Here is a 72,089-nt window from a genome sequence, read left to right on the forward strand (position 1 = left end):
TTCACAAGTGGTCAATACGTTTTGGCCTATCAGGTAAAGTAATCTATACCAACCACTAGGAACTTCAGCTGTCTTGCCACTGTCGAGAATGGGCTCATGATATCTAACCCCCATTGAGCAAAAGGACACGGAGCTATTATCGGAGTGAGCTCTTCTGTTGGCCGTCTGACGATGTTGTTGAATCTCTAGCATTTGTTGCAGGCTTTGACATAGGCTTGGGCATCCTTCTGCATGGTAAGCCAATAGTATCCTGCACGAATCAGCTTGTGTACTAGTGATCATGACCCTGAATGGTTCCCACAGATCCCTTCGTGAACTTTCCTCATGACATAATCTACTTCCTCGGGGCTTAGGCATCTTAGGTACAGTCGCGAGAAGCCTCTTTTGTACAAGAAATCCTTTATTAGGACGAATCGTGCCACCTGAATCTTTAGCTTCCTTGTGGCCTCCTTACCATCAGGTAGTGTGTTGTCTTTCAAGTATGAAACAATTGGTGTGGTCCAGTTGCTATTCAAGTCTATTTCCTACACATCGACGCTATCTATCAAAGGTGAAAGTTAAACAAAAGAAAGTACCTTACTAGGAATAAGCATGTGTTCTACTAATGTGGCCTTGGCAAGACGGTCGGCTTGCTCGTTCTCTTCCCTTGGGATTTGAACAAACTTGACTTGCAGGTCAATCACTCGTCTCCTTACTTGCTCTAGGTATTTCTTCATCCATTCACTTTTGCATTCAAGTCACCGTTCACCTGATTGTGACCACCTAAGAATCACAATAAACAACCATACTTGTGGCCCTTGTTTCTTTGGCGAGATCCAGTCTTGCTACTAAAGCTTTATATTCCACCTCATTATTGATCGTGGGGAAGTTGAGTCGAACCATACATTCGATCTTGTCCCCTTCCGGGGAATGAAGCACTATACCTGCCCCGCCAGCCTGCCTGTTGGACGATCTGTTCATGTGAATACTCCATTGGAGATGTTCTTCTACCCCCTGGCCTTCCATATTGGTTAATTCCGCAATGAAGTTAGTGACCACTTTTCCCTTTATGTCAGTGCGCGAGCAGTATTACACATTGAATTCGCTCAACTTAATTGCCTATAGCACCATCCGTCCAGTGGCTTCAGGATTACTCATTACTCTCTATAGGAGCTTGTCCGTCAGAATGACCACAGTGTGGGCTTAAAAATATGGTTTGATCTTGCGAGCTGTGGTCACTAAGGCGAAGGCTAGCTTCTCCATTGGTGGGTACTTCTCTTCTGCACCTCGAAGTGCTCGACTCGTATAGTATATGGGCAAGTATACGGGCTTTTGCACCCTGTCTTCTTCTCTGACCAAGGCTACATTGACTGCAGCTGAGGAGACGGCCAAATAGAGAAATAACTCTTCCCCTATTTTGGAAGGACTTAGCAACGGTAGGAAAGAGAGGTATGCTTTTAGGTCGTCGAATGCTTGTTGACACTCAATCGTCCACTCGAAGGACTTCTTCAATGTACGAAAGAAAGGCAGGCATTTTTCTATTGCTCTTGACAAGAACCCATTCAGCGCCACTACCTTGCCATTAAGGCTCTACACTTATTTTATGTTCTTAGGTGGTGCCATCTCCATTATGGCCCGGATCTTGTTGGGGTTGACTTCGATGCCCCTTTGAGACACCATGAACCCCAAGAATTTTCTAGTTGTTACCCTAAATGCACATTTGCTTGAATTGAGCTTCATATTATAAGAGCAGAGGGTATCAAAGGTCTCCTTGAGGTCGTCCAAATGGTCTTCTTCTCGTCGACTTTTCACTAGCATGTCATCTACGTAGACTTGGACATTCCTCCCAATCTGATGTGCAAACATTTTGTTCATTAGCCTCTGATACGTTGCTCTCGCGTTCTTAAGACCGAACGGCATTACTTTGTAACAGAAAAGGCCTTGGCTGGTGACGAATGAAGTTTTCTCCTGATTAGCCTTGTCTAGCTTGATTTGGTTGTAACTAGAAAAAGCATCCATGAAGCTCGCAGTTGTTGTCTTCATGGCTCCTAGCAAAGGCATCTTAGTTCTCTATTAGGAATGTCGCAATTGCTTGGCAAACAGGACGACTGGAGAGGGTGCCGATCCTAGTCATTCACTCGAGTCTAGAGTTATCAAGAAGTATCTCTTCCAACCCCTCAATGGGCTCTGCAATCGTCTATTGCTCTTCTGTGCTCATAATCTGTAAGTGGTCATCCATCTCCAACATTGCTATGTAGCACTCACGTGTTGCCACCTGGTCTCCACGCACCTCTCCTACTCCATACTTGGTTGGGAATTTGATCATTAAGTGATAGGCTAAAGTTACGACCTTCCACTAATTGAAGGTAGGTCGACCCATTATGACATTGTAAGCAGATGAACAGTCTACGATAAGGAATGTGACATCCTTGGTAATCTGTTGAGGGTAATCACTGACCGTCACGGATAATGTAACTACACCAAGGGGGTATGCTTTCGTTCCTCCGAACCCGACGAGCAGTGCATTGGTTGGTATGAGCCATTCTCTCTTAATTCTCATCTTCTGGAATGCTGGGTAATAAAGGATATCGGCAGAGCTCCCATTGTCAACTAGGACCTGGTGAGTGTTGTAATCCCTAACTTGTATGCTGACAACAAGTGCATCGTCATGAGGGTGGTGGAGACGTCAAGCATCTTCCTCTAAGAATCCAACTATAGAGTTGTCGACCTGTGCCATCTTTGGGACGAAACTCGTCAGCTGGATGTTCTGAACCATTAGAAGGTAGTTTTGCAGGCTTTCCTAGATGAGCCAGATGTTGCGGTGCCCCCTACAATCATCCTTATGTCCCCTAAAGGTGGCCTGGGGCGCTCACCTTCCCTTCTACCAGCCTGTTCCTATAATGGGTTTGTACTTTCTTTGCTGACGAACTGCTATAGTTTCCCCTGTCTGAAGAGGGCCTCGATCTGTTGCTTCAAGTCATAGCATTCAGATGTGTCGTGACCGTGATCACGATGAAAACGGCAATACTTGTCTCTGGACTTCTTGCTTGGATCTCCCTTTAACTTGCTCGACCACGTCAAGGTTGTATCTATTAGGAACATAGAGGTTCCTAATGGGGATAGGTATGAATTATAGGGGGATTGATGGGAATTGTAAGGGAATTGACTTAATTTGAGGTAGTCACCCTCCATAGAGAAAGAGAGAGATTAAGAGAGAGAGATGCACTAATGCACTAAGAAGTTGGTTTATTCTTCAATTGATATCTCATATTGGATTACATTCATGTATTTATAGGAGACTAGCTCTAATCTTATTGGCTCACATGGCCTCATCCTATTGGTTCTACTATTCCCCATGTACATTAATAATTCTAACATGTGCCAAATGTGATTAACCCATGTGCATTAATAATTTCAACATGTGCTAAATATGATTAACATGCTTGGAATTGTAACTACCTAACTAACTAAATCTCAATACAACAATTATTATCCATATGCTTATAGCATTCTTAACATTTCCCTCCTTTTGAAAACACCTTGCCCACAAGGTGGTGTTGTGAAATAGCATCTTTATTAAAGGAGATCTTCCAATGGACCAATACTATAGTGACATTTTGATCATCATATTCATGCATTTCTCTTTGACAAGCGGTCTTGTGCACATGAAGGTTTCTTCTTCGTAGATCTTCAAACTTTGCTCAAATTCTTGAACCTTCAATGGTTCTCCAATCTTCAAAGTCGTTGAACCTTGAAATGTTCTTGTATCCTCAAGACCTCATTTGATTCTAGAACCATTAAAATTCTTGGCACTTGTATCTTAGATTCTTGGATCACCAACAATTGGATTGCCAATTCTTGAATCATTGACTCTTGAATGGAAGCCTCCATTGGTGCATCAAGAATTGGTTTTTGGAAGATCATCATCACCTTCTTTGTTCGTTCTTTCGACTGAAATTCAAGGGCAGCATGTACATGTATATCATCATCCACTTTGACACAAAAATCAATATCCTAACTTGCAACAATAATAGTAGATTCTTGGAACTTGATTTGTTCTTCGAATTTCATTGAATCAAGAAATTGTAACTCCTCTTTCAACATGTTCTCGAGACCCTCTTGCAATCTTGAGAGCTCTTCATTCATGACCTTGTTAGACTCAACCAAGGTCTTGACCTTTTCTAGAACGGCATTGTGAGATTCATACAAAGTCTTAACATCCTCTGAAACTTTGTTCACCATTTGCCGTAATTCTTTCCAATGTTCTCTTTGGTCACATTTATCCGTATCAAGATCGATAGCTCTGATACCAAATGTTAGGAACCTACAGGTTCCTAATGGGGATGGGTATGAATTATAGGGGGATTGATGGGAATTGTAGGGGAATTGTAGGGGAATTGACTTAATTTGAGGTAGTCACCCTCCATAGAGAAAGAGAGAGAGAGATGCACTAATGCACTAAGAAGTTGTTTTATTCTTCAATTGATATCCCATATTGGATTACATTCATGTATTTATAGGAGACTAGCTCTAATCTTATTGGCCCACATGGCCTCATCCTATTGGTTCTATTATTCCCCATGTACATTAATAATTCTAACATGTGCTAAATGTGATTAACCCATGTGCATTAATAATTCCAACATGTGCTAAATGTGATTTATATACTTGGAATTGTAACTAACTAACTAACTAAGCTTCAATACAACAATTATTATACATATGCTTATAGCATTCCTAACAGTATCATCCTTGATCTACATCAGAACCTGATTGATTGGGGTAGTCAGCGGGGTGAAATTTGAAAGCCTTCCAACGGGTGGCTTGGAGCGTCTATCCTTCCGCCGGTCTCCTGTTCTAGAGGTCTTCCATCCTCTCTCTTGCCATGCATCTTCCTACCTGTCCCTCTTCTTGGGCTTTTCCTCTCGAGCCAATAGTGCATCTTCTATGTTCATTTACTTGGTAGCCCGGTAAAGCACGTTTGACATGGTCTTTGGGTCGTTTTTGTATAAGGAGAACAAAAACTTCCCCTTCTGCAAGCCATTGGTGAATGCAGCATCTAGTATCTTATCATCCGCTTCATCTTTCGAAAAGGCCTCTTTGTTGAATTGCGTTATGTATGATCTTAGTGTCTCATCCTCGTGCTGCTTAATGTTCATCAGGCATGCAGTAGACCTTTTATACTTGTGCCCTCTAATGAAGTGCAAAGCAAACTATGCACTTAACTCCTTGAAGGTGCTAATGGAGTTAAGCATTAATCTGCTAAACTATACCCTTGCAGGTCCTTTTAGCGTAGTCAGGAATGCTCGGCATATGATCTTGTCCGAGAACCCTTGTAAGTGCATGAGGGTTTTGAATGATTCCAAGTGATCCAAAGGATCCTTAGACCCATCGTAGGGTTCTATCTGTGGCATCCGGAACTTCGCAGGGAGGTGGAAGGAAGTGACAAGTGCTGTGAAGGGTGAATCCATCCTGTGGACCAGTTCGTCGAGGTCATTTGACACCTGTCCCTTGAGAGCATTCATCATGAAGTCCATTCTCTCCTTCATCATTTGCATCTCCGCGACCATGTGTGGCGATGTGGTATCTGTGATAGATGGTCTGCTCAAAGCGTTGCTACTCTTGGCCCCTCTCTATTCTGCCTACCGTTGGTGTGCTGAAGACTTTCACCCTCCTGCACTTCTTCCTGATTTCAAGGCTTAGCATCCCTTTGGCGCAACTGTTCTTCTAGATCGTGGTTCTACTTAGTAAGGCGTCCACAGCCGCAGCCAAGATCTGCACCTGTCTCTCGTGGACAGCGACGCGTGGTTCACTCTCTTAATTGTTGGTTGTTGCCATCGAGCGTGTGAGTACCATACAGCTCTTTGTTTGAGAAGTGGCAATATGGCTATCACGTTCCCCACAGACAGCGCCAACTGATGATGCTGAAAATCATTAGTGAGCCAAATAGTCCTCACGTGCCCTTGGTAACCTGCGCAACACAAATAAAAAAGAAAACCTTGCAAAGAGTACCGGTATGGTACCGGCCAAAGACCCTTCGAAAGTTAAGTTAGAAAAGAGAATTTTATATCATGATAGAGTGCCAGAACTAGGGTATAATTATGCGTACCTCAATTTGTGAGGGTTTTAGGGTTTTTATAGTAACGTAGAGCTGACCTTTGTTTCTTAATGGAGAAGGTATTTCCTTATAGAGAAGATCATTTTCAAATGTTCACATATTGTGGGATTCTTTCCTTATAGGGATTCCTCTGATTATGGTTGAACGTAAAATGCAAGACATTTTCATATTAGGTTCCTTGCAGACTACTTAGGCCACGTGGATGCCACGTGGCTTTGCCACCCGTCTCCATCGAGTCTGTCCACCTTAGAGAATCCGTCCACTTTAAAGAGTCCGTCCGTTTCTCCGCCTTTCGTTCAATACATGATTCTATCTGCTGGTTCTTTGACTGTTAGGCTATCCAAACCGTCTCTCTCGGTGTCACCGTCGCTTATTATTAACTTTGCAAATTAAATCCGTCTGCTTTGGGATTTATCCCTATCATATATATATCACTCCACTGGGATTCGCTGAAGCTATATGCTCCTTGAGATTCTTGTTATGGGAGTAACAGGTTTTTGGTTAAATTCAAATTTACAAGTATGAAGTCGAATTCCCGAGTTATTTGTTTTCAGCGTGTTGTGCTATTCATAGTTCGGACACATACATATTACTAATATCTAGTAAATACATACGTTAATATGGACACAGTAACATGATAATTCTTGAAAAATCAGAACATGAATTTATGGTTACGGAAAGTTTTTTATATATTCATAATTTTGAGTTTTTAAAATAAAACAACCATCAAAATCTGGCCAAAATGGGCTTTTGCCCTTTTCGCGAAAAAAAATCAGCGTGTTGCCCCCTTTCCCAAACTAATTAGGGAAATACCTCTTTTTTGAAACTTGATTTTCTCAAAATCGAGTTAAGCCCCATAGCGACGTTTTAAGAAGCCTATAGTGACGTTTTAAGGACCTATAGCGGCGTTTTGTAACTCGAGCTCCATGAAGTCGAGTTATAGGTTAAAAAAAAAACTTACATGTAACTTGATTTCATGGAGGTCGAGTTACAAAATGCTGCTATAGGTCCTTAAAACGTCCCTATAAGCTCCTTAAAACGTCGCTATAAAACTCCAGGAATTTTTTTTTTTAAACTCAATTTTGAGAAAATCGAGTTTCAAAAGATAGACATTTCTCTAATTAGTTTGGAAAATGAGACATCTGCCCATTTTCGCCGTTTCTTGCAAAATATATAACTAAACAAATGATTTTGAAGAAAAAATTACAAAGGGTTTTTTTCCCGACGCACTTATTGTTATTTTCTTTTTTCCTAGTGCCAGTATCCAACTCTGCATGTCCTATACTAAATCTAGGTCTCTCTCAACCAGTCCTACATTCATGCACGTCTGCACAACTTTTGCATATTGACTGCTACATTGAACACTTTTTGCGAAACTACACCACATCTAGAAGAACACAAACATTCCCATTCCCAGATTGAAAGCAAAATAACACACACGTAGCACACAACATGATCAACACCAAAACAAATGAATAGTTTCCACAAAACTACGCGTTCAAAGGAGTACAAAGAACTTGCCAAGTAAAAACAAAAGAGTACAATAAGGACGGGTTAACTTAATTGAGATTCTTTGGAATAAGGTTGAAGTGGCGGTTAATTCTAGCCTGACCAAGACATCTTTGGCAGCTCTATCTCTTTGCCTTACACTGCTATTCTTTCATTTCGCAATACAAATGCAACTCTTTTGGTTGTATGTGAAACTTTTTATGAGTTCTCTGATATCTTGCGGACTAAAAGCATTTGGTTACATGTCAATCCTTTCGGTCATTTTCATGGCTGACCTGCTTCGAATGAGGACTAAGGCTCACCATATATGGCCTCGTTTAAAAGATAAGGTACTAAAATTCGTTTTCAACAAAAAGGGTGAGGACAAAATCGACTTGGGCATAAAACAAATGATTTAATTATAAGATATTAAGATTAGTTATCGTTTTAATTAGACGCAAACTCTTAATAAATAAAAAAATTCTTAAATTTACAAAGAAGATGGATTAAGATTCTATTGATAATAAATTTATTTTCCAAGAAAAAATCTAAATATATTCTAGTTCATACAATAACATTTAGAATTTCAATTTGCTTAGAAAGCTCTTAAAAAGGGGTAAAGTAAAGGTTTGATAGAAATAATATTTCTTGTGATGTTCTATATCTGTGGTTTGAATCTCAATTTCTCTTCATCATCGACATCTAAAAATATTCTTTAAAAAATTAAGGAAATAAAACCTTAAGTCCTAAAGTATGAAAATTTAAAAAACTATATAGAAATGAAAAAAGAATAAAATTACCCCTATATTAATTTAGCCCTACATCATATCCTTCAACTTGTTTGAAACTCGATATCACTTTTTTGTTTGGAAATTTAAATCTTTTATTTTATATGAAAAATTGTTTCTCTACTAAAAAAAAAATTCTATATAGTCAAATAACCCCTCTAGAATAAGAAACTAAGGGAATTTTCCTTTTAGATTAAAACAACAATACAAGTTTACAATTCTTTCTTAAGATTTATAATCTCCTTACTAATAGTATGAAAAAGGTGCTTATCAACAGGATACCTATGAGCACGAGGTAATTTTCAATTTTAGGGGATGATGAGTTACGGTATTGACATTATATATATATATATATATATATATATATATATATATATATATATATATATATATTATCTCTTGTGCTAATTATACTCGATAATGATATTCACTACAAAAAAAAGGTTCTATAGCCGCGTTTTTAAAACGTGGCTATAGGTCAGAAAAACGTGGCTATAGGACGATTTGGTCTATGACCGCGTTTTTTTAGGCCGCGTTTTTACCCATGGCCTAAAATGCATAACTATAGCCTAGAGGGGTCTATGGCCACGTTTTTTTAGCCGTGGCCTTAGGTCAAATATTGATTGCCTGGAAAAGAGATTAGCCGCGTTTTGAACGTGGCTTTATCCCACTACTGTGGCCACGTTTTAAAAACGCGGCTTCCGCCCATTACTATGGCCCCAATTCTTTACTGTAAAGACTCAAACTAAGATTGGAGGACTTGGAAATAATGTTTCTACAAGGAGTTATTCTACAAAAAACACATTCACTAACCAAAAAGCAGACTCCATTGGAACATTGACCCCAAAAAACTCCCATTTTCAACTAACAACATCCCAAAGATAACACATTTATAAACCACAACCCAAGTACACAATTAACAAAAACCAAACTTTAAATAACAAATGTGTTTTCTTATCAAAACTTTGAATAACCAAAAAAAAAAACTTATTGCTGAGTTACACAAACACCCAATGGGTTTTAAAATCCATGATCTCACCCTACAACTTGGGGGAAGGAAGTGCCATTTGTGCCAAAGCTCATTCCTACCAAAACTTCACAAAAATTGAGAATGACACACGCATTGTCAAATACACACAGAATTTGAACCAAGTATAACATCTATATATACCTGCTGAAGGTTAATACATTGGTAGAGTTCATAGAGTTAATACTGCTGAATAAACATTTTCTAGTGTCCTAAAAACAGCAGAATCCAATTTAGTATTATTAGGGCTAAAGCCTCTATTGGCCATGAGATATGACATCTAGAGATGGAAAGGAACCATTTAATGCAATGCATTAGCCAACTATAATTCTCCTTATCCTTAAAACTCTTGTTTGCAATTGTTTGAGAAAGAATTTAAATTGAGGATACTGTAACAGCTCTTAAAACAAGGTTTAGAAATAATAAGATACTCGAACTCTTCCCATCAGCCATCAATACATAAAATGAAAGTTAGTTCTGCATAGTCAATATTGCTTCCACCTGTACTAGAGGGAGGGTGGAGCAATGGAGAATAGAACATTTACAAAATCATTGATCCAACTGTTCTAAATATTATTCATTGTTAGGGGGGTAGATTTTTCTCAAATCTAAATTCTGAACAATGTAGGAGTGACATTCCAATGCATAGTAGCTAGCATCAAATTCAAGCATTGGGCACAATTACAATATCCCTCTCCTACTAGAAACTTAAGACAATCTCTAAGAACACATTGCTCAATGGGATATTTTCCTCCAATAAGATAGTACTGACTTCATTCACTATGTTTTTAATTTTTTGCACCAGAATACATAAACGTGCATGCACACTAAGAAGCTAGTCATATAAATGGGTATGTATACTCAAGTTCCTTTTACAATCCAAATAAACATGATTATCAAATAAATGAATTGTTCAAATACATGCTGATTAATGAAAATGTAAAAATATAGTGACACCCTGTTAAATGTTTCTTTTCTTCAACATATTCCAAAAACCAAAGACAAATCCCACATGAAAAGAAACACGTAATAGGGTATACCAACTCATAATTGCACAATTTCCTTAACATGTAAATTTTAATAAAACAATAAGTATACCAGCACAAAAAATTTCACCATTTTTATTTTACAATTGCTTAATGGCATGTTGTGATTAGTGCATGAAAAAGGTAAGAGTTTCACCAACTTTTTCACACACCATCCCTGTGTTTTTGTGTTGTGATGGGCCTAGTCAAGCACTATCTCAAATGTTCTGCGTTCTGTGTCAATGTTATGTGAGTAGGAAAATGTGAAGACAATCCCCATTTGTGTCATGAACTATGTACTATGAAGTGATTAGCAAAGGTGTGGACATCACCTTCTTTTTTTATTATTTATTTTATAATTCAATAGTGACATTGTGGAAGGGGAGATTCAAATTATTGAAGTCTCCATTGGAAACACTAGAAGATGTCAACCAATTGACACTCTATATATCACATATTTTATGTTAAACTAACACGCATCATCAAGAAAGTTTCAGTTAGCTCAATTAATAAAGTTTAATAAAGTCGAATAAGAAATAACAAATATGTTGGCAAAATTTGCCAGATAGCATTAGAAAAATTTTAGAAAACCAACACACCAATGAAACTATTTGTAAGTTAGACTGTTTTTGGAACTCGAGTTTAGGCTGAAACTCGAGTTTCCGCCCAAACTCAATTTTGCCAAACTCAAGTTCAAAAAACAATCCAACTTACAAAATAGTTTCAAACACATGCAATATACCAAATTTTTTTCTAAAAAACTACTATTCAACAAAGTGCACTTCTAATACTAACTGCCAGCTTTGCAGTAGCAGCAGCATTACATGATGTACTGAGTACTAAACCAACAGGATCTACAACTAGGAATTAACTTACTAAGTTCTAAGATATTAATAATCATAGTTTGGATAGTCCAACTAGCTTGAGCTCCATTTGAATCAAGACAATCAAAACAGGCTTTTGCACCACCTTCAATTCATTGCACTCATGCAATGGAATCCTATTGACTTTGATTTTGAAACCAAACACGCAAATGAAATTCTATCAACCCTCTTGCCATCCTTACAAAAACTTCAACAATAACAACAACAACAACAACGCATAGTAATCCAATCTCCCCCACCTCGTAATCAATATTTACACAATTCAATTCGATTCTTATTAACATCAAATTCGATGTGCTACTAAAATTCCAAACAGCATCCATTCCAAAAATAGCCCATATCCATTTAAAAATAAAAAATAAAAAACCCCAAGTGAGAAATTAAGATAAACAAAACATAAAAGGGCCAATGAACAATGGCAAAAATAAATCAGTTTTTTGCAGAAAAATCAGAACCCAAACAAATATCAATATTAAAAAGAAATCATATTTAAATCAATGCAAACACCACAAATCAAAATCAATCTAATAATCCACTTCACAGTGCATAAGAAACTGAACAATCAGTGACCAATCACCAAAATACAGAAGAAATTAAAAAAAAATGAAGCATACCCTCGTGGAGAAGAGGAAGCACCAGAAGCAATCTTCTCTGCGCCTTTAGTGGTGCAGGAACAGAATACCCTCGTGGAGAATCCCTCAGGGGAGCGAGACCCAGATTGGAAAAAAATTACTGTTAGTCGAATAGGAGTATATAACAAGACTAGTTAGCTTTCATTATTAACAAATATATATGAGTGTCACTTAACTCAATGGATAAACACACATGTAAGTTCTAGTTAACTCAATTGGCAAAATCTCTTGTTAATGAATAAAAGATTTGGAGTTGATACTATAGGTTGAAACTTGAAAGTGAAATTATCTCTCAAAAAAAAAAAAAAAATTGATAAACACATATGTTAAAATTTTATTTTATCTATAAAAAAAATACAAGGCACTACCAATCAAGATATTCAAGATTATTTATTTCCTCGGATTTTAATTAGTTTAATTGTTTAAATATCTTACCATTAGATAAGAAATTTAGGAGTAAATCCCTCTGAAATAAAATATATTTCTTGGTATTTGGACGGTACTAAATAATTAATAAAAAATCAATTCTACATGTCAAATCATGTCTTATGTCGTATATATAAAAATAAAATGTGTCATTAGCAAATAGGAAGCAGGCATATAAATTGAATTCAGTAGTATATTCAAAGTTTCCTCTATGGTAAACCAAAACTTAATTTTTCTTTGACAACTTAAGGTTTATATATCAGTTGTTCTCCCAACCCAAAAAAGAAAAAAAAAATTATATATTTCATAGTACATTTTTTTCACTCAAGAAACACATTGGTTATTGAGAAAAAATTTATATATGTGCATTTTTATTGAATAATAATACATATGGATTATATAATTTAGACAATATATTTCTCTTTTTTTTTTTTTTTTCTAGTTAAGTTGATATTAAGTTAGTTTTCCTTACATCCATACAAAAAAAATTATTTTACTAAAACAAAAGTTGTCCCAATGAAGATAAGGAAAGAGCGCAAGCAAACACAAAAGCAGTGTGGAGAGGAAATTCCTTCTCGTGTCGGCATCATTGCTTTATCATCTAATATTCAATCTTGTTTTTATGTACATTGATTCTGATAGTTTCCCTACAAGTCTTAGTCGTAACTTGTAAGATTATCTCATTATCCTTTGGAATTCAATAAGAGAGACACATGACAAAGTTCATCAATAATTTCATAGTACAAAAAACTTTTTATTTCCTTCCTGTGTTTGAGTTCTTAGCCAAAAGTAAAGTAGGTTTGCTTTGGAAAAAAAAAACTTACACCATGCCCTGATTAATTAAAGAAACTAACTAAGGGTCTAAGACTCTAAGAGACCCATGGCAAATGAACAAATTTTGTATTTCATAGACAAATTTATTCTTCAAGATCCTAAACCCAAAATCGAAACCCTAAACCTAAAATCAAAACCCTAGACCTAAAATCGAAACCCTACAATCACAAAATCGAAACCCTAAACCTAAAATCAAAACCCTAAACCGAAAATCGAAACCCTAAAACAAAAATGGAAACCCTAAAACAAAAATCAAAACAATCAATTTAAAAAACTTACAGTTAGTCGGCCCTGTCAGTGTCTTGAGTGAGACTGAGAGTTGGAGAGAGAGAGGGAGAGACCCAAGGCAACGCCGGTGTGTACGATCGGTGGTGGAGATTCGGTGCCTTGGGGGTTTTTTTTATTTTTTTGAGGGTAAGGCTTTTTTCCGCTGCCTCGGACTTCGGTGCAAGTGAGGGTGGAGGCGGTGAAGCGGCGCTTGGTCTGGAGGTCAGTGATGATGGTTTTGGTTTGGGTTTCGTGGGAACTGGGTTCGAAGGGCTTAGACAGAAGAGAGGAAGGGTCTTTTGTTTGGTAAGGGGATTTTTTTCTTTCTAATTTATAGTATAGTTTTTAGCCCCGTTTTTTAAAACGCAGCTTCAGGGATTCTTGAAGCCGCGTTTTAAAAACGCAGCTTTAGGGTGACTATGGCCGCGTTTTTTAATAAACGCGGCTTTAGAATGGGTCTGAAGTCGCGTTTTAAAAACGCAGCTTCAGGACATTTATTAAAAAAAAAAAATTTCAGATGGGTCTAAAGCCGCGTTTTAAAAACGCGGCTTCAGCCCATTCCAGAAAAACGCGGCTGTAGAAAAAAAAAAAACGCAGCTACAGACCTCGGCTTGGGCTGCGTTTAACCCACGCGGCCCAACTAGGGTCTTAGGCCTCGTTTTTGCAAACGCGACTGAAAAAAACGCGGCCTAGGACCCGCGTGTTTTATAGTGATTTCTTAGAATAAAATTTAACTATTTTCATGTATTTCTAGAGTGAAATTTTTAAAAATTTCAATTTCAATATAAATTATAAAATTGATATAAGCTTGATGAGTAGGTCACAGATTTCATGGTGTCCACAAGTTATACTCTCACCATTAGCTTGAGTTATTGCCTCAGAGCTTACATGCATTCACGTCATAATACTTATTTACCATGTAAAACCAATTCTATACACATGCTATTAAAATATATTATAATAAGACCCTAATTCGACTATATGAATGTTGTAAAACACATAAAATCAAGAAAAGAAAACCCTAACTCTTTAAAGCCCAAAAATTACCTAAAAATATAACAGATTAATAATAAACATATGTATATAAGTTAACCCCATATTTGATCCTAAATAAAGCTTAATAAAATTCCTTCAACTAAACTGCATGCAATTCTTTCAATCAGCATGTCATATATATGACTAAAAACGAAATTTAAAGTTTAAATGGACCATATTGGCACAACCAGCTTGGCATATGTATGACTCATAACTGATGCCATATGAAATTATGGCCTGTTTGGATGTTTAAAAAAGGAGGGGGAGTAGAGTAGAGGGAACGGGAGTAATTCAATTACCTTGTTTGAGAGTTTTTTAAGGAAGGAGGGGGAGGGGTTTGAAGGGGTTTGAAGGGGTTTCAACTACCTCCAACCCCCTCATTTTTAATTCCCCAAAATTGGAGAGATTTGGAGGGAGAGTAGAGCACATAAAATTATTGATAAAGTAAATTACCTAATTTTTCCTTATTATATTTATAAAATTACAATATTAAAAACAATGGGAAGGGCTAATTACTCCCTTCCCCCTTACTAATTATAAAAACATCCAAACAAGGTGGAGGGTAATCATTCTCCTCTACTCTCCTCCCCACTACTCCCCTCCCCTCTACTCTCCTCTACTCTCCTCCCTCTCTAAACTCCCAAACAGGCCATTAAAGAAGGGGGATGGGGACCCGATAACCTGTAATGGCATGTTCTACATATAGACAATTGAATCTCTTTCTTTCACAGGTAATTTGCAATTTAGTTACATACGACTACAAACATGTCAATTAGAAACCACTCGATCGGTGTTAGAAGCAGCATAAAAACATTAAACTTGGAATTAGAATATTAACGTAAAGAATAAAATAGTCTGACCAAATGCTGAAACACAGCTTCTTATATAAAGGAGTAGGGATTCTTTTTGCAATGGAGAGTATCTTTCTCCAGCTCCAAATATAAAATATAGCAATGACAGAGAACCAAGATTTCACACATCAAGTAATTCATGTGAAAAAAAACTTTACTAGAAAGAAAATTTTAACCTAAAAAATTATCTAGATCGACTTGGTAAGGTATTTTTTGGGGCTAGCTTACATGCAGCACATTGACATGACGTGCATATGAGAACTACAACACGTGCATCACCTAGAATGAACTGTCCTTGTATGTTAGTACTCGACTAAGACCCATGATTCTATGAGGGAATTTTAATTTGCAGGTTCTCAAAATTTATTAATTGATCAACGAGGTTGATCATGATTAAGATTGTGATTGATAGCTCCTCTCTGATCTTTATATTGTCTTTTTTTATTTTTGTACCTGACGTCTATGCGAGCAAAAAAGATTCTATGCTGAAATTATGAAATTGCAGGTAACCCGTGCAAATTTTTGCATTGATCAACAACTTGATCATCATTAAGATAGCGATTGATAGCTCACTCTTTGAACTTTATATTGTTTTCACTTAGAAAGAACAATTAGATGATAAGTTCGATTAAGGGTTCTAGCTAGGAAACGTTCTCGTCAAAGGAAGCTCATTCTGTCTCAATCAACCTTAGCTTTTCTTGCAACCGAAAGGATATATAAACCACAGAGGGCAAAAAGGAGGACAAATACCAGTCTTTCATTTTCTCTTGTGGCTAGCATCTTGTCTCATTTTACAATCGTGACTGAGATAAAGAATGTTCAGAAAAGTGTATTTTTGGTTTGTATTATAATGTGTTTATAGGTCATAAGAATTACTAAGTTTTTCCCTCCACTTTAAAAATCTATCTATCAATATGAGACGTAAAAATGGATGAATTGTTCCTCCAATTTACAATGTTGCAACTTAAAATACTATCAACGCACACTTTTATTCGTATGACCTATTTAATATATACTCATGTAATTTGTTTAACGATTTAATGCATGCAAAAGGTCTTATAATGGATTGAAAGAAAACTTTGTGCCATGCAAATATACATAAGGCTAAAATTGAGTCAATTCAAGTATTAGCTAGATTGACCAAGCTCAGCCTTATCAACTACAAGATTCCAATTTTTGTCATAGGCGAAAATGCACTTTTCATCCTTATATTTTGAACAAGTTCTCATTTTGGTCCCAAAATTGATTTTTTTGCAAATTTCATCCCTAAATTTTGAAAGTCATTTTTAAAATCGTCCCTGCCGTCAACCCACTGACGAAAACCTCCTATGTGGCAAACGGAGTGTCATGCTTGCTGACGTGGCTATTAAAATATTATTAAAAATAATTATCTGACATTTTTAGATGCCACGTCAGCATTTTAATTAATAAAAACTTAAAACAAAAAAAAATTAATTCCTCAATTTTAATTTTAATTTAAAAAAAAAACAAATTTTTACTTTTTTAGTTTTAAACGATTTTTTTATTAATCTAATTAAATTAATTAGAAAATTCAAAAAGCTTTACGTTTCTCATTTCAGAGAACAACAAGCTTCAATTGTCTTTTTATTACAAATCTAAACAATACCAAAAACATCTTCCTCCTCCCTCTCTCTAATCAAGAAGACCAAAGGCCAAAAAACAACTCCAACTTTCCTCCTCTCATCAAGGACACCTGAAGCCAAAAACCAAAAAATAGAAAGAGAGGAAGATATCGATCTGGGCCGAACAAAACGATGGACTGGGTGGTGGAGGGAACGAGCCGAAGGAAGATCTGGATGGTGGAGGTGACGAGCCTTGGTGGATTTGGGTTGTCGAATTTTCTCTCCGATCTCTCTGTCTTAGGTCTTTTGGCTTTGCGTGGTGGGTCAGATCGGCCTTTCTCTCCTCCGCCGACCCCAGCGAGTCGACCTCCACCACCGAAGCGGCGGCACTCTTCTTCAAATCGGTCATTCTGTTTTGGTCTTGTTGGGTTTTGCTGGGTTTGTCTTGTGGGTCATGTTGTTTGGATCTTAAGACCGTGAGATTTTTTGAAATGAAGAACAAGAAGAAATTTTTTTATCTCTGTTTTTTTTTTTTTTTTCATTTGTGTTGTTGTGATCTAGGTTGGAGTCATTGGTTATGGGTTTGTGTTTTTGCAATCTGGGTTGAGTTCTTCATTGCTGAGTTTGATTAGGAAGGACATGAAGAACTTGTGAAAATTAATAATGATAAGTAATATTTTTTTTTAATTAAATTAGATTTAAGGTTTTTTTAAAATTTAATTTCTTTTTTATATAAATTTTCTAACGTGGCTCTGTTTAAAAAATTAAAATGCTGACATGGCATCTAAAAATGCCAAATAATTATTTTTAATAATATTTTAATGGCCACGTCAGCAAGCATGGCACTCCGTCTGCCACATAGGAGGTTTCCGTTAGTGGGTTGATGCCAGGGACGATTTAAAAACAACTTTCAAAATTTAGGGATGAAATTTGCAAAGAAATCAATTTTGGGACCAAAATGAAAATTGGCCCAAAATGTAGGGACGAAAAGTGCATTTTCGCCTTTGTCATAATAAGGGTTAGATCGTTATGATTATCTTAAATTTTCTTGAAGGGTGGGCTCATTATGTGTATCTGATGATTGAGCAAAGTTAGTTTAGCTCGGTTTCAACTAATAACTGAAGCTCGCCTAGGAATGAACTTAGTGTCTGTTTGAGATTCGCTTTTTTTGCTGAAATTGAAATTTTTTTACAGAAAGTACTGTAGAGAAAAGGTAAGACTTAGCTGAAATAGTACAATAGGACCCATAAAATAATACCAAAAAGTGCAGTGAAACCCATGAATAGTAGTAGAAATAAGCTGAATAGTAAAATAAATTGGCAAAAATAATTTATGCCAAACGCACACTATTTGGAAATTTAGACCATGGTTGATAGAATTAACAAGTTTTAAACCCAAGTTGTTAATTAGATTTATTATGAATAAACCTTGTTAAAACAAACAAACAAACATCAATATCATGTCAATATCATGCACAGCAAAATTGTAAATAAGACAAGATATGATGACCTAGGAAAACCAATGAAACAAACTAGTTTCACAGTAAAAAATCTGGAGAAAAACATTCCCGAAAAGCAATTCACTATAGTAAAGAGAAGTTTCAGATCTAGTACAAAAATTTTGTCCCTAGACTCTACAATCTCCATAGATGAACTTACAGCAGAAACTTTCTACTGTTTCAGAACTCCTGAACTTTTTAGTATATGAACACTACCAATGATGCATGGATCCTAGTACGTAACTAATTCTTTTGCACGAATCCTAGTTACTTATTCTAGAGGAGTTTTTTGACTATATAGAATTTGTTTTAGTAGAGAAACAATCTTTTCATTTAAAATAGAAGATTTAAATTTCCAAAAAAAAATGATACCGAATTTCAGACACGTACGGGGATTCATGCAAAGGAGTTAGTCACGTACTGGGATCCGTATTTCATTGGTGGCGTTCATATACTAGAGAGTTCAGAGATTCTGAAGCAATAGAATGTTTTTGCTGTAAGTTCTTTTATGAGAATTGTAGAGTCTAGAGACAAAGGTTTTGTACTAGGTCTAAAACTTCTCTTTACTATAGTGAATTGCTTTTCGGTAAGATTTCCCCCCCAGGTTTTTTTACTGTGAAACTAGTATGTTTTATTAGTTTTCCTAGGTTATCATATCTTGTCTTATTTACTATTCTGTTCTGCATGATATTAACATGATATTGATATTTGTTTGTTTTAACAAGGTTTATTCATAATAAATCTAATTAACAACTTGGGTTTAAAACTTATTAATTCTATCAACCAGGGTCTAAATTTCCCAACAATGTGCGTTTGGCATAGATTATTTTTGCCAACTTATTTTACTATTCAGCTTATTTCTATTACTATTCATGCGTTTCACTGTACTTTTTTATAATATTTTATGGGTTCTACTGTACTATTTCAGCTAACTCTTACCTTTTAACTATAATACTTTCAGCAAAAAAAATTTAGTTTTAGCAAAATAAACGAATCTCAAACGGACACTAAGTTCATTCCTAGCGTGAGCTTCAGTTATTAGTTGAAACCGAGCTAAACTAACTTTGCTCAATCATCACATACACATAATGAGCCCACCCTTCAAGCAAATTTAAGATAATCTAACGATTTGACCCTTATTATGACAAAAATTGGAATCTTGTAGTTGATAAGGCTGAGCTTGGTCAATCTAGCTAATACTTGGTTTGACTCAATTTCAGCCTTATGTATATTTACATGGCACAAAGTTTTCTTTCAATCCATTATAAGACCTTTTGCATGCATTAAATCGTTAAACAAATTACATGAGTATATATTAAATAGGTCATACGAATAAAAGTGTGCGTTGATAGTATTTTAAGTTGCAACATTGTAAATTGGAGGAACAATTCATCCATTTTTACGTCTCACATTGATAGATAGATTTTCATAGTGGAGGGAAAAATTTGGTAATTATTAAGACCTACAAACACATTATAATACAAACCAAAAATACACTTTTTTGAACATTTTTTATCTCAGTCACGATTGTAAAATGAGACAAGATGCTAGCCACAAGAGAAAATGAAAGACTTGTATTTGTCCTCCTTTTTGCCCTCTGTGGTTTACATATCCTTTCGCTTGCAAGAAAAGCTAAGGTTGATTGAGATAGAATGAGCTTCCTTTGACTAGAACGTTTCCTAGCTAGAACCCTTAATCGAACTTATCATCTAATTGTTCTTTCTAAGTGAAAACAATACAAAGTTCAAAGAGTGAGCTATCAATCGCTATCTTAATGATGATCAAGTTGTTGATCAATGCAAAAATTTGCACGGGTTACCTGCAATTTCATACTTTCAGCATAGAATCTTTTTTGCTCGCATACACGTCAGGTACAAAAATAAAAAAGTCAATATCAAGATCAAAGAGGAGCTATCAATCACAATCTTAATCATGATCAACCTCGTTGATCATTTCATAAATTTTGAGAACCGGCAAATTAAAATTCCCTCATAGAATCATGGGTCTTAGTCGAGTACTATCATACAAGGACAGTTCATTCTAGTTGGTGCACGTGTTGTAGTTCTCATATGCACGTCATGTCAATGTGCTGCATGTAAGCTAGCCCCAAAAAATACCTTACCAAGTCGATCTAGATTATTTTTTAGGTTAAAATTTTCTTTCTAGTAAAGTTTTTTTCACATGAATTACTTGATGTGTGAAACAAAAATTTCTTGGTTCTCTGTCATTGCTATATTTTATATTTGGAGCTGGAGAAAGATACTCTCCATTGCAAAAAGAATCCCTACGCCTTTATATAAGAAGCTGTGTTCCAGCATTTGGTCAGACTATTTTATTCTTTACATTAATATTCTAACTCCAAGTTTAATGTTTTTATGCTGCTTCTAACATCGATTGAGCGGTTTCTAATTTACATGCTTGCAGTCGTATGTAACTAAATTGCAAATCACCTGTGAAAGAAAGAGATTCATTTGTTTATATGTAGAACATGCCATTACAGGTTATCGGGTCCCCATCCCCCCTCTTTAATTTCATATGGCATCAGTTATGAGTCATACGTATGCCAAGCTGGTTGTGCCAATATGGTCCATTTAAACTTTAAATTTCGTTTTTAGTCATATATATGACATGCTGATTGAAAGAATTGCATGCAGTTTAGTTAAAGGAATTTTATTAAGCTTTACGTAGGATCAAATATGGGGTTAACTTATATACAAATGTTTATTATTAATCTGTTATATTTTTAGGTAATTTTTGGGCTTTAAAGAATTAGGGTTTTATTTTCTTGATTTGATGTGTTTTACAACATTCATATAGTCGAATTAGGGTCTTATTATAATATATATATATATATATATATATATATATATTTTAATAGCATGCGTATAGAGTTGGTTTTACTTGGTAAATAAGTATTATGACGTGAATGCATGTAAGCTCTGAGGCAATAACTCAAGCTAATGGTGAGAGTATAACTTGTGGACACCATGAAATCTGTGACCTACTCATCAAGCTTATATCAATTTTATAATTTATATTGAAAATGAAACTTTTAAAAATTTCTCTAGAAATGCATGAAAATAGTCAAATTTTATTCCAAAAAATATCATTATTGAGCATAATTAGCAAAAGAGATAATATATATATATATTGGTACCTATAGAATATTAAACTAGACAAATCTTGCATACTCATTAGAGTTAGAAAAATGATGAGTCCTATAAAAATAAAGTAGCCAATATATAAATATATATACACGAAAATTGATAATTAATTATGTATATATGTAATATATTTATGAATTATGGCTTATTCTATAATATATATATATATATATATATATATATATATATATATATATCTTAATGTCAATACCATAATTCATCGTCCCCTAAAATTGAAAATTAAAAATTAAAAATTCCTAGTTTCACGTCGTGCTCATAGGTATCCTGTTGATAAGCACCTTTTTCATACTATTAGTAAGGAGATTATAAATCTTAAGAAAGAATTGTAAACTTGTATTGCTGTTTTAATCTATAAGCAAGGAAAATTCCCTTAATTAGTTTCTTATTCTAGAGGGGTTATTTGACTATATAGAATTTTTTTTTTAGTAGAGAAACAATTTTTCATATAAAATAAAAGATTTAAATTTCCAAACAAAAAAGTGATATCGAGTTTCAAAAAATTTGAAGGATATGATGTAGGGCTAAATTAATATAGGGGTTAATTTTTATTTTTTTCATTTCTTTATAGTTTTTTAAATTTTCATACTTTAGGACTTAAGGTTTTATTTCCTTAATTTTAAGTGTTTTTAAGAATATTTTTAGATGTAGATGATGATGAAGAGAAATTGAGATTCAAACCACAGATATAGAACATCACAAGAAATATTATTTCTATCAAACCTTTACTTTACCCCTTTTTAAGAGTTTTCTAAGCAAATTGAAATTCTAAATGTTATTGTATGAACTAGAATATATTTAGATTTTTTTTTTTTTGGAAAATAAATTTATTATCAATAGAATCTTAATCCATCTTCTTTGTAAATTTAAGAATTTTTTTATTTATTAAGAGTTTGCGTCTAATTAAAACGATATATAATCTTAATATCTTATAATTAAATCATTTGTTTTATGCCCAAGTCGATTTTGTCCTTACCCTTTTTGTTGAAAACGAAATTTAGTACCTTATCTTTTAAACGAGGCCTTATATGGTGAGCCTTAGTCCTCATTCGAAGCAGGTCACAAGCCATGAAAATGACCGAAAGGATTGACATGTGACCAAATGCTTTTAGTCCGCAAGATATCAGAGAACTCATAAAGTTTCACATACAACCAAAACAGTTGCGTTTGTATTGCGAAATGAAAGAATAGCAGTGTAAGGCAAAGAGCTAAAGCTGCCAAAGATGCATGTCTTGGTCAGGCTAGAATTAACCGCCACTTCAACCTTATTCCAAAGAATCTCAATTAAGTTAACCCGTCCTTATTGTACTCTTTTGTTTTTACTTGGCAAGTTCTTTGTACTCCTTTGAACGAGTAGTTTTGTGGAAACTATTCATTTGTTTTGGTGTGGATCATGTTGCCTGCTACGTGTGTGTTATTTTGCTTTCAATTTGGGAAGGGAAAGTCTGTATTCTTCTAGATGTGGTGTAGTTTCGCACAAAGTGTTCAATTTAGCAGTTAATATACAAATTTGGCAAAACTTGTGCAGACGTGCATTAATGTAGGACTGGTTGAGAGAGACCTAGGTTTAGTATAGTACATGCAGAGTTGGATACTAGCAACGGGAAGACAATTTTATAATAACCACATTTATATTTTCTTAAATCTTTACCTTAATCTATGAGTAATGCTAGAGGCACATAATTTGCCACAACTCTCTACATAATGCATTATAATTGGTAAATATGTATTTCCACATGGCCCACAATCACACATTTATCAATCACAACTCACTACATGGTGAGTTGTGGCACAAAGTTGTGTCAAATTATATTTTCTTAGCATTACTTTTAATCTATTCTTTAATCTTTGCATGACGTCACTTGCATAAACTCTCCAAAACCAACGGACATTCCATGTCAGACACTTCAAGGATATTCATGCATACATGTCATAAGTGCATTGAAAACAAAAACAAACCTTTTTTTATTTTTTTTCTTAAAAATCATTTGTTTAGTTATATATTTTGAAAAAAAAATTGTCTGTTATTTATTTTAAAAACTCAAACTAATATATAAATAAAACTTTCCGTAGCAATATTATTTCATGTCTTAAAATCGTGTCCTAATTTTTTAAGATTTATCATGATATTGTATTTAATATTATATCGTGTCCATATTAACTTATATATTCATGTTTTCTTAGTCCTTTACTGATATGTATTATGTTGGTGTATGAACTATGAATAACATAACACACTGACAACAAATAACTTGGGAATTCAACTTCATACTTGTAAATTTGAATTTGTAATTTAGCATCTTCCAAACCCAATTTAAAAACCAAAAACCTGTTACTCTCATAATAACAAAGAATCTCAAGGAGCATATAGCTTCAGTGAATCCCAGTGGAGTGATATATATAAATATATATATATATATATATATATATATATATCACCCTGATCGAACCCTTTGATACTTGAAATTATAATATCCTTCTTTAATTACTAATTTCCATCTATTACTTCATTATTTTTGTGCACTATATTATTAAAATTTAAAGTATCGTACTTGATTTAACTACTTATACTTAATGCATTTTGACATTGTCTAATATTGGAAAGACTTAAGAGATAAGAAGATTCTTTAGCACTAAAACTACAAGATAAGAAAATTCCTAGACAATATAAGAATTTTTAACCGACTTTCTAGCAAAAAGAGTGGTGTCAAACTTTAGTTTCAATATATTATACTAAGTACTAACAACTTCCGATAAAGCTATATATGCAATTGTTATTTTGGGTAAAATGTTGCTAATACGTACATTGTTCAATTCATTAAAGCGAATAATCATTAAATTAAATCCATGCATGCCTCAAATCAATTGATTCGACTCAAAGCTTAAAACAGAACCTGATCCCCTCCCCTCAAAGCTAGTGACAATTGAACACAAAAAAAAAATAATAAAAGTTTTTATAAAAGGGAAAAGAAAAACACTATTAGTGTTAAGACTTTCTTAAAAGGAAAAAAATTCAGCCAAATAAAGTGATAACTAATTTGTCATGTCATATTAATCTTAGGTTAATATTTGTTGCATCCATCCATACATAGCTTTAAAAATCGTGTATTCAAAACATAGTGTTAATTATAATTTTGAAATTGTGAAATTGAATCTTGAAAACACAATCTCATAATGTAACTGAAATTATGTTTTGATTCTTTTGAACTCACGATTTCAGCTAACGTGATGTACACACACTGTATACACCAATATGTAATTAACAACGCTTTGTATTATCCTAAGTCTTAACCACAAATCCACGTGGACTTGGTGCCTAAAAAGTAATGGGGTGGATCTCTTATTCTGTTTGCCATTAACTTTTTCTTTTAACTTTTTCGTTTTTCTATAGTTCTATTTGGATACCGCTTATTTTGCTGAAAACTGAAAACTTATTGCTGAAAACATTGTAGTAAAATATTTTTTAATCCGCATAACATACTATTCACGCGTTTTTGGTGTTAGTTGGTCCATGAATAGTGCCATGGGACCAGCCAAAAAAAAAACGCAAATGCAGAAACCGCAACAGGCAAAAGCACACTATATATTCACTTTTCAAGCAATCAACAAAAAGATGCATTCAAAGGTATACAGTAAAAGTTTTCAGTAACAATGACATTTTCTTTTTTTTGATGGTCATTGAGTAAAGGTAACATATTTCATAATTTTTTTTATAATTGCTAATATAATTTGTGTTATTAGAATACAACACTCTCATTTAGAACCATCATTGATACTGTTCTTATTATGAATTTATTATGTACCAATTACAATAGACCATATTAACCATCGTGAAAAAAATTTGTGAAATTTATTGTATTGACTTATGAAAAGTTTTATACCTATAAGTCTATAACGATTCCCAAGCAAAAACATCAATTAAATAAGCCAAGCATGTAGCTTATTGCTGAAAACTGAAAACACTGTAGCAAAATAATTTTTAAATGTGTGAATAGTACCGTGGGACCCATTTTTAATGAAAAAGTTGCTAAAAAGTAAAATTTGTGGGTCCATAAACAGTGCACGGATGCACTGTTCATGAGGAATTAGTTAACAACTACGGCTGAAAAAAAAAAAAAAAAATTTGAAAACGCAGAAACACTGAAACGCAGCCCCAGATAATTTCAATGCACACGCCCTCTTAAAAGTAAGTTGGAATGTATAAGTATTGAACCATTAAGTGATATACTCTAATATTCCTGGAAGACGAAGTAAGCGAGCAGGGCCCAAACAGTTCAAAGTATTGTGTGGGCTTTTGTTTTATGGCCGTGCCTATTTGATTGCTGATTGGAAGCCCATAGTTGCCTAGGCAAGAAGTCACCAATTTGAAGCATCAATTGAGCATCACCCTTCTTTTCTTGTCTTAATGTTCAAGAATTTCGAAGCCATTGTAGATGAAGCAATCAATGAGGTACTGAGGTACAGGATGCCCATATATGTCCTTTTTAGTTAGACCTTGATTATGGATATGTGACTTGTATAGTCCCGCAGGTACGGAAAGCCCAAAATCATGCGGGCATATAATATATCTTCAAAGCCTCCTTGTGACTTGGAGTACTAGGTCTGGATTCCATGTGACACCTAAATTAGTTTCTATGGTAGTCGATGTTTCTCCTGTTAAATAGAAATAATATTGTAGAATAGAAAATATGTATCAATTTTACACATTTCACTCCCAAAATCACCAACGTCTCAGTCAAGCTAAAAATACGTAAATTTGCAAAGTTGCTATAGTAACTGTACAAATTTACATTGACACTATCCATTTTGCATATAGTTTTTAATTTTTTTTTTATATATCTCAAGATTGAAGGAAGAGAGTGGATGGTAGTTATTATGTGTAAAGAAAGAGAATCAATTAAAAAAATGAAGAAAAATTGATATTTTAATATAATGTAGGGTAAAATAAATAATCTGATGTGGGATGTTTTGTATGTAAAATATAAAAAGTAGGTTCTTATGCTAAAATAAACCAAATTTGTTGCACAAGCTAATGTGAATACTTTATGGAGTCTCCATATCCATGCTCCTCTACATACGATTGTCCCATCTCTTTCTAACATGCTCACTTGTTTAATTACATGGGTATGTGTTGCATCCTCTATGCTAAGCTTTATCCAATTTCACATCTCCATATCTTAGGTGTTGTGAGGGCATATATGATGTATGCTCTCATATACCATAGTTGTCATAAATGTTAGGTGATTCTTGATAATTTTCAATCTAACAAAAAAAATAGGTATCATTCCATTAGTGTGTGTCATCACGAGGATTACCTTAGTTAATAGGATGTTTGAATTAATGTAGTCGATACTGTACCAAACCGGCCGGTATGTACCGTACCAGTACGTATACCGACATCGAAACGTCAACGTTTCGTACCGATTAAAATACCGGCCGTGTACCGGTCATACCAGCCAATTTCGGGCAATATCGACCGGTACAGAAAAAAGATTTTTTTTTTTTTTAGTTTTGTAATTTTCGAATTTTTGTAAGAGCAGAATGGTAACTTATTTTTATTAACTTATTAGTATTATTTGTTTTCTTAGTATGCAATGAACAAGTAAGTTTTCTATTGTTTATATTGTTTTTTTTTTTCTTTTAATTGATGCTAAAGCCTAAAACCATGAATAATTTGTTTTGAATTGAGGTAATATTTTGTGGTAAAATTTTATATTTATTATAATATACACACACAAATACATACATACATACATATACATATATTTATAAATAAAAAAATAACGGTAAACCCGAAACGGTACATCGGTATTGACTGGTACCGAAATATATCATTCCACTGATCGAACCGGTACAGCCTCTAGTACGAGATTGACTCCATTGGTTCGAATCCTGCCTTTTGAACCTTGAGAAAGTCTGCAAAGAATGAATCCCTCGATAGCAAATCTCAAAGTGGAGATTCAATTGTTAATATTTTTTATCCCTAATTTAGTAATTTATATAGAGTTGCTACTTTAATTAATCTAAAGAAGAAAAATTAATAAAAAATTTTAAAAATTCACTTTATTGATAAGTCATCTAAATTACAAATCTTTAGTACTGATAATAAATATAAATACCACCGCACACCTTGGTGCGATGGTCACTCCACAAGTATAAGTGCTTGTGGAGTGTGAGGAGTAAGGGTCAGGGTTCAAGTCTCTAGAAGTGAGCTTTACACACATATACACTTAGATTAGGCTAGAATAGAATTCTATCTTATAAAATAATAATAAATAAATATAAATATAAATATAAATACACGTATCAATTATAGTGATAATTAAAGGAAAAAAATATTAAAAAAAATAAAATTATACAAAAAATACTTATTTGAAGTCCCATATCACTAAATTTGGGGGGTTAAATTACAAAGTGAAAAGGTATCAAGCACCTTTATCCAATCTAGGATTGGTTTCCAAAAATATAATGACCAATATAAAATATCTTGCTCAACTATCATACAATTAAATGATAAAATCAACCATGATGGGTTGGTCTAATAATTTCTAAGACCTCATTATATATGAGATTTTATGAAGGGACCATCCATCCTAAAAGAATCATCAGGTATTCTAAAAGTTTTGGACAAATTATAAAGGGCAATGGTGGACCATCCATCCTAAAAGAATCATCAGGTATTCTAATAGTTTTGGACAAATTATAAAGGGCAATGGTTTAAGAAATATATTTAGAAAATTTTGATAGGAAAAGAAAAAAAATATTAATGACTTTTTCTATTTTTTATGAAAGTTATGTCAAAACTTTTTAAAAATTGTTTATTAACATGACTCATAAAAAAATAATAATAATAATAAAACCATTTGATCACCACACCACTTCACAAATATAAGTGCTCGTAGAGTGTGAGAGGTAGGGATTGAGATTCAAGTTTTCAGGTGGAAGTTTCACACATATACACTTAGATAATTTTAAAATAAAATTTATAGTAGTTAAAATATTATAAATTAAAAATATTTAAAAAAAAACATTTGATTATTGACTTTTGATTCTGGAGTCAAAAATGAAAAATAAAAAATGACTCGTTGGGCTGTAACGGTTGTTTAGGAAGCGTCGAAAAAAAAAAAATTCCCCCTTTTATTTTCTCACAGAAATTGTTCTTGCAGGGTTTTAGAAATTAGGGTTTTGAATGGCACTGTTACACTCTTTCCCATCCCAAATCTCATTGCTTCAACTTCAATCCCACAGACAATTCCCAATTCCTAACCCCACTGTCTCAGAAACCCCAATTCCACCATCAATTTCCCCACTAATTTCTTCAATATCACTTTCTGCACCAACCAGTCTTCGTTACCCATCGCTTCAATCACTTCGCTGTAGCTCAAGCTCAATCTCGAGCTCGAGCTTTTATGTACATGATGCGTCTCCTTCCACGAAAATCTTCATAAAAGGTAGCTTTTTTGACTAAATGGCGGACAAATTTGTTCTGGGTCTTTGGCAATATTGCTTATTTTTCACTCATTTCAGTTTTCTGATAAGTTTGTTCATAGGACAGAGTCTTAAGTTCTGTTTGGTTTCCGAGAAAATGTAGGAAATGGATGGAATGTCACGTTTTGAAGTGTTTTATTTTGTTAGTGTTTCTTGAGTTTAAAACTGGTCTTTGTACTTAATTATTTGGGTTGAAATTCAAAAATGTTATTGATTGGTACTAAAAGATTGTACATTGCTTGGCATTTGTTAACATGTGGAGTTGGTGCTAATTTTTAGCCAATATAGGCCTAGGCTGGTTTGAATTTTTTTTGATGATTTATATAGGAATATGTTGCAATGGAGCTCATAAATTTGTTAGAGATTTAGGATGGTATTGTTCATAGAAATCTATAGGTGATACTTGGTTGGCATTTCATCATTTTTTCTTTATGTAGGATACAATATATGGCATCTATTCCATGGGTGATTGCCTTTACCATCAGGCCAAGACACCAATGAATTTCTTTTTGGTGTTGGCAGGAGAGCCCATTAAGCGTGGGAGGCTGTATTTTGGACTTTTCCCTCTTTTATTAAGTAGTATTTTCACTGACTTGGTTGATTAAATTCATGGTTTTGGTTCATTGGAATGGTAAATAATATTGAATTGCCGTTGTTTACAAAATCAAGCACTTGTTTACATCTTTCTATGGTTTTTTTTTTATTATTATTACAATTGCCGTTGCATTTAAGGTGGTAATTTTATTCAGCAAGCCATTCTAAGTTGCCTTTGTAATTGTGCAGTACTGCTGTTCTTGTTTAGATAAAGTTCTCCATTAATTCTTTGCAGAGAAAAATAATTTTTCTGAAGCCTTTGGAGCTAACTGATGCAGGACTACCACAATCAATGTCGGAGGGACGTTTGCAGAGGACTTTTTCACAGTTTGGTGAAGTAAGCCAAGGTGAATTTCTCAGCTAGTATATTTTGAAGTTAAGGTGTTTCTGGAAGTAACTTCTAAAAGCTTCTTATCATTAATTGAAAAAAATAAAAGAAAAAGGACAAGCTTCTTATTCTAGTTCACGAAAATGTCTTACTGTTTCTGGATCGTGCACCAGTTTAAGAACAGCATACTATGTTGCATGCTTGCAGTGCTCTTGTAGCACAATTGGCTGACAATGTTGGGGACAGGGGAGGTGTTGGGTAATGGGGTGTGCAAAATCATGTTGGAGAATCGTAGAAAAGCCCTTTGGCCTTTACCATGATTATAACCTTTTTTTTTTAATTATTATTGGTAATTATACATGCACCAATGTTTAGTTTCATTAATTTTTTTTTTGGGGTGCATGCTTGGGGTGCATGCTGCTTTTATATTGTTGAATTTTGAGGATGAAGTTTCAGGATTACATATGTGTTTCTGTTAACATCATCTTGCAGTCAAAATGATTATAGATACAAAATCCAGGCAGCCTCTAGGGTTTGCATATATCTGGTTTACTACGGAAGACTCTGCAGAATTGGCAGTGAAAGAGATGAATGGAAAGGTATGTATCTTTTGTAATAATCTTTTATCCTCAGTAAATTAGGGAACCAGTAAAATTGTTTTCATAACACATGATTTGGTATGTGGTTCAGTTTTTTGATGGCAGGTTTGTTTATGTAACGATTGCAAAACCTGCACCATCCAAAAGTCGGAAGGGACCATACAAGTTCTAATCTGAACAGTCTTAAAACTCTTTTGAAGTTCTTAAAATTTTCCATTCCCAAGAGGTGGGCAAAATTAGATGAGAGGCCAATGAATTTAATGCAAAAATAATTAACACCACCAGTTGTTGGTGTATTTGGGGGAAAGGGGGGCGCTAATTATGGAGTTAGGCTGTACCCATCAAGTTGAGAATTTTGCTACCAAGAACTGAATACTGCATTTACCATTTACATTCATAAAACCTTAATTTAAGCTTTGTTACCCTTTATACTTTCGTTTACAGATATAACATGTTACTTGTTGTGATTAGTATATAATAAAAATTGTTAGCGATGGTTAGTGTGAAACATATATAGTTCAGATTCCAATTAGCCATCTTATCTATTGTCAAGATGCTGTTAAACAAGTTGTCCTTGGTAATTCTCGGTTCAGATAGTCTGGAAGGGGAATTTCCAACTGTTACTTGGCCTCTGCTTTAAAGCAGTTGATGGTGTTCTTAGGTAAAATTACCACAATCACCAAGGTGTGATGAGTGAGGAGTAAGACTACAGGTACAAAGAGGAACGAAGCAGGTCATTCAAGTATTCACACTGCACAGTGAAGTTTAATATTTAGTTATTTACCAAGCAAATGCTCTTAGTTTCAGAGAGATTCAAGTTTCCATTAACTTGTGTATTGCAATCATTTGACAAGATGTTAACACAAGCAACAGAACTTGTTCTCTGGTAATAACAAAGGGGAAAAATAATTTAAATAGTGGGTGAAAGAAAAAAAGTGCAGATCTAGAAGTGTTTTATTCTAGGGTATCGGATTAAAGAATTGATATATTAGTTAGTGGTTAGTAAACACCCAACGCATAATCATTCACGTGCATTTGTGTGCATATGGGGAAAAAAAAAAAGAGTATTTATTAATTTATTCTGTATAATAAGTTAAATAGGAAGCTCAATCAAGAATTTATATCAAATTATAATTGTATCCCAATTTTGTGTCAAGTATTATTTAATTGCTCCCTAGTTTGATGTCAGGTGTCTTTATATTTTAAAGGCACTCTAATTTTATGTCAAGTTCCATTCCATTTGTATTCTAACATTTTATATTTATATAATCCTGATTGTGGTTATTTTTTTAATTGTATCTGTATGTATGCAGAAGATTATAAGTTAGTTTTTTAATTATACACTCAAGTCATAACTTATAATATATTTTTTACAAAATTATCAAATTTGATATTCACAGTTACAAGATAATCTTTAAAAAAAAAAGTTATTATGTTCTTACACTTTAATAAATATACAAAAAAAATTTAGTGCTGTCTACATGTATAAAAAATAAATAAATAAAATACCTTGACATCTCTCATCAAAGTTAGATTCAAAAACGATTGTTAGTCTTCCATCAAGTTTATGTGATTTATAAGATTGTGACATTCAATCTCAATTTTTTTAATTTTTATCTTTTGTTGATAATCACGTTCAATCTTCTTTATTCCTTCAAGTGCTCTAATGAATTTAATATTTGAAGTCTCAATCAAGCATTGATAAACTATTAAAAGCTTAAGTGAACAAAAAAACATATTTCAACAGTTCCATATAATATGCGCCCATAAGATAAAATTTATAAGTCATAAGTCAATGAAACCCTCAAAAAAAGAAAAAAAGTTCTAATGAAACCCAATAAAGTCTTATAAGATAAAATTTATAAGTCATAAGCCAATGAAACAAAATTCTAATGATACCCAAGAAAGTCTTAAAAGTTGCGAATGATCCAAAATTTAAAATACAAGAACAAATTTAATATAAGTATGATCATCTTTTCTTTTTGGAAGAATGTATCCTATCTCAAAAAATGTTCCTCTATGCACTAATTATAATATTGTTCGAATGTCTTTTGGACTTCCTCCTTTTGTCCATAAATTCAGATTATGAATAAACATGGAACATAATTTGTTCCATCTTTTTTTCTAATTTACTGAAATAGCATGTTGTGAGTGATAAAAAATAAAAGTTGTGTTAATAGTGATGATTGATTGTGATCACTTAGGATTGTTATTATTTCAATAAATTATGATATAAGTTGGGTTGATAACAAAATTGGTGATATATACATATATAAATTTTGTGAAGGACATGCATACATACATATATATATATATATAGAGAGAGAGAGAGAGAGAGAGAGAGAGAGAAATATAGATATTATATGCAATAAAAAAATAGTAAAATAAATTAACTAAAAAAAGTACAAAATAGTAAAATATATTATATACACCAAGTAGTCTTTATAAAATATATTAAGCACACAACCTTTTTATATTTTTCTTTCTTGATAGCATAATCTTTTGTCGAGGAATCAAATTAATTTCCATGTTTTATATTCTGACTTCTGAGCACAAAAGATTATCGTACCTGTCGAAAATGAATATATATATTGCATATTGAATTAACTCTCCTTGTCCTTTTGTCCAGATTTTAGATCATGATCATCATGATCTCGCCTCAAAAAAAGAAAAAGAAAAAGAAAAAAAAAGGATTCTAGATCAAGATTTCGATGTCTCACCGACCAAGAATTAAAAAGGGAAAAGAAAATAAATGAATTAAAAAAAGGGAAAGAAAATAAATCAATTAAAAAAGAAAGAAAGAGAAACAATAAATTGCATAGCCACCCTCTAAATTGGGGATATATGCATTTTACATCGTAAATCATGAAAATTTATAGTTATCATTCCAATTGCACCCATGTAGTTTAAATGACCATGACTATCAATATCATCCAATTAAATTGAGAATTCAAAAAGAGAAAAGAAATGAAGGAAAACACCGTCCGGGATCTTCAAACAGCCACTAGAGAATACACTTGAATTCAAAGGGATTCAAATTTTGCAAGTCTTAATGGCCTGAATAGCCATCTAAGTCTGTGATTTTTAAACTTATTTGGACCTTGTAACACATCCTAGTGAGCATGATGTCTTAAAAACTTAAGAAAATAATGAAATATTCCATATCACCCTAACGATCTCTAATGTTTTATTTTAATTTTCTTCCTTGTATATCATTCTTTACTATTCCCTGCTACTCAATGCGTATATATTCTTTGTACGTTAGTATGTATGTATTGTAAGATTCGCGTTTTGTGCACCACTTGATTCAAAATCAGCCCAACTTAGCTGTGGTGAACCAAGCCCAGTCCCTCAAAACATAAAACATCAGACCTAGGATCCTTGTCCTTTTTACTTGGGCCTGTGTGCTATTTTATCCCAAAAAAAAAAAAAAAACCCACACAAAAGTTCAATGTTGTGGGCAAAAAAACATAATATGGGTGTCAAATTATTAACAAAATTGATATGGCCAACATGAAACCGGAATTAAACATAAATGATTAAAATGAAAGTTTTGAAATGTAAATGATCAAATAAAAATGACCCCACAATATATATATAAAGTAGCCATAATTTAATGTGAATTTGTATAGTCTCCAGGAGGGGTGTAGGGGGTAAGGGTCGAAGTTCAAGTCTGCAGGAGGGAGTTTCACATAAGGGTGTCAATGTTCGACCCAACCCGCAAACACGACACGAATCCGACATGGGATTTTTCGGGTTAGGGTTGGGCCTTAATGGGTTTTGATCATAAACAGATCGACTTAAAAGCGACACGATAAGAAATGTGTCATAAGCGAGTCAACCCGCGTAACCCGCAATAGATACGCTTGACACGCCAATTTATTTGTGTCAACCCGAAATGACCCACTTAACACAACCCGTTTAACTCGTATAACAAATAAATATTTATCTTATTTTAGATTTATCAAATACCTTTTATATCCAGCATATATTTTAAATTTAAAAAGAAAAGTGAGTAATTACAAAAATTTACAAGGGATATAATTGGAAATTGAAATTTTGCAAATCCTAGATCTCTAAACCCTACAAACCCTAAATCTTTAAACCTTCTTATAAATATATATTTTTTTAATTTCAGCCGTACTACTCTTCTCATGCCCAATTCTCAAACTCAAAGTGTCAACTCTCAAACCGTTATTTCTCTCTCTCTCTCTCTCTCTCTCTCTCTCTCTCTCTCTCTCTCATGTGTTTCTTTTTTCAGTATAATGCTTTTGTACAATAAACTTTGAACCCATGTGCCTTGTGTTTTTCTTGATTGCATGATATGGCCCACTTGTTTTTGTTGAATTATGTTATTTTATTTTTGTTAAACTATATTATTTTGAATTTGGGTTGAAGTGTATTAACTTCTTTTTGAGTGTAAATGACTTATTCCTAGATGAATGTTATATTTTTGTTGAATTATATTATTTTGAATGTACGTTGAAAACTTGATGTGTATGCACACCTTTTGGGATGTAAAAAAATTATTTCTAAATGGATGTTATATTTAATATTATGCAGGTTGAAATGGGTTGTGTTATATTCGTGTCAACCCAACATGATTCGTTTATTAAGCATGTCAAATGAGTTGGGTCAAATCAACCCGCCTTATTAACAGGTCGGATTAGGGTTGAAGGATCATGACACGATTATTAAATGGGTCAGGTTAGGGTTGAGCAATTTAATCGAATATCCCTACTTCGACACGACACGAACCTGACACACTAACCCGAATTGACATCCCTAATTTCATACACATTTACACTTAAATTAGGCTAGAATAGAATTCTATCTTGTATATAAAAAAAAATTAATAAAAAAAAACGTTTTGCTCTCTGAAAGGAGGGCAGTTGCCCCTCTCTGAATGCTGGTGGAGTTGATGATTATCCTATCTATCCTTTGTTACGAAACTACCCTCCTCAAATACACACACATACAAAGTGAATTTGTAGATTAACCAAAAAGTAATTGTGAATTTGTAGATTAACCAAAAAATAATTGTAAATTTGTAGATTAACCAAAAGATAATTATAGATGCATATGCGTTCAATATAAACATACAATCAAAAGTACATGTTGATTCTTGTCAAAGCTACCGCCACCTGCTCTTTGAACAATGACTCTCTCAATTTCAAGGTGAAGGGGAGAGTATCCATTTAAAGATCAAGATTCATTTATAATATATACATGATTTAGATTATGCTAACTCATTTAATTGCGAATACATAAACTACAAGAATTAACTAAAGTAAAACTAAACTAGAGTTTAAGGCAGTGTTTAATCTAGACCGCACATTTGATTGACCATGGAGACTAGAGAGGATAAATACAAATGCAAGTCTTCTATTAAACATTCTAAAATGAGCAATGTAAGTCAAACATTTCTAAAAAACACTATTACCAAACGTGTTATTTTTTTTAGAACCACAGTTTTTAGTGTTTAAATACTGAAAACTGTTATTTGGAATCACATACTAAGCAGTTTTTAAACACTGAATTTAGAAAACTTTTCTTATTAGTAGTTTTCAGTATTCAAACAACTTTGCTCAGTAGCACTTTTGTAAATATGTTGAAATTATAGGGCCCACTTGATTAGCTTTAAAAAAAAAAAAAGCTAATTATATTTTTTCACACACACTTAAATATGTTATTTGAAACATGATACCATTAGAGCTGTTTGATAAGGGAGTTCAAACAACAGTTTTTAGTATTTAAAAACTAAAAACTTTAGCAAAAAAAAAAAAACACGTTTGGTAGGGAATTTTTTTTAGGAGTGTTTGAGTTCTGTTTATCATTTTAGGATGTTTGAACATTGAATTTAGAAAACTACTCATACTAGACACTTTTGTAAATATGTTAAAAACGGTTGGTCCCACCTGATTAAACCACACAAGAGAATTTTCTCTCTCTTCAAATAAAATAATAATACTTTTAATGTACTTGTCAGCTTTTAAAAAAACACACACACACATACTAAACACACAATTAAATTTTTTCATATCTGTAAATACGGTAAATACAATGATACTAGAAATCTTCAACCCAATAGAGCATAGTTTTAGGACAACAAGTTATTCTACAATTTTTTTTACCACAACTCTAACATGGTTGATTGTGGGGTTAGTTATACACACTTATACAGTAACGGTAAGGTCCTAGACTTTTCCAGCCAACAGGCCTAAATCTCCCTGATTGCGCCACGTGCAGAGAGGCAGCCAGTAATGCATAGTCTCCATCTCCTTAAGTGCTGATAAAACTTCATTCATTTCCAAACTGTTTTAAAGCTCGTTCTTCTTGTCCAATAAATCAACACACAACAACCAGTACTTCTTCTTGAACTTCAGACAGACAGACAGAGCCGCGATGCATATGATCAATGCCGTGATAGCGACTCGGATGCTGACTCGGAACATCGAGTCGGACTCGGCGGGGCTCGGCGGCATAGCGTTCGGAACGGCGTTGTGGTTCATCTACGCCGGAGTCTCTTGCTTCCTAGTCCTCTTCGCCGGAATCATGTCCGGTCTCACTCTCGGCCTCATGTCCCTCGGCCTCGTCGATTTGGAGATCCTCCAGCGTAGCGGCACCAACACCGAAAAGAAACAAGCAGGTCCGATTCATTCCGATATTTACCAATTTCATTTCGCTTCGTTTCGGGTTTTTTTCATTGTTGCTTGAATTTTGAATTTGTGTGATTTTTGTTGTAGCTGCTATACTTCCAGTGGTTCAAAAGCAACACCAGCTGCTTGTTACTTTGCTTTTGTGTAATGCGGTTTCCATGGAGGTTAGTTTTTCTTTATTTAGTGGAATCAGTATTTATCTGATATTATTTCCTGATCAATTTAGTTTGAATTTGAACTGTATCTTTCAATTGGTTAATTTGATTCAAGTGTTAAATGTGATAGCTATGTAGTGATATATTTGTGCACATTTGTGAAAATTAATGGGTATTTGTATCTAATGCGGAAATTTAGAATTTTAAATAAGCTAAGCTAAGAGTTTGTAGCTAGAAAGCACGGCCCGGGTATGACGCGAGCAATTTGTAAAAAATTATAACATGAAATGGCTAGTATGAAATGGGTATAGCACCCTAAATGAATTGTCCGTGCTTCCTAGGTTTGTAGCTCTCAATTGACTGGTGTTTCCAATAGAGATGTTCAGGGTTGAATTAAGGGTGTTGTGCCTATTTAGAAAACTACATTAGAAAAAAGTAAAAAGATTTTTAAAGCAAAAAGCAAAAGGCTTTGGTGGTGTTGTGTACTTGTGCCTATTGAAGTAATTGGGATACAAACAAATGGTTGTGTTCTTTAAAGTGGCTTTGGAGTTTTGGTGGATGATTTGAAACTGGAGCCCATTGTGAATTTGGAAAAGTTGTGCAGAGAATAGTAGAATATCCCTTTAGCATGCATTTTGATTGGTTCTTTTTCAGAAAGTTTATTTGCTTATTAGAACAACTTTTCCAAGAAAAAAAAAGCTAACCCAAACTCACACTTAGTATTGTTATACTTAAAATTTTGTTATATTGAGTTTGTAGTCCTTGTTAGAGTATGCTTAGTTTTAATTAACAGATGTTATTGGGTTTGGTATATGCACTCTGCAGGCCCTTCCCATATACCTGGATAAACTTTTCAATCAGTATGTCGCAATTCTTCTCTCTGTAACTTTCGTTCTTGCTTTCGGGGAGGTATGTTGCTTTTACACGCTTACATGATTTTGTTGGTTTAGCTTATATTTTTGAAGCTATTTGATTGATGATTATCCTGTTATCATTTCATTTTTCAGGTCATTCCACAAGCAATATGCACAAGATACGGGCTTGCTGTAGGGGCCAATTTCGTATGGCTTGTGAGATTTTTAATGATAATTTGCTATCCAATAGCTTATCCCATTGGAAAGGTAAAATCTAAGACAAATTTTTGAATGTTTTGAGAATTAGAGATTTACATGGTTCTGGTTGCACACTTGAGGTGGTTCCCAAGAAGGTTTCCATTCCATTATTCTTTCCTCTACACCTTGAAAAAGTTGTTCTCAGAAACCTCTCTTGTAGGCAGTGTCTTCTTATTTCCCCTGTACCTTTCTTATATGTAAAATTGAGTTGCGGAATGAAACTTTAGTATTGTTTTAGCTTCTTTTGTATATACATCCTAAAATAGAGTATTAGTGGAGAATTTATATAAGATTCCATACAATATCAAAGCACTCCTTTACTGATATTAGAGCACTCGTCTTCTCCTTTTTGTACTTCTGGTTCTGTTGATATATATTTCCTTAACACTAGAAATATATGTGTTCCAGGTTCTGGACTGGGTTCTGGGACATAATGAAGCTTTATTTAGGCGGGCACAGCTTAAAGCCCTTGTCACCATCCACAGCCAGGAGGTAAAGCCGTTGGAGTTTATATACATAAACTACTGCAATTATCACTTGTTAAAACTATTCAAATGTTTCAAGGAGTAATAGCTTGTTATTCTTGTTATGCTTAGGCTGGCAAGGGAGGGGAGCTTACACATGATGAGACAACAATTATTAGCGGAGCCCTAGATTTAACTGAAAAGGTAAACAATGTTACTTAAACTGGTATGCTAGTTTATTTATTGTTTTGCTTGTCATTGTGCATTTGCAGAACTTCCTGAGTTAGTCATTTTATTTTTCAGCTGATGAACTTTCCTGTGCAATTTTTTGTTTATTCATTTACTAAATTCTGTTTTCAAGATTTTTTTTTTGGTTGTTGTTGCCGCGGGGGGGGGGGGGGGGGGTTGCATCCTTTGATGGTTAAGAGTACCTTGCTTCTTATGTAGATTTGTTTTTAAATGTGCATCTGTAAATTCACTTCTCTTGATTCAAACTGACCAACTACCTTTGAGTTTGTGACTTGGTGGAGAAGCTAAATTTTTGAGTTTCCGAAAGTGATCACTATAGTTTGATGTTTCTATATAATGCCTTATCTAAATTTAGATCCTTGATATTAGCTGAAGTTAGTATCTCAAAGTCACTCTTAATGTTGTCATTATCATTTTCAATCAGACTGCTGAGGAGGCTATGACACCTATTGAGTCGACCTTTTCCTTGGATGTCAATTCGAAGTTGGACTGGTAAGTTCTACACCTGACTAAGTTTTGATGCCATTATTATTATCATTTTTTTCTTCTTCTTGATCCAACTTCCTCATCAAGATACCAAGAGTTATACTTTAAATTTCTGTTTTCACATTCTTCCAAGAACTAAATCCATTATTTTATAATCAATTTCCTGCTTCAAAAAATATGTGCGATTCAACATTTATTTTTATGGAGATCTTGTTTTGCTATCTGATAAAGATTTTTTTTTTTTAAAATTGTGATAAATGAGTATAATTCAAACTCAAATTTTTTTATGTTGGTTTAAAACTTTAGTTATGCAAAGCATATCTTAACTAAGTTTTGCATTTGTATATGCTTCTATGTCATTCCAATCAATCTGTCATGGTCTTAACATATGTGAGTGCATTTGCAATAGATTGCAAGTTTCTTTTCGTAGCACATGAATATTGGCTGCAAGTTGTTTCTGTTATTTTTGTTAACTTTCCATTTATCTTGTGATAAAGCTTTGCATGGTCATCACCATTACATGAATTTGTCTATTCTTAGTAGAGGTTCTAGAATACTAGTATTCAAACTATCCTTTGTTTATATTTGTATTTTCTTTTCATAATTTTAATAACCCAGGGAAGCAATGGGGAAAATTCTTGCTCGGGGTCATAGTCGAGTTCCTGTCTATTCTGGGAATCCAAAGAATGTAATTGGACTTCTGCTGGTGGGTTGGACCTTAAGCTTTTGACAAACTTTTGAATTATAGTACTGGTTTAAATGTTTGCTGATTTATAACTGGTTATTTCTCTCACTTTTTCCTTTTCCCTTTGGGATTAGGTGAAGAGTTTACTCACCGTACGACCTGAAACAGAGACCCCTGTCAGTGCTGTATCAATCCGTAGAATTCCGCGGTATGTTTATATACTTAAATATGTGCTTATTCTTTTTTCGGAATTAAGTATGGATATGAATTGTTGATGTGTGGGATGTGTCCTTAGGGTTCCAGCAGATATGCCTCTGTATGATATATTGAATGAGTTCCAAAAGGGAAGCAGTCATATGGCAGCTGTGGTGAAGTCTAAGGGAAAAGGCAAGCCTCCAACAATTGAAGGAGAAAAATCTGAAGAGAACAAAGTTTGTGGCGAGGACTCTCAACTGACTACTCCTTTGTTAAAGCAGAATGAAAAGTCGGACGGTGTTGTTATTGACATTGACAGGGCTTCAATGCCTACCAATATGAGGAGGCCACCATCTTTTAGGCGTAATGACACTGCAACAAATGGTGTATCTCATTTGTCAGAGGATATTGAAGATGGTGAAGTTATTGGTATCATCACTCTGGAAGATGTGTTTGAAGAACTTCTGCAGGTAAAGTGCAACCCCTTATTTATATATTCCTTTCAGTTTGCATGTCTTTCCAGTTGCCAGTAGACTAATGGTGACGATTTCATCAATTTATGCAGGAGGAAATTGTGGATGAGACAGATGAATATGTTGATGTGCATAAAAGGTAGGATTAATGATAAAGATTCAATAGCAGTAATGTACGGTTTGAAGCCCAAAAAAAAAAAAAAAAGAGCAGTAATGTACGGTATTGCCAAAATGAAAAATAAAATGACAATGGATCTTGTTATGAATTCTTTTTTGCAGAATCCGTGTGGCTGCAGCTGCAGCTGCATCATCAATGGCACGAGCTCCATCAATTCGGAGGTTAACAGGCCATAAGGGAGCAGTAAGTGAACCTTTTTCATTATCAATTTTGATATATTTTCCATTATTTTCTTTCATATCTATTAGCTTAGTAAAATAAATTTAAGCTTTGCCCAATGTGAAGAAGACAACATAAATTAAGCAACATTTAAGTGCTGAGAGTCTTGAGACTCAGGTTTCTATGAGAATAATTGAATACAATAAGGAGAATAAAAACCTCCAACAACACATGTTCTGAGCACAAGCAATTGAAACACAATTTTTTTATGATGTTTGCATCCAGCTTCATTGTATTTTTGTAGACTGTTGGCTAGGGAGATAACTAATTATCAGGGTATCTGATCTTTGTCCATAATGGTTTTAGGACGGAGGGCCCTGGATTTTTAGGTACTGTTACTGTGAAATAAATTTTTTTGCCCTTATTATTGATATATTGGAATTGGAATCAACAACTAATCAAATATAATACAAATTGATGAACCTTTTAACAGGAAAAAAAGGAATTAATGTCTTTATAATTGGATGGCAGGTTAATAACCCTCTTATACCTTATAATGAAGGGCATTAATTTGCGATGTACCTGTCACAAAAGACTTTAATGGCATATTAAACGGAAACTTAGATCAAGTAGACTTATTCTCTTTACATTCATCAAATGGTGAAACAAATAGTGCAGTTGGTGCAGGAAGTACGTAGCTTCACTCTCAAATATTTGTATAAAAAAAAAATAGAAATATAATTTTACGGGAGTAATTTTTTTTTCCTGCACCGTTATGCTTGCAAAACATATTTTTCCACATACCCTTTGAAGCTAAATCTTATTGTTTGTTTGTTTGTTTTTTTCGTTGTTGCTGTAATAACCCCAGGGAGGCCAAAGCAAGCAAGGGCAAAACCCAAAGAAATCTGCCGAGGATGATTCCACAAGGTCACAAGGAGCTTCTGGCGAACCTTTTGGGAATAAGAAATGAGTGTATTGATCCCTGTCATCGTTAGCAAGGTTGTGTTTATTTTCATGCAGAGAACTAAAAGTTGGTGGTGGTGCTGGTTGAGAAGAGGAAGGGAGAACAATAAACTCAACCGATATTTTGTAGATATGAAATTTTATTTAGAAGATGCCGTATGGTTCTCTGCTAAACTATTGCCACGTTGAGCTTGTAAATCTTTACTTCATGCAGAATGTACGAGATATCAGGATTTTGAACCTCTTGAGCTTAGGCTCAACTTAATTTTGGGAGGAACGGTATGGGAAAAGGGTTCTTAAGCTAAGAGGGTATTAAAACCCTCATAATGTTTGAAGAGGTTGTATTATTGAGTTTTACCTTCAATCTGCTGTTTTGAATTTTGTGAATAAATAGAATAAATTACTTGCTTTCTCAATCTACTAAAAGTTCTGAATAAAGGGAAGCGAAGAGGGTAGTAGACAGGTAGGGAAAGAAGGAAACATGATAAGCAGGTTGGGGAAGAAGGAAACCGGAAACTTAAGTCTTTTTTTATTATAATCTTTATTATTATTATTATTATAATTTGATACAATAGGAGGGCGCATTTGAACTCGGGGAAACATCAGGAGAAGACAACCAAAGACAACCAAATAAGATATTTTCCATAGAAAGTGGATAATGAACATACAATAACTTTTTTTTTTTCAACGAGTTTAGGCTAAAAGTGCACTTTCTCCTCCTATTGCAATGGGCAGGCAAAAAGGTTGAGTTGGAAAATCAATGATTGAGTTTGTAAATTATAAAATAATTATAATCTTTGCCTGAACAAAAATTAATCAGAATTTTCTTTTCTCAAAAGCCCCAGAAAGAAAGAAGGGTGAGAGGGGACATCTTTTTTTCTTCATTACTTCATCAAGAACTTCCGAGCTGGTGGTTTGAGTGACTAATCATGGTCTAGGATGCATGTTCCTAGGCCTCAGTTGATGATAGATTGAGATTGGGATAGTGACAATGTCCTCAGTTTGATCAAAGGTCAAAAAATAAGCGAAAAAAATAATAACATCAAAATAGACTATTCTGCATATGTTAATCAACAGTAAAGATCCTGTACATGTATCTTACACTACATATGCTGTCATAATTTCAGCCATATAAGTGACCTTATCTTGTACACAATGCGTTGTCATCCGTACTCTCTGAAATCATGGAGTTCATCTTCATCAACACACCACAGGACTCAAATGTACATGCTTTACTGATTTACTCATACAAAAAAGTTGTTGCACAAAACTAACCTCAATGAACTTGGGAAAATTCATTACCAAGTTACAACATTCATCAATGTTGCTCATCCCAACTTAGAAGAATCACAGTGCACTTCCATATGATATAAAGCCTTGTTCTCTTCTCCCGGATGTGCCTTGAACACCTTTGCCATGACCTGAGCTTTGGGAGTCGCACTGAATTCCAATGACTAGCCATGATCATGTACAAAATGGTATGTGGTGGTGGTGGTGCTAAAATTTTTGTTGATCTAAAAAGCCTATGAAAAGCATAGGCTTATAAAGAGGGAGGCTAAGAAGAAAGGTCAGAGACATTGTATTTGTTGGTAACAAGTGTTGGCCCCTAATTGGGTAAACATATTAGGGTCCCATTTAAACAAAGATAACAAGGTAGACCCATTAGCTTGTCTCCCTGCCAATTCAACTGGAAAAGGACTAGTTATAACTTATCCTAGTTTAATCTGAAGTTCCCATCTCTGACAGTGTCTCTATAAGGCTTTATTTGTCCCAATGTGTTCAGATGTACAGCAAAATAAACCAGTGCCGCCCGAATTCCCGGATGCGTTTGGATGTGTGCTAAGTGGGGTGTTATGAATGTGTTACATCAACAGCTAGATAACAAAAACAAAAGGGTAACATAATTAATGTGCGAGGTTTCTCATTTGCTGATACAACTAAGTCTTCAGAACTCCATAGAATATCTCGCATTGTACATGTATATATGGAGTTCTATATCTTTTTTGGGATGAAAATTGAACTGCACATGTACATAATTTTTGTACGTACACTCATTTTGAGTCATCTTCAATAAGTGAGGTGGTGCATCATCATGAGCTCCTTTGAAAAAAAAAAAAATCCTCATCATCAATCACAGTAAACCTAGTTTCATGTGGGGGGTGGGTCTTCACTTTTTGATGTAAACTAAAAGTCTAAAACCCACACAAAGGAGATATTATTGGAGATTGATGGCTATGGTCATGTCCTGTGAACATGGATAACACTATACTTGTTCAGTTTTTCTCTCACTCGATTGATAGAGCCAAGGAGGCCCATATATTTTAATTCTAATCAAGCCAATTAATCGTTCTCTAAAGGCTTAAATAAAACCAACCCCCTCCACAAATTAAAACCTTTTTTTTCCCTCTGTCAAAGAGAAAAAAAAAAGGCTTTAAGTCAGTTCTATTCTATTCTATGTCAATTAGTTTAGATTTGAAACTTGCAATTAATCAGAATTTCACCAAACATCCAAGGTTTCTTTTTTTGGCCAGAAACTTCCAAGTTTATATGATGAAAATTTAATATTGCATTCATCTGTAGGCCAATTAGTAGTGTAATAATAAAGAAAGCAGCTTAATAGCAAACTTGAGCGTGGATAGGGCATGGAAACACGGATGGATAATAAATATATTTTTTCTTGGATAAATTAATTAAGCAATATTATTAGAATGAAAACAAAGGGTATATAATAATAATAATAATGACTTCTAGAAGGAAGATACCCACAAAAAAAAAAAAAAAACACTTCTAGTTCTAGAAGGAAGTACAAACCCAAAGACATGCATGCACTAAACAACACACTAAAATCTAAATGCAAGGAATGGACTGTATTCATTCATGTAATAATTATGGTGAACATTTCATTTGTATTAGAGAGAGAATGTACATATCTTAGTAACAATAATACAGCAAACTAACATACTAGAAAAACTAAACAAAACCAAAGCTAAATGCTCCTTAATTAGAACCCATCATGTACGTTGCCTTTTGCATATTCATATTCATGCTTATTATTGCTTGGAGTATTTGTGCCAACCAAGAAGCATAGAGATGCAAACCCTCATAATATAGAGCTTCCCCTTTTGCTGTCTCACCATTCTCTTCCACTTGGCAAATCTCTTGCCCATGTTTTCCATTAGTCTCTGATACTGCACTAAGCCATTCTAAGACACGGTCTGAATTTATTGAGATCAAGAAATCCGATGTGGCATAGGGTTCTACAAGTCATGAGATTGGACATACAAGTACACACTTCAAGGACACGTCATAGCTAGGGTCCCCTTGTGCCTTCATTATGCATGGATGCCACGTGATCTTTCCCTATCTGAACTCAAATTAAACTTAAATCATGCCGGCCATTGACACTTGTCGACCTTTGTTAAATGTTAGGGCAGTTTCAAAGTACATCACCTGAATCTTATCTTCAAGGGTGACATACCCCACAATTCATTATCCTTTTCTGGATAGCATTGTCTTTTTCCCTTAAGCCATGACAGAAATTAAAAGGTGCCTTTCTGAGACCTTATTAGGAGTACTGTGTTGAAAGCTAGCTTGCGTGCCTCACACCCCCCTCAGCGTCAACTCTCACACACACTTTACGATGAAAGAGACTTCGAATTCATTTTCAAAAGGAGATAAAAGTAGAATAAGAAGAAGAAGGGAATTTTTTTGTACATTAATGGGATGATTTCATGCATGAGTTATATATATATATATATATATTGTATACTCTACATGTATGCATGATGCAACCATAACCTCATTAATAATTTTTTTTTTTTTTGCTGAGATAACCTCATCAACAAACTGTTATAAACTTCTCATATTTACTATATGTAATTCCAAATTATAAGTATTAACTCATCTTATAAATAAACTTCATTTAAACTCATCTTGATTAATTTATTTGTAATTCCAAGCATGTCTCATAGTTTTTGAGGTGTGTTATACTTGGGTATATCTATAACTTGAGCATATGACCTTACGAACGAACTCAACTTTTACTTTCTTTTTAACAAAATTTTCTTTAAAGTAATTATATTACATTTCAATGTCCTTGATTACTTCGATCAGGAAAATTCAGGGTCTTTGTAAGAGCTAGTGTTAGGTCTTGTTTGGCAATTTCCATTCTTTTTTGACAATAGATCATGTAAGAATTTCTTAGATAATTTCTTTCAAAACTTTTGTAAGACCTAATTTTAGTTTGATTTTAAGCTAGATATACTTTATCTTGTGGCTTGACATAACATTTCTCCAATATCTCCTATGAATTTTGGGATATGAGTAATGCTTTTCATTCGAATATTCCAATAATCAAGATTTTCTGTGGTATGATGGGAGTATAAGAAATGACACCATCTGCTTTCATTCGAATACTCCAATAATCAAGATTTTCTTTGGTATGATGGGAGTATAAGAAATGACACCATCTCATTGACAATTGTCCCTCTTGATGGGCACTATACTCCCTCCACACACACTCACAATGGAAGAGACACTCAAACTTTCAAAGGAAGATAGAATTTGAGTAACGCTTTCATTTAAAAAATTACGTTTATTACTTTCTCCAGGATACTAATCCATCAAAATTTAACATGAACATCATGTGAGCTCTAAATTTGCTTCACTAAATCATGACTTATAGTAATCTAATTTTATTACAAATTTTTTAGTAGAAAATGGAATCTTGTGGATATATGATTTTTTTTTTTAATGAACGAATTTTGTGGATGATATTGATAAAGTGGAAATGAGGAATCATGGTGTTATATATGTGATCATGACATGATAATTCATAGGTATATCAATTTGTAAAAGACTACAGAAAATCTTATAATAGAAGTGACAATTATCTCAAGAGGATTGATAGTGTATGTCGCCTTCCTTCGTGTCGTATCATGTTTAATTGCCATGTAAAAGAATGGCAAGGAGAGGCTCTCAAACCTTATCTTAAAGCAAAAGCATGAAGATAAGATCTCTAAAAAGCACATAAATCTATGTGGACCTATGGGTTAATGTTCTGATATCCAGCTAATATTGGTTTCAAACTTGATGGAAAGGGATTGAGTTTTGGCCTTAGCTAGTGAGTCTGAGTCTATAACATGGAAAGTAATTGGAGAAGGGCGCAAACAACTTGGACCATTAGAATGTTGTGCTTTAACAAGCTGAAATGTGAGAAAATTGAATAAAAAAAACCAAGCAGTGGGGGGTCATTTCTTTTGTTGGGTATTGTTGGGTCTTAATTTGGAAGTACAATAATGAGTGGAAGTAGTTGATCTGTGTAGTTCAAGATGTGACTAACTGAGACACCACAATCACAACATACCCTTTAGGAAACATCATGGAAAGAGTTGGATGTTAGAGAGAGAGAGAGAGAGAGAGAGAGGAGGGGGGGGGGGAAGTTTACTAGTATTGGCAGTGAATATCAGAGGAGCCATGGCCATCATTTAAATATTATTTTTTCCCTACAGTATAATAATATTTACTTTAGGATAATTAGCCAAAAAATATATTTACTTTAAGATATTTAATATTGGACAAAATTTAGTTACAAAATATAGGTTATAACCTTATTCAATATCATTCACATTACTACATATTTTGAAAAATTAACTGTTAAATTGCATGTTTTTTATGCTCTTAACATACACATTAAATTTTGTGTCAATTAGATATTATTTACTATATGATTTATAAACTTATATTTTATTCATAATTTTAAACTATAAGAACTTGCAATTTAAAAATTTATTGATGACATACTTATTAATCTTTAATTTTTTAGAAATTTTGCAAGTATTGAAGATATAAGAAGAAAATGTAATCTAACGGTAGATTTGTCAAAATTTACCTTCAATAAAAAGATATTGAATAAGATTGTAGTCTTAGATTACAATCAATTTTGTAACTAAATTTTGTCCCATAACATTTAACCCCCTCAAATTTTTAAATTTTTGTTTGCTTAACTCTATTTCCAGATGTAAGGACACAGTTCGCTCCACAGCCCAAATGGAATGGACAATGGCCCAAAGAGCCCAAATAATGAATTTGTTAGAGAGTGGACTTGATAATGAACGTTCGATGAGTTAGGATTATGTCTATTACAATAGGCTAGCTACTATCAAAATGAACAAGACAAGCAATTTGAGCAAGAAAAGTTCTCCTCGGACTTATCCGATGATGGTTTGTTCTTATATATTTCTTTTGGACTTATACAAAAATTCCAATTCTTGGTTACACAGTGATTTTTCTCAATTTTTCCTCATGATCCACTGTAAGGGAGTTCATCCCTTTTATATTTCCTCTCTCTCTTTCATCTCAGCCCTCTACATGTAGGTCACAATGTTAATCTCCTTGATGCTTATCCCAGCAACACCTTCCTAAAATTTTTGGGGGTAGCTGTAAGTCTGAAAGTTACTGTTCAAGTATCATTTTCACATTAATGCGGTTAGGGGGTTAGATGTAGAGCATTCAATGCGGTGGTAGTAGCTTTCTTCTCAGATATTTCTTAATTCTCTTTTGTCTCATCTTTTTCTGATGCTTATCCTTCCAAGCACGATTGCTTGTTGCCCGGTTCTTAGTGGGTGGTCGGACTTTAGGCCTCCACCCTGTTAGCCGAGGAACATTTCCTGCTCACCACGGCATGTACTCTTCCCTAGCCCAATAATTTATCTGCTTTCGCTAGTACTTATTTGTCCTTGGGCTATTTGACATCCTCGGGCACAGCTCAAGGCCGAATATCTAGATCTAGGCCCTTCATCCCTACAACAAACAATACTTAAACAAATTAATTTTTTTTTATATACAAGATAGAAATTCTACCATACCTTAATCTAAGTGTATATATGTGTGTGAAACTCCCTCTTGGAGATTTGAACCCCAGCCCTTACCCTCTACACCTCACAAGTACTTATACTTGTAGAATCACCATCGCGCCAAGAGTACGCAGTGGTACAAATTAAATTTTAACCCTTTTAATATGTATGTCAAATATGATTTATATTTATATGTGGAGAGAGAATTTTAAGACTAAATTAACTTTTTAATTTAATTTAGTTTAGTTTAGTGAATTTATTTAATTTTATGACTAAAATTAACTATTTAGTGTCTCATTTAATAACATAATGTTCCATTTGATAACCTACGTGTAAGTTAGAGGTTTAATAAAGAGTTAACTACATGTCATAAACTAATGGTTAATTGAGGAGTGCTTTTCTAAATAACTCTCTTAATTTGATGGGAGAATCGAGGCTTAAAAATGAACAAGAAACTGGTTCTCTCTCTATTTATAAAAGAGATATTCAATCTTCCCATCAAATATACTGTACAAAACAGATAGTGCAAAGAGAATCAAGTGAAAGAAACCTATCATAAAGATATTTTTACTATAATAGCTTATAAATTCAGCATAAGTATTTTGTGTAAATATAATAATCTATAAACTTTCATTCCTCTTTTCACCATGAAAATTTTTATCAAATTATTAAAGAAAAATTTTACGTGGCTCATAAATTATTGAGTATAGAAATGTAATTTGAGAAAAATATTATATACTCTTATATAATTAAATTTTATATTTAAAAAAAAAATAAATATAAGATATGAAGAATTCTCTAAATTACACCATATAAAGATAACAATGTAATTTTATTTCCATAAGCTTACATAGTGTACTTATTGGTTTATAAGTAATGTGCAAAAGTGGTGTGATTAAAAGTTATATACTTTTTGTATAATTAACTATTGGGTTAATCCCATATTGGAAAATGAGTGTAAGTTAAAGAGATTTAAAATTTGTGCTGTGTATCCAAGAGTTAAGCTCTTTTGTGTATCCTATTATCTGATATAATTATTTTGAGATGTATTATAATGTACTTTTTATTTTATAAATTTTATTGTATATTATTTGTTCTCCTTAAAAATTAAGTAATTTTTAAAAATAATTTAATTTCTCTTTTTTCAAAAATATATAATTTTATAATTTTATTTTTTTTGAAGTTTTTGATTGATGTTATTCTTTTTTGAAGTGGTTTATATTCTTCTAACTATTGCTATTATTCATTATATTTTCCTAATTTCTTTTGGTACAATTAAAATTTCTAAGTTTCAAATTTATTATTTAAATTTCTCATTCTCTTAAAGAGATTAACATGATAATCAAAACTTATCACATAATTACAATTAATATTACTAAAATAATTGAGATGCACATTCAAATACACAGGCATGTAAATTTTGTTTTGATTTAAAATCAATTTTCACTTCGTAACTATATAACAAATGAGTAATTCACACAAAAATCAAACCAAAGCTATAAGAGGGAGAGAGAGGACTTGTAATAGGGAAATTAAAAAAAATAACACCAAAATACATCAATCCAAAGTAGAGACATTAAAAAATAACACCAAAATTTATTAGCCCGTTTGGGTCCACCTCAGTTCATTTAGATTTAGTTTGGTCCATTCAGTCAATTTCATTCCACTTCAGTCCAATTTAGTCCAATTCAATCCTTTCGGTCTATTCAATCCAATTCAGTCCACTTGAAGCTGTTTTGGTCCATTTTATTCCACTTTGGTCTATTTTGGTTCATTTTAATCCACTTCAGTCCCTTTGAAAAGGGAATTATGACGATGTTTTGTTGTGATGGAGTTGGGATTAGAGTTTGGTTTGGGGGTGCAGCATTGGTAGCTTTACAATTGGACAGGTATTTGGTTGGATGGCTTATGGGTTATAGGTAATTTCCTTGTTAAATTTTAAGAAAAGAAAATTAATTGTTTGATTATAATTTAATTTTTAATAGTATGTATTTATAATTTTATATTATAATAGGAGTTTATTGTGGGAACAAATGTATGGGTAATAGGAGTATTAGACCGAAAGTCATATATAGGTGTTTGAGGCGGTGTTGAAGGGAAGTTGCAATTTGTGTATGAATGAATATGTTGGTTTGGGGCTGAATGAATATGTACGATATGAGACATAACGAGAGGGAATTGTGGAATTGTCTTCTACAAGTATATACGGTAATAAATATATGTTTGCTGTTCTTGTCCATAATGTGTATAAACCTACATATGTACACACTTTATCTAAAGTCAAATCTTGGCTCCGTGCATGAAGTTAAAAGTTTTCATTACTTGTACATGGGTGGGTTTTGCTTGAAATGGAAAATGTTTTACATGAGAATTCAATGACAATGATGTATACAAAGGAACCTGTACACGTATTTGTGAACGATTGATATTCTAATATAAAAAAGCCAACTAAGCATATAAGTTTTTGATTTGTTATATTTGCTATTTAATGGAAAGCTATTTAATAGAAAATGTGAAGATCATGTTTTTAACCAACCATTTTTAGTAATTTATCTAGACAATGTTTGTGCGTACAATATATAGAGAGACAATGTGACTAACAAAGTTTGTGTATTCCCCACGTTTGCTTAGTATGGAAACATAATCATAGCATAATATTAAGTGGTGCATATGAAATTGTAATCAAGGTTTTGAAACTCGGACCGTTCAATGAACCGTAAAAGGTAAATGTTTAAGGTTTTTAAGGTCAAATTGAGGTTGAACCGAGGTTGGACCGTGATGACGTAATAATTAATTTTTAATATAAAAATAAATAAAATAAATATGTAAAAATAACAATATTTCAAAAACTAATATCTCAACTAAAAATGCTCAGATTTTTTTTTTTTATAAGAAAAAATACTCAGATTTCAATCTTAATAAATAAAAAACAATACTAATAGTTTAAAATGTTTTAAACGTAAGAAACCTTTTTTTTTTAACCACAATAATAATAATCAAGGACGGAACCAGGATTCATACCCGAGAAGGCCAAAGCTTAAAACCAAAAAAACAATTATGAAAATAAAAACTAACATCTATTTCATATTCAACAAAATATTACATACAAAATAAGTATTTCTTAAACATTTCATATTATAAAACACATCAACAAAGTATAACATACAAAATAAGTGTTTTTTATTTTGTGCACAATTTTTGTTTTGTCCATATTTATTTTTTTATTTTGTTTTTGTAGTTAAAGGGGTATGAATTTTATTTATTTATTTCTTTTCTTGTAGGTTAATATCTAAATATTTTAGAAGAGGAGAGACAAAAATATATATATATATATATAAATATTTAAGGGCAAACCTTAATTTTTTGTATACCAATTTTTTTTTAATGGGGGTGGGGGGCCCATGGCCCCCCTCTGCCCTTATGTAGGTCCGCCCCTGATAATAATAATACTCCTATAAAATATGCGCAATGCAACTTAAAAATTAAAAAACAAGTGCCCACTCACTCGTCCCAAGAGAAATGCTTATTTAATATATAAATTATTTTAAAATCTTTTACCCCACTTCCCAAAGCTTAGGTGTTCTTTCCCAAAATAAATATCAAAACTTAGATGCTCCTTGCTTCAAACTCAGATCAGATTTTTTCTTTCCTCCACTCTCTCTCTCTCGAACAAAGTTTCTCTCCAAACTAGTTTGGAGAGAAATTCTTCAAACTTCTCATATATTTCTTCTTTGGGTGTGAATTTTGAAAATCTAATCGTTGAATTTCATGTTCCTTATGTTCTTAACATACGTATCAAATTTCATTCAAATTGGATATTATTTACTATTTAATCAATTAACTTAATTTTTATATACAACTTTAAATCACAAAAACTTGAAATTATAACATTTATTCGATGACATAGCAGTTGATCTTTGATCTTCTTAAAATTTTGTAAGCATTAAGAATGTAATAAGAACATGCAATCTAACGGTTAGATTTTCAAAATTTACACTCAATATAAAGATATATGATGAGTTTGTAGGGTTTCTCTCCAAACTAGTTTGGAGAGAAATTTTGTTCCTCTCTCTCTCTCTCTCTCTCTCTCTCCTTCACAACGAACATGACTACGAGAGTCAAGCTCCCCTTCGACCAAAATCAAGATCTTGCGATGATAAGTTGTTTGCAGCAAAGGAATGGAGTCAAGTTAGTCAACAAACGGGATTGAGAGTTTGGACTTCTAGCGACGACAAGCAAATAGATTACCAGTTTTTTTTTTTTTTTTTTTGGGTTGAAAATATTTGAAGAAAATATGTTACCGACCCGTAAACCCGTGACCGGTTTAGAAGCCCGTGCGGTTTGACTGCAGTTCACGCGGTTTCCAGCAAAAGTCAATTTTCAGTTTTATCAATTTAAAAAACCGGAATGCTGAACAGTTTTCGGTTAACCTGGTTGGACTGTACGGTCCGGTCCAGGTTTCAAAACTATGATTATAATTACATGAATCCTAAATTTTGAAAGTCAACAAATCTTAAATATTCTCACATTTGCTACAGACTATATAAACCCAACTTTGCAACCCATTTCTTGCATCTTGAAAAGCAGAGGAGGTTTTAACCACACACACACACACACAAAAAAGCGTAGCAGGAAAAAAAAAAATGGTGTTCAACATTTCTTTCATAGATCATATGATTAAAAGCAGAGGAGGTTTTAACCACACACACACACACACAAAAAAGCGTAGCAGGAAAAAAAAAAATGGTGTTCAACATTTCTTTCATAGATCATATGATTAGAATGTTGGGTCGGACTGGTCGTCTCTTCTGGAATGTATTTGTGCGCAAGGATTTTTGCATCCCTGGCTAGCAGTCGTCGTTGTTGTTCTTGGTATATTATCAGGCTGATGGTGATTACTACGTATATTTTATCTTGAAAGCTTAAAAAAATTTTGGCAAAGAATGTAGTTTACACATTTCCTTGAACTAATAATAGTGTTCTCTTATCAAAAAATAAATAAAATAAAATAAATAATAGTGTTTCTTTATCCTGAACTCTACTCTCTCACACACAGTCTTCGCAGTTTCTTTGATTTTAATTCTACACAACATATTGTTTGATTGCAATTCTACTGTTTTCTCTTTGCTTTTGCTTTTATTATTCCTTGAACACTTTTTAATTTTCCTTGGTAAAAAAACTGTAGGACTCCCTTATCCCATATAGCACAAATGTAGAATCCATTCAATTCTGAGTTTAAGAATCAAACAGATTGCCAAAGCTCGTACGCTCAGAGTTTGCTTTATAGCACCAAGGCTGAGTCTGAGCCCAAAACCACAATAATCTCAATTTTTTTACTAAGTTATTAAAAATAAAAAAAATAAAAAAAAACAATCCATTGACCATTACCACTGTTATTACTAACGATTTGCCTCTTGCAATCCCATTGTGAGACAATATCTTTTTCTTATAAAACTTGTCTTAGTTCCTTAATTTATAGGCTCATTTCACATGTCACGCCCAGGAAGGATTTTTATTAAATTACAAGTCATCGACCAACCCAGCCATCAATCACTAGGCCAAGACATTAACAAAATAATGGCTCTAGAGTTGAAAATTGGAAACATATAAGATTTAAAAATACAACCGTGAAGGCTTTGCTGTAACAAATTTTATTCGGTAATAGTCAAAAATCCGTGTGATGTCTGAAAAAGATATAGAAAAATAAGATTTAAAAATATCTTGTACTCTTTTTTCATCTTTCTTTTTGTTAAATATATCCTTTTGTTCTTCTTCATCGTAGTTTGAGATGTTTTTGGTATGTTAGAGACTCGTTTCAATCATTAAATACTACAATCAAACTACATGCAACCAATTTCAAGAAGGCATCAATTTCTTAGGAGAAAAGATCTTCTAAGTTATTCAAGTGAGTAAACAATTGCTCCATCCATGGCGAATAATTGCACCACCTTCCTTGAAAAGAGATTTGAGACAATCATTCTTAAGGAATTGATAGAATGCTCCAACGGAGCTCTTATACTCGACAGCTTCACCATATCATATGTCATCATCATTCTTCTCTGGATGATGTATAAAATATATGAGATGAATTGCTTTATGCTTACCACAAATCTAATAACTATTCAATGAATTTGAGCTAAAAAGATATCAGAATAATGCCATATCAAGTATTTAAGATAGATCATGATTGATCAATGGTATAATGGGATTGAATAAATATTTTTCCTCTTCTTGAAGCTTTTTCTTAATTTCTATCAATTGCACAAGCAAACAATCCCAAAGAAATTTACAAATTATAAGGTGTATAAGATTGGACTCTTTTATTAATCCAAATTGGCTTTAGAAACCAATGCTACTTAAACTAAATGCAATTAACAAAATTAAGACTTGTAAAAAGAAGAAAAAGGGGGTTAGTTGGACTATTCCTCATTGTAAACAATTATTAAAGTAATAGTACTCGTTTGATTCAAATTGACCTTAGAAACCAATACTAATTAAACGCAATTAACAACATTATGGACTAGTAAAAAGAAGAAGAAGAGTGTTAGTTGGACTAGTCTTCATTGACAACAATATTAAAGTATGTATTTTTTTTATATAGATATAAGACTATGATGAGCATACGCATGTCAGAGGCTCTTCTATTTTTTTAGTAAAGATTAATAATTTGCATCTATTATAATTTAGAAATATATATTTTTTATTTTTCAAACAAATAAAAACGATAAATTGTAGAAATAAGCAGTGACTGTCATTTCTTTTTTGACCGTGAAGGGAAAAAATCCTAAATTTTAGGAATTCTCTTTTTGAATTCAAAATGAAATTTATTATTTGATATTTATGACCCTATTTCTAAATGAAATTACCCTTAATTAATGAGGGCATTTTTGAATTACATAAAAGTCCAGTTGAAAGAGGAAAATCCTCTTATATATAGTCTAGATAATAGAATTTATACTTATGACATTCACTTTATGATACAGTACAATTCTAAATGTAGAATCACACTGTACCTGAATGGTAAAAACAAAAACTATTTTTTAATCGGTTTGGTCTTCTCTCTCCTCTCTTTGTAGATCATAAATTCATTATCTTTCTCTCTCTTTCTTTCTACTCTCTCTTCTTCTGGCTCTCTCTTCTTCAACGACATGGAGACAATGGCGTGAAGGCTCGATCAACTTCTATGGTGGAGGCATGGAGGTCGTGAGTTTGTTCATAGGTTTCCAGCGTGGGTTTGTTCATGGGTTTCCGGCGTTTGAGTCGGATTTGGGTGGCGTTTGGGTCGGATTTGGGTTGGCATTTGGGGGGTTTGTTCCGATTGGTTTGCTAGGTTTGATGATGGGTTTGTTTCAACGATGGGCGATCCTCTCTCTCTCACCACTACTGTAGGTGAGAACAGATGGGTTTGGGTTTGGTGAGAATAGATGGGTTTGATTTTGAATTTTGGATTTTGATTTTGATTTTGGATTTAAATTTGGCTGGATTTTGCTTAGCGGAGATGGGTGGTGTGACTGAGAAGCTGGATGGTGGTGTTGGTAGTGGTGGGTGGTTGATAGAGGAAGAGAAATAGAGATCAAAGAGAAGTGAGAAATATTTTTTATTATTTTAATGTGTAGTATGGTAAAATAAAAGTTGGGATGCTGGTGTATTGTAAAATGATATTGTATAATTGATAAAGTGGCTTTTTAAGATGGTAGAATAGGATAGAATTGGCATGAGCCATTGTGGATGCTCTAAGGGTCTGTTTGAGATCCCCTTATTTTGCTGAAACTGAAATTTTTTTGCTAAAAGTACCGTAGATAAAGGTAAAAGTTAGCTAAAATAGTACGGTGGGACCCATTAAATAGTACCAAAAAGTGTAGTGAGACCCATAAATAGTAACAAAAATAAGCTGAATAATAAAAGAAGTTGACAAAAATATTATTTGCTAAAATTTATTTCTTACAGTGCGTTGAACTTGGGATAATACTTTTTTTTTTTTTGAGAATGTTTTAACCTATGGTGTCCGCTCTTGATGATGACTCTTTTTTCATCAGACCAAGACACTAATCAGTTTTTGGTGCAGACGGGGATTGAACCCCAGATCTCTTATTCATCCGTCAGAGATTTTACCAATTGAGCTAACTGGAACCCACAACTTGGGATAATACTTATAAGATCTTTACATACTCTTCTTGTTCTCTTTAATCACTTGCACAACTCTTTTTAAAATAAAACATTTTTATATTTACTTAATTTAGATTGACATGCGAATTTTTTTAACTAGTAATACTATTTAAAAAGATAAATAAATAAATATATATATATATATATATATATATATATGTAAGGACACAATTTGCACCTGGACCCAACCGTGTGTAAAGTGCAGGCCCAAATAGCCTTATACAATGAAATTTGTAGAGCGTGGGCTTGAAACCTAGGTTTTATGGATATTGAATAACAAATATGGTGGGCTAAATCGCCAATACATGCACAATGAAATGGTTTTATGACAAAAATTCTTCTCGGACGTTAGCCGAGGATGAATTATATTTCCCTTAATCCTTTTCGGCTCAAAATGAGACTCCTCAGCAAGTGTTTGTGACACAAACATGACTCTAGTAGGGCAAGAACCAATCCTTCTTGGAGTAGTGAAAATAACGTTGATCGTACCCAAAGGAGGTCATGAAGCATTATTACCCCGATTTACCAAGCCTGAATGATCTCCTTGCCCATTGGGCCGATATAAAAATTTCTTCAACCTTCCTTCCTTAACCAATTGCTCCAAATGGTTCCACAAGATCCTACAATTCTCAATGGTATGACCCCTTTCTTGATGATAATGACAATGAAGGTTTTGATTACGCTTCATGGGGTCCCTTGCCATTTTGTTGGGCCACTTAAAGTATGATTCATGATGGATCTTTTCTAATATCTGCTGCACAGGTTCACGAAACATAGTATTCACTGCCTAAGGAGGGGCTGAACTAGATTGCCCAGCGAAATCTCTCCTCGGCCTATTGTTATTGTATCTGTCCAACCTGACATCCCTCCTCTCCTAAGGGATAACCTTTGCCTTCCCCTTACCTTGTTGTTGATCTTCCTCAACCCGTTTGTATTCATCAATATGATTCATGAATCGACGTACACTCCTTATAGGCTTCTTGGTCAAAGATTTCCTTAAGTCGTGATTAGTTGGAAGGCCAACCTTGAAAGTGTTGATCGCCACCTCATCAAAATCACCATCAATCTCATTAAACATCTCCCAGTATCTATCAGAATATGTTTTTAAGGTCTCTCCCTCCCTCATGGCCATGGACAATAATGAATCTAGAGGCCGAGAAACTCTACTGCAGGTAATGAAATGAGACCCAAATGCCATAGTGAGTTTCATAAAGGAATCGATTGAACTTACCCTCAATCTATTAAACCATCTTATCACAATAGGTCCCAAGCTAGAAGGGAAGACTTTGCACATTAAAGTTTCGTTCTTAGAATGCACCGCCATTCACTGATTATAATGACTCAAATGTTCTACAGGGTCTGTTCAGCCATTATAGATAGTGAAATTTGGTTGGGTGAAGCGCCAAGGAAGCTCCCCTTTCTCCACCCTGAGCGTGAAGGGTGATTTGGAAATTTGGTGCAACGCCCTACTCATCGCATCATTTCCCAAGCCCCTGGAAGAAGACTTCTTGCCCTTATGACCACAAAGATCATCCTCCTCATAGGAGAAAGTCTCACTAGGAGGAGTTCGTGATCTGGGCCTATAACTACTACCTTGGGAGTCTTTAGAGGAATGATCAGAAAGCAAGGGTGTTCACCGTCATCTTGCATGGCACAGCTTCTTCTTCAGATGGTCAATCTCTTTTTGCATGGCCTTAGCATCGTCCTCGCGAGGGATTCTGCTTCCTCCCTTCGAATGACTCATAGCATTGTGCCCTGTGTGCACACTGCCCTCTCGATCTCTTTCCTGTTCAAGACGTTGAAAGTGGTCTTCCTGTTGGGACCCCATAGACTCTGCATGGTGTGGACCTGAGCCTGTCATCACGCTATTCTTCCTTCAACACAAGATTTTTCACAGACGACGCCAATTGTAAGGACACAATTTGCACCTGGACCCAACTAGGTGTAGGGTGTAGGGTGTAGGGTGCAAGCCCAAATAGCCTTATACAATGAAATTTGTAGAGCGTGGGCTTGAAACGTAGGTTTTATGGATATTGGATAACAAATATGGTAGGCTAGATCGCCAATACATGCACAATGAAGTGGTTTTATGACAAAAACTCTCCTCGGACGTTAGCCGAGGATGAATTATATTCCCCTTTATTCTTTCCATAATAGATTGTATTTGAAGGTGGTGTGTACAGTATTTTTCTCTTTCTTTTTCCGATCCCCCCTTCTTGAATGCCACCTTTTTCCTTTTATATTCTCTTCCTTCTTCCTACCATCTTCCATGTATGGACCAAATCACCAATTTAGATATTTGTCCCATTCATCGTCTTCTTGAAGCTCTCAAATATTAGCTTTCACACTACTCCCCCCCCCCCCACTATTCAGAGGTCATTTCCCCATTGATGCGGCCAAAGAGGTAGGTGCAGAGTCTTTAATGCGGTGGTAGCAGCTTTCTCTAAGATATTTCTTATTCACTCCTTCTTCCTGTACCCATGTGGAACATATCCTCCCTCATCAAACCTGAGGAGATCTCCCTTCTCGGACCATTTCCACCAACTTCTCTCATAATAATTTGCTTGTGGGCTTTTATATCTAGTATAGTTATTATCACCAAGACCTTCTCGGATAAGTTAATATCCTCAGACCAAGCCCAAGGCCCACAAACATACTCTGACTCTTCTACCCCCACGATAGCCATATCCATTCCGACTAGTAAAGCCTCATATTCTGCCTCATTGTTGGTAGCCGAGAATCTCAATCTCAAGGACTTCTCAAACGTAAGCCCCTCTGGAGACACTAGAACAAGTCCCACACCAGATCCTATTTGATTCGCTGCTCTATCAACACATACCTTCCATGTCGCAGGCTCCTTGCACGAGATAATGTCAACTGATTTTTCGTCCATGTCCAGCTCCTTAGCGTTATCTTTTAATGAAGGCTCAGCAAACTCCGCGACTAGATCAGCAAGCACTTGACCTTTCATGGAGGTGCGAGGCATCTACTTAATATCAAAAGCCCTCAAGATGGTGCCCCACTTAGCAATCCTACCCGTATAATCAGCACTTCGGAGTACAGATTTAAGAGGAAGTTGAGTTAGAACCACCACCATATGAGATTGAAAGTAATAGGGAAGCTTACTTGTAGTGTGTACCACTGCTAGGATTGCCTTTTCCAACGTTAGATAACGTACCTCAGCCTCATGCAAAGACTTATTCATGTAATAAACTGGTCTCTGTATAGTATTATCAACCCGTATCATAACCAAACTAACAGCATGGTGAGCCACAACAATATATGCAAACAGAACTTCATCAATTTCTGGCTGAGACATAATGGGTGGGCGCAAAAGATATTCCTTAAGCTGTTGAAAAGCTAGTGCACATTCCTCGATCCATTCAAATCCCTTCCACTTATTCAGCAACTGGAAGAAAGGCCTACACCTGTCTACGAACCGTGAAATAAATTGGTTAAGGGCAGCGGTCATCCCTGTCAACCTTTGAACTTCTTTTGGATTTCGAGGAAGTTGTAAGCTATTAATTGCCTTGACCTGAGCAGGATTGACTTCAATTCCTCTGTGTGTTACCATATAACCCAGGAACTTACCAGAACCCACCCCAAAGGAGCACTTGGAATCATTAAGGCTTAACTTATACCTTCTTAGCGTGCGAAAAGTATCACTCAAGTCTGATATATGCATAGAAACCATTTTACTTTTCACCACCATATCATCCACATACACTTCAATTGTTTTTCCCAACTAAAGCTCAAACATCCTGATCATCATCCTTTGATAAGTAGCCCCTACATTCTTCAAACCGAACGGCATCACCTTATAATAATAATTCCCTGTAGGAGTGACAAAGGCCGTTTTCTCCTGATCCTCCAAAGCCAAGGGTATCTGGTGGTAACTTTGAAAAGCATCCAGAAAGCTCATCTGAGGATGCCCAACAATGGCATCCACTAACTGATCTATAGGAGACATTGGGAACGAATCTTTAGGGCAAGCCTTGTTCAAATCTGTGAAGTCTACGCAAACTCTCCACTTTCCATTCTTCTTCTTCACTACCACTGTGTGAGCTTAAGTACCTCTTTAATAGCACCAGCCTCTTTAAGCTAAGTACCTCTTCCTTGACAGCCTTAGCATGCTCCTTAGATGAGCGCCGAGGTGGTTGTTTCCTCAGCACCACGAACGGGTTGACATTCAAATGATGACAAATGAAACTTGGATTAACCCTTAGGGCCTCATAAGCATTCCACACAAATACATCCATATTCTTTTTCAAACACATGACCAGCTCCTTCTCAAGAGGTGGTAGCTGAATTCCCACCTAAAAGAATTTCTCAGGATCATCGTCGATAAGAACCTTCTCTAACTCTTCACACGCATGCTCTTCTACCTCAGCAATCTTATGTGTGGCCAAAGAAATTGATTGCTATGAACGCTCCTTAGTCGAGGCCGATAACTCTTACCTGGTCTGATGCAGAACTATAGCTGTTATACATTATCTAGCCACAGATTGACTCCCAACGATTTCCTCGATCAGTCCCCTAGATGGGAACTTCACCTTGACATGGAGAGTCGAGGAAATGGCACCTAGAGCATGCAGCCAAGGCCTTGCCACAATGGCCGTGTAGGGAGAATAAGCGTCTACCACAATAAAGTCCACGTCTACAATCTCCGGGCTTGATTGTACTGGTAATCGAATTTTCCCTTTTGGAATGACAACTTTCCCCTCAAAGCTTATGAGCGGCGAATCATAAGCCGTAAGATGCTTGAGCCTTAGGTTGAGCCCCCTAAACAAGTCAGGGTACATAATGTCAGCCCCACTACCCTGGTCAACCATTACCCTTCTCACGTCATAGCCCTCTATTCTAAGCGTAACTACTAAGGCATCATCATGTAGTTGGATAGTCCCAATCTTGTCTTCTTCTGAGAAATTAACATTTCAGTTCATTTTTAATAAGTATCAAACAGAAACTTGGTCGTGCCTGGCTCCTCGAACCACGTACCTTGTAGAAATTGATATCTTTATTAAATATTAAAGAAAGAACCTTAGTTGCGCATGGTCTTCGGATCATTTACTTTCGAGAATTTAACACTTCTATCCAACTTTCTAAGGATCAAATAGAATTTGGGATATATTTAGCTCTTGGACCATATATTTAGCTAAGGTTTGTGAGTTATTTTGTGCCTAAGTTTCACATGAAGTCCAGTTTCAAAATTTTGGCTATGTTAAGTTCATGTATTCTTTTATGTGACTAACTATTTGCTGTTGCATAACATAATTTCAATATACCAATTATTGATTGAATGCATAAATCCATAAAACAAAGCTATCTCTATGTCAAATTGTTGTTGTTATTTAGTGTATAGGCAAGGCCTACTCTGTTCATTTGCATGCTAAGTCATTCATAATATGTACATTTGTGGTACTGCGAGCAAGTGTTAAACGTTCCCAATGAGTGAAAGTTGTATGAAAGTAAAAATCAAAATTTTAAACTTGTCATTGAGAATGTATTTGATTACATTAAAAATAAAAACAATAGATAAAAAAAATAGAAATGAAGAAGTGCTATTTGGAATTAAAAAAAAAAGGTCGGAAGAGTCTTAGCCTTCACTGGAAGGTTCTCTTGGGACTTGGTCTCTAATTCCTTTTCTTTGTTCTCTGCCCCCTTTTGACCAGATTCTTAGGATTGAGGAGCCACTTCCTTGATAACAAGAGGAATGGTGGAAGACTTCACCTCGGACAAGGTCATGATTTGTTTTCCTTTGTCTTTCGCTCTAAGTGAAGGGTCAACCGGGTCAATTTTCTTGTTCAAACCCTTGTTAGTCTCCTTATCCTGGGCTACAGTCTGATCAGGGCCTGTGGACGCTTTAATGGGTGGAAGTGGGTCCTGGACAACTGAGGTTTGGATAGGAGGCGTTGACTCAAAGGCAATTGGAGGAGGCAAAGCTTCAATCACGTGAATGTCTGGGGGAATCCGCATGTTTTCAGCTTTTCTCCACTCGGAAGTAGCAGGGACCCCAGCAACATTCAGGGCTTTTGTCCATACCTGTTGACAGTATTCCTTGCATACTTTAGCAAATTCTTCAACTAGGTGGGTTTCTGTTTCTTCAACACCATTGTTGAAGGAAGCAAGTGATGCAGCATCAACAGTTTCCTTAATGGTAAGAGCCGTTTCTTTGGCTTGCGCCAATTCACCCTTCAAGCGTTCAATCTCTTGTTAGGCAGTGGCAAGTTCCTCTCTTTTGCTTCGAAGCTGCTTGCGTTGCTCCTTGGCTTATGCCTCGACCATGTTCAGACCAGCCTCAGCGCTTTTCCTTAGTTGCTCCTTTTCCACCAGCTTATCAGCAAGCTTCTTCTTGTCATGCTCAGCCTGGCCTAGGGCTTTTTCAGTTTCTACCTTGACCCTGATCTTGGCATTAGTCTTGCTCCGAGCATCTTGTACCCATTTTTCAGCCACAAAAACCTCCTAGATAGCCTGAGAAAAAGTGGCAAACAAACGCATTGTGATGAGATTAATAAAAAAGGTGTGTACAAAACAGTTTATATAAAGAGAGTAGTTAAGTAACAAAGCAGAACTAGTTGAATGGCACATGCCAAAACCAAATCCCATTTTAAGGAAAGGAAAAGTTGTGGTTGGTTCATGTTCTCCAAAGCTTCCATATCCCTTGGCAAGAGGAGGGGCTTTTCTAGGGCTTCAGCTAAGTGGTGAGCATGCCCTTTTTGGAATTCCCTTATGGAAGGATGTTGTGGAATAGGAGTTTCGTCCAACTCTAGCGGGGGTGACCATTGGGCTGGGGTATGCCACACCTCGGCCAAATCATGGCTATCCCTACTCTCCGCAGAGGAGGCTCGAATCTGGACTTTTTCCTACTCTTTTTTTTTTTTTTTTTTTTTTTTTTTTTTTTTTTTTTCTGGGCTAGTTCTTCTTCTTTAACCTCAATTGCTCTTTTCTTCTTGGGGTTGGGATCGGGGAGAAGGGGGCCTGGAGGAGGAGGTGGAGAAGGAAGATTTGTAGGAAGTTGGGACACCGAGGCGTTTTTTTGCAGTGGATTGTTGCCCTCTTTGGGTAAGCAAACCCCTCAAACCTAACCCTTGCTTTCGAGACATCTCTTCTTCTTCCTCGTCACTCTTGTCAATATGTGCAACTATTAGACCCTTGATACAAGAGCCCTCATCAGATTCGTTTTCTTCGTTCGAGATGTTAACAATGTGGCCTTCTAGAGGTTTCTCCACTTCCTTAAGTCGGAACTGGTCTATTTCTTCTTCAAGAGATATGCGAGGAGTTGTGCGTTCTGCTCGGACAGTTTTTGCTTTAGGTCGTGCTGAAATAGGGATCTCTTTTATTGGGCGCACGAATAGGATGACAGAGGGGTTGTCCAGTAAGTCGTAGGGAGCAAGAAAATCTGGTTTTGAGACGTCTATCTGTCTACATCTCCGGTCACCCGCGATGATCACGTTACCAATGTCCTGGACGATGTTCGACAGTGGTTCGTATCCTAGTATGAGATGAACCGCTCTCACTTGTAGGTCTTCACTTACGAATACCTCGGATCTTAAGACTTTGTTGAGGTCTGCGGTGTTGATAAGGCTCAGACGGGGCAATACATGCTGTTTATCTGCAAAGAAAATATCTGAGAGGTCAGATAGGTTTAAATCAAGAAAAACGTTAACTGCGAAGAATGATAGAGTACAGTGTGAATCTAGGTGATGAAGTTAGAAGAACTTAATCCCAGGCCATGGAGTCTAAATCCTAAGGAGTCACACCTGGTTTTCCCCATTTGACTGGACAATGGGGACAATCGGACCATCTCCTGGAGGCGATTAAATAATCATCCTTCATGCCGTTGTTAGATTTGGGAAGACATGATATGAGCCTAACAATGTTAGACCTAGACTTGAGGTAGTAGTCTATGCCTTTAAGTTGATGGCATTCGTACATATGGATGACATCATGCCATGTGAGATTTAAACCCATTTGCTCATTGAGGGCATTGACACAACCTAAAATCCTAAACATGTTGGGTGTACACTAGTCTGGGCATAATCTACGATTACGTAGGTATTCACTAGTTACGTTCTTCATGGGGAAAGTCATTCCACCCTCCAAAAAGGCGATGATGGGAATGACAACTTCCCCTTCTCTCCTATCATCAGCTATGGCCTCTGGGGCACAGTATCTCAAACCCACATCCGAGGGGATGTGGTATTTGGCCCGGAAACCGTTCATAGTTGCATCAGTATCTACTAGGCACTTAAATCTACCCATTTGGTTGGAAGAAAAATGGAGTTTTAGAAAGGAAACGGGTACAGTTAATGGCCGAGGACTACAGCCGAGGAGAAAAAGATTTTAGAAGAATGAAAACTTACGAGAAATGAGTGGACGATTCTTTGCGATCTTCTAGAGAAAAGAGAAAATGAGGAAGTTGTAAGATGTGGTTGATTTCTGGAGTAATGGTTTGAGTCGCGATTTCCTAGGCTTTTTGACATAAAGGAAGCGACATTAATTGGGAGTTATCCCGCTCAAATTTTGAGGAAGAACCCGGACCGTTGGATATGCGTCCTACTGTTGGACGTGGCAGACAAGGCATTGCTTGGAGCAGTTAATGGGGGTGTTATGAATTTCGAGGCGTCAAGCAGTTTCAAATGAAGTGAGATGGCATTCTCACGTGTAATGGTTCTATGAGCGTGCGAAGGTGGTGGTGATGAATCAAAACTTCATTTTCCCCCTCGGATGGGAGAAAAAATGTATTTTTGAAGGGCTATTGTAGGGGTAGAAGAGTCAGAGTATGTTAGTGGGCCTTGGGCTTGGTCCGAGGATATTAATTTATCCGAGGAGGTCTTGGTGATAATAACTATACTGGATATAAAAGCCCACAAGCAAATTATTACGAGAGAAGTTGATGGAAATAGTCTGAGGAAGGAGATCTCGTCGGCTCTATGAAGTAAAGGTTGTACCATAAACCCTGATGTATGTGAGGGAATTCTAGAGGGTCTGATGAGGGAGGATATGTTCCACATGGGTACAGGAAGAAGGAGTGAATAAGAAATATTTTAGAGAAAACTGCTACCATCGCATTAAAGACTCTGCACCTACCTCACTGGCCGCATCAATGGGGAAATGACCTCTAAACAGTGGGGGGCAGTGTGACAGCTAATGTTTAAGGGCTTCAAGAAGACGGTGAATGGGACAAATATCTGGATTGGTGATCTGGTCCATATGTGGAAGATGGTGGGAAGAAGGAAGAGAATATAAAAGGAAAAGGGTGGCATTTAAGAAGGGGGGTCGGAAAAAGAAAGAGAAAAACACTATACACACCACCTTCAAATACAATCTATTGTGGAAAGAATAAAGGGGAATATAATTCATCCTTGGCTAACGTTCGAGGAGAGTTTTTGTCATAAAACCATTTCATTGTGCATGTATTTGTGATCTAGCCTACCAGATTTGTTATCCAATATCCATAAAAATTAGGTTTCAAGCCCACGCTCTACAAATTTCATTGTATAAGGCTATTTGGACCTGCACTCTACACACGGTTGGGTCCAAGTGCAAATTGTGTCCTTACAATATATATATATATATATTTCCTTTGCCTCACACAATTTTTTTTTTCTTTTTGAAAGTTGTTTTTATGATACTTTTTCAAAAGTTTCTTATATAACCTTTATTCATAAAAAAAAATATAAAAAATATATATTTTATACATTTTCATAATGATATTTTAATGATTCCAGGAAAAAAAACTGTGGTAATTAGTAAAATAGTTCTAATATCACATAAAATGTCACAATTTTTGTTACAATTATTTTACATGTCAAACTATAATTGACTATCACTATAATTAACTATCATTTTCACATAAACTCATTACTTTTTTCCACCACTCACGATCTAACACAAGTACAGTTGTATCATTTCATGTGTTTTTAAAATTCTGGATTAGCAAAAGAGAGAAATCCATGGAAAGGTGCTACGTTGACTTCTTCAATACCGAACAAACGACAGTCTGGGAATATCATAAAGATATTTTTACTATAATAGGTTATAATTTCAGCTTAAGTATTTTGTGTGAATATAATAATCTATAAATTTCATTCCTCTTTTCACCATCAAAATTTTAATTAAATTATTAAAGAAAATATTGAGGTGGCTTATAAATTATTGAGTATATGACATGTCATTTGAGAAAAATAATACATTTTCAAAAATCATATATATATATATATATATATTCTATACCATATATAAGAGGATTCTCCTTTTTGAACTGAACTTTTATGTGGTTAAAAAATATCTACATTAATGAAGGGTAACTTCATTTAAAAATAAGGTTATAAATGTCAAATAACAAATTTCATTTTAAATTCGATAAGAAAACTCCTAAAATTTAGGATTTTTTCCCTCACATTTAAAAAAAAAGAAATTACAGTTACTGCTTATCTATATGGTTTATCCTTTTTATTTGTTTGAAAAATAAAAATATATATTTCTAAATTATAACAGATACAAATTATTAACTTTTACCTAAAAAATAGAAGAGCCTCTGAGCACGTACAACACTAGTATATATATATATATATATATATATATGAATACTTATCTAAATTATTCCATATAAAGATAACAATGTAATTTTTTTTTTCCTTCTTAAACTTGCATAGTATACTTATTGGTTTATGTTGTGATTGAAAAAGAATGTGCTCATAGCACCATATTGGTTTCGAAGTCTGTTGTTGGTATCTTGAGGCCCATTTGGTCACGAAGAAAAGTCTAACATGCTTTTAGGTTCAATCGATGTAAACTTAAAAAGCCCAAACTATGATACAGTGGGGGGCCTAGCTAGCAAGTTTTATTAATATCCGATTATTCGATATACATTTTTTCTATTTTTTTCTACATTTTCTAATAATATATTATTTTTATATGTCAAGTATCATTGAAAAAAAAAATTCCTATTTTATCAATGTTTTTTTAAAGTTCAAAAGATATAAAAGAAAAATCAGGGGAAAAAAGAATCAAAATCTTTAATTCAAAGAGAGAATTAAGAAAAAAAAAGTAGTGTAATGAAAATAAGTATTAGAAATTGATGATGTAATGAAAATCAGTAGGTTGAATGCTTCAGACTTGAAAGAATTGCTTGCTACCTTGGTGGCCTGAAAAAAAAAAAAAAAAAAAAAAAAAAAAAAAAAAAAAAAAAAAAAGCAATCAAAGGTGACCGGGGTTGCCGGCCAAGAGCCTTCCGATGGCAAAGTTAGTTTTTCTCTCTATAATTTTGGAGTTCTAACTTTTTAGGAAATGTCAAACGTACCTTTGTTTGGTCTGAATGAACATTTATATAGTGTCCTAAAGACGATTATCAAACTTGTAACCTCTCCTAGATTTGAGGAGGTGTGAAGGTTCAGGGATAATTTCTTCAAATGTTTAGGAGTTACATTTTCCTCACAAAATGGTCACTGGAAGTTATGCGTGTGATACGGAGGTGTTATATTCACTTTAGGAATTTTTCCTAAGTGTCAAGGGCTCGTCCAGGGTCCTCGTCCAGGGAACCTCCAGTTAGGCGCATCTTGCTTCCAAGCGAGGTCATTCCCTTTTGGACGATCTCCCAGGACGAGGTTGATGGTTCTCTTTGGACGACATGGCATGGCGTTGTGAAACTTTAACCATGCAAAGCTTCGTCCACGCACCTTACTGCGTGGATGGCATTATCCTGGACAAGATTCCTACAACCTTTGCCTACCTGGTTTTGTCTTGGACGACCTCCATGGACGAAGCTAGAGTTGTATTTTTTTTTTATACCCCATCAGGAATAAAATTAGAAAGAATTATATAATTAAATTCAACAATTGATATTGTAAGAGCCCAAAATCGCTAGGCCCACTTAGAACAATGGGGTTAGATATTTCAGGCTCAGTGCAATTAATTTCTTAGAGAATGGATTTGCAAGGTCAACTTTGATGCTTTTTTATGATTCAAATATGAAGTCAATGGAGTTAGGGCTTAGAGAGTAACAAAAAGAAGTACGAAATATGGATAAAACACTACCTCAGGTTTGGCCAAGGAGGCAATGTTCATAAAAGAAGTGCTTAAGGGTTTGATACAAGATGATATATTATAACTTCTAATCTTTTCTCAATGATTCGTCCCCCTTCTTAGGAGGATTCTTTTCCTTTATATAGTCCCTCCCATTGCATCTAAGCCCTCCACTTGTACAATTTAAGGTATTAATTTGGATGCTTATCCCATCAGGACTCTACTGGATGTGGTAAAGTGTGTTGTGAGCTGTGAAATTATTATTCAGGGGTCATTTCTTCATTAATGCGACCAGCTGAGTTAGGACAGTGCATTGAATGCGAAAGTTATGGCTAGTGTACCCAGATATTTCCTCTCTTCTTTACTTGCACATCTCTATTGTCTTCCCTAGTATCATGTCTTTGGTACAAGTGGCCAGTTGAAGAATTCCCAAGGAGTACTCGTTCTTCAGGCTCCTCCGATAATGGGTCTCTACATTTTCCCTCCTCAGTTTTTTATCCATGTGTCCAACTCGGACTAGTGTGCGAATGAGCCTTTTTCCATCCTCGAGTTGGGCCCATGGGCTCTATGTTGTGTTCAGATCCTTGCCTCCTATAGATATTGTTTTTAAGTTTAATCATTTTATGATTTTAACAAAAAACAACATAAGTTGCGTTTTAGGTTTATCTAATTAGATATAAAAACCTAATAAAATATACAATATAATATGCTATCTTTTTATGGGTTTTATAACTTTAAAAATGCTGTCTAATATTTATATGAGTGGCACTTTATTATAAAAATTGGTTTTAAGTATTATATATAACTAATTGCAAACTCATGCAATGTGTGAGAATATATAATTATTTTGAGATGTAATATAATGCACAAATTTTTTTTCTAAATTTTATTATAGATTATTTGTTTTTCAAAAAAAATAAACAATCTCTAAAAGTAATTTCTATTTCTCTAATTTCAAAATTATATAATTTTATTATTTTTGGAGTTTTTGATTGATTTTTTTTAAAAGTGATCCATATTCTTCTAACTATTATTATTATGCACTATATTTTCCTAATTTCATTTGGTATAACTAAAATTTTTAAGTTTCAAATTCATTATTATTTTTTTGGTACAATTCAGTCAACTTGGATCCTTTCGATTTACTTTACTCCATTCGGGTCCACTTTCAGTCCAATTTGGTTTACTTCGGTCCTCTCCAGTCCATATCAGTCTCTTCGGTCCATTGGGTCCACTTCAGTCTCCATTTCAGTCCAATTAGGTCCATTTGGGTCCTTTTAGTTCACTTCTGACAATTCAATCCAATTCGGTCCATTTCAGTCCATTCGAGAAAGAAATTACGATGTTTTGTTGTGACGGAATGGGTGCTATTGTTGGGATTAGAGTTTTCTTTGGGGGTGCGGTGTTGGTAGCTTTTCAGTTGGACGGGTATATGGCTGGATGGGTTATAGATAAATTCCTTTTTAAATTTTAAGATGGAGATGTGTTTGATTATAATTTAATATGTAATTGTAAATATTTATATTATAATAGGAGTCTATTGTGGGAACAAATGCATGGGTAATTGGAGCATTGGACTGAAAGTCATATATGGGTGTTTGAGGTAGTGTCACATGGAAGTTGTTTTACCCTTTGCAAGTTGAGTATGAATGAACACGTTGGTTCGGGTCTAAATGGTATGTTCGATATGACAAATGGCATAACAAAAGGAAATTGTGGAATTTTTTTCTGCAATTATTATACTACTATTTAAGGGGTTTCCTCTATTTAGAATGAACATTTTATTGGTTCTAAAATGCCCCTATAGTCTACATTTAAATAGGGGCAAAACTTTATAAAAATATTTCTTTAATTCTCACGTAAAACCTGCATATATGTCCACACTTTACCCTCTTGAAGTCAAATTTTGGCTAGGCACATGAAGTTAAAACTTTTCATTACTTGCTTATGGGTTTTGCTTGACATGGAAAATGTTTTACATGAGAATTCAATGACAATGATGTATACAAAGGAACCTGTACACATATTTGTGAACGATTTTCTAATGTGAAAAAGCCAACTAAGCATATAAGTTTTAGATTTGTTATATTTGCTATTTAACAGAAAATGTGAAGATCATGTTTTTAACCAACCATTTTTAGTAATTCTATCTAGAAAATGTTATGTTTACAATATATGGAGAGGTAATGTAAATAACAAAGTTTGTGTATTCCCTACGTTTGCTTGGTATGGAAACATAATCATAGCATGCATAATAGTAAGCTATGCATATGAAATTGTGATTATATGAATCCTAATATTTGAAAGTTGCAAATCATAAATATTCTCACCTTTGCTACCCCTATATAAACTCAACTTTGCAACCCATTTCTTGCATCTTGAAAAGCAAAGTAGGTTTTAACCAAAACAAAAAAAAAAAAGCAGGAAAAATATGGTGTTCAATATTTCTTTCATAGATCATGTGATCAAAATGTTGGGTGGTCGTCTCTTTTGGGAAGTATTTGTGCGCAAGGATTTTTGCATCCCTTGCTAGCAGTCAACTGTTGTTGTTCTTAGTATATCACGTTCATGGTGATTAGTACTACAAATAATGTATCTTCAAATATCAGATGATTAAATTTCGCTTCACATTTATTTT

At 34.5% G+C, this 72,089-nt stretch overlaps 2 protein-coding genes across 2 annotated transcripts; both read left to right on the top strand.

The window, feature by feature from the left end:
* The first annotated feature begins 28,722 nt into the window (after positions 1 to 28,722).
* Positions 28,723 to 31,061, top strand: LOC142624067 (glycine-rich RNA-binding protein 4, mitochondrial-like). Its single transcript, XM_075797570.1, has 4 exons — positions 28,723 to 29,068; positions 29,978 to 30,046; positions 30,520 to 30,626; positions 30,718 to 31,061. The coding sequence occupies exons 1-4, from the start codon at positions 28,807 to 28,809 to the stop codon at positions 30,796 to 30,798; spliced, it is 519 nt and encodes a 172-aa protein (XP_075653685.1). The 5' UTR covers positions 28,723 to 28,806; the 3' UTR covers positions 30,799 to 31,061.
* A 5,893-nt stretch (positions 31,062 to 36,954) lies between these two features.
* On the top strand, positions 36,955 to 42,830 carry LOC142625722 (DUF21 domain-containing protein At4g14240-like). The gene is made up of 13 exons (XM_075799420.1): positions 36,955 to 37,275; positions 37,373 to 37,449; positions 38,266 to 38,349; positions 38,448 to 38,561; positions 38,961 to 39,044; positions 39,149 to 39,220; positions 39,690 to 39,757; positions 40,370 to 40,457; positions 40,571 to 40,644; positions 40,732 to 41,101; positions 41,197 to 41,243; positions 41,384 to 41,465; positions 42,310 to 42,830. The coding sequence occupies exons 1-13, from the start codon at positions 37,032 to 37,034 to the stop codon at positions 42,409 to 42,411; spliced, it is 1,506 nt and encodes a 501-aa protein (XP_075655535.1). The 5' UTR covers positions 36,955 to 37,031; the 3' UTR covers positions 42,412 to 42,830.
* The last annotated feature ends 29,259 nt before the right edge of the window (positions 42,831 to 72,089 follow it).

This window comes from Castanea sativa, chromosome 2 (assembly GCF_040712315.1).
Source record: "Castanea sativa cultivar Marrone di Chiusa Pesio chromosome 2, ASM4071231v1".
Lineage (NCBI taxonomy): Eukaryota > Viridiplantae > Streptophyta > Magnoliopsida > Fagales > Fagaceae > Castanea > Castanea sativa.

What these genes read in the sequence shown, in the direction of transcription:
- LOC142624067 (XM_075797570.1), top strand. Translation starts at nt 28,807, where the DNA reads ATGGCACTGTTACACTCTTTCCCATCCCAAATCTCATTGCTTCAACTT. An exon ending in CACGAAAATCTTCATAAAAG is followed by an intron (nt 29,069 to 29,977) that starts GTAGCTTTTTTG and finishes TAACTGATGCAG; the next exon opens with GACTACCACAATCAATGTCG. An exon ending in GTTTGGTGAAGTAAGCCAAG is followed by an intron (nt 30,047 to 30,519) that starts GTGAATTTCTCA and finishes ATCATCTTGCAG; the next exon opens with TCAAAATGATTATAGATACA.
- LOC142625722 (XM_075799420.1), top strand. Translation starts at nt 37,032, where the DNA reads ATGCATATGATCAATGCCGTGATAGCGACTCGGATGCTGACTCGGAAC. An exon ending in CCCTAGATTTAACTGAAAAG is followed by an intron (nt 39,221 to 39,689) that starts GTAAACAATGTT and finishes ATTTTCAATCAG; the next exon opens with ACTGCTGAGGAGGCTATGAC. An exon ending in ATGTAATTGGACTTCTGCTG is followed by an intron (nt 40,458 to 40,570) that starts GTGGGTTGGACC and finishes CTTTGGGATTAG; the next exon opens with GTGAAGAGTTTACTCACCGT.